This window comes from Lontra canadensis, unplaced genomic scaffold (assembly GCF_010015895.1).
Source record: "Lontra canadensis isolate GAN:19392208 unplaced genomic scaffold, GSC_riverotter_1.0 scaffold29, whole genome shotgun sequence".
NCBI lineage: Eukaryota > Metazoa > Chordata > Mammalia > Carnivora > Mustelidae > Lontra > Lontra canadensis.
Window position 1 is genome coordinate 11,414,115 of NW_022631023.1, and position 72,089 is coordinate 11,486,203.

General features: G+C 44.1%; 1 protein-coding gene across 6 annotated transcripts; it reads right to left on the minus strand.

Annotated features, from left to right (window-relative positions):
* Positions 1 to 897: 897 nt before the first annotated feature.
* On the minus strand, positions 898 to 33,456 carry IFNAR2 (interferon alpha and beta receptor subunit 2). 6 transcript variants are annotated; one of them, XM_032865417.1, is made up of 10 exons: positions 33,214 to 33,450; positions 31,038 to 31,161; positions 23,194 to 23,281; positions 21,907 to 21,948; positions 20,480 to 20,603; positions 19,005 to 19,177; positions 16,789 to 16,946; positions 13,499 to 13,667; positions 8,416 to 8,546; positions 898 to 1,660 (listed from the first exon to the last, which is right to left on the minus strand). In XM_032865417.1, the coding sequence occupies exons 3-10, from the start codon at positions 23,246 to 23,248 to the stop codon at positions 998 to 1,000; spliced, it is 1,515 nt and encodes a 504-aa protein (XP_032721308.1). In that variant the 5' UTR covers positions 23,249 to 23,281; positions 31,038 to 31,161; positions 33,214 to 33,450; the 3' UTR covers positions 898 to 997. The 6 variants fall into 6 exon arrangements, with proteins under 6 accessions (XP_032721308.1, XP_032721310.1, XP_032721307.1 ...); XM_032865419.1 differs by lacking the exon at positions 31,038 to 31,161 and having other exon boundaries at positions 19,005 to 19,174; XM_032865416.1 differs by lacking the exon at positions 31,038 to 31,161.
* Positions 33,457 to 72,089: the final 38,633 nt, after the last annotated feature.

Sequence of the window (72,089 nt, forward strand, 5' to 3'; positions counted from 1 at the left end):
TTCCTGTGTATTTTCTAATATTTCTCTTAGCACCACAGGATCTTGGAGATTACCTAGCCCAATCCCCTTATTTCCTAAATGAAGAAACTGAGGCTCAGAGGCTAAGCAAAGTACCCAGAGTCACACACGGAAATAGCAGCAGAGTCAGACTCGAGTCCCAGTTCTTGTCTGGTTTGCTACATGATGTTCTAGAATGTCCCTTCCCCCTTCCCCCCTCCACAGGAACTTTGGTCACACATAGGACACCTGGAATCAGTGCACTCGGAGCTTCTTAAATTGTTAAACAGGACCTCCAGGAATTTTGTGTCTTATTTCTTCTGAAGACCTTGAAACAATTTTGCATTTGTTCTCTCGCTTTTTTTTTTTTAATTTTAAAATTTGGCACAGAGATTCTATCCCTCTCTCTCATGCAAATGTTTCCTATTAGTCACCTGCCTGACGCTGAAGTTATTTACGCATGAGTTTGTCTTCCTCACTCAAACTGAGGAGGGCTGGTCAAGCGTAGGTGACAGAATGTGATATGTGGCAGGAACCCAAGACTGGGCTGGATCTTCCCTCCTTCCAACATGGGCTTCTGTTTCTTTGTAGGTCCCTGCCTTCCCTTCCTTCTCTTTTCCTGTCTGCTTTCTGGCTCCTTCCTTGAGCCTGCTGGACTCACTCCTGCTGAGTGTCTTTCTTGTCTCTCCCCATTCCCACCCTGGCTAATTTCATTACTTCTCAGAAATCTCGCAGGGCCCTGGACCACCCCTGAAAACCATTTGGGACGTGTAAACAACGCACTGAAGGATCCGCTGGTCTGGCTTCGACTCCCCTCCCAGATTGGTAATTTGCATGGAATTTGCATAGATGACATCTCCAGGCACCTCAGAGGAGAAGCCGACTGCAGTCTCCCACACCAGCCCGGGAACTTTGCGGACCACAGAGGAGAAAGTGACTGTGCAGGGAGGGAAACCCTGGAGGTATTGGTCAGTGCACGGTCATTAAATATTTTGGGGGTTCACCTCATTATATAGCCATCCCCGATGTCAACCTCCGACTCAGAACTGTCACTTTTGTCAGAAAGCACATCTTCAGGCCAAGGGCACTCTGCAGAGGGAGTGGGAAAGGATGGCTGTGTCCCTTCCCTGCCGGAGGCCAGAAAGCTTGGTTCCAGTGTGTGGGAATCCTCTAGGTCATATGTCTCTTCTGGAAAACTTGGTAACACCGGAGGGACGTCCGAATCATCATCGAGGGTGCTCACAAATACAGAGCTCAGATTTACATTGAAGATCATTTTGTCCCCAGCCTCTTCCATGGAGCTGCCGTCCTCGGAAAAGCGGTCCTGTAGCAGCTTCCCTAACTGGGGGCTGGGCTCTGGTGCCATCAGTGACTCCGCCTCCGGCTCAGACAGGTTAGGTTCCTCGGTGTCCGGCTCCAGGCAGTCCTGCCCGGTGGCCGAGGAGGCAGAGGTGGGACCCGGAAGCCCACTCAGCAGCCCGTGCTTGGTATAGCCCCCTGTGCTTGTCAGAGGGGCGGTGGTTTCATCGTTGCTGTCACTTTCATCGTCGTAATTGTAATTCCACACCTTCTTCTTCCTGTTAATATGAATCACCTCCACGAAAGCCACTGCTTCCAATGGTGGCATCTCAGGGAATACCCAGGCTGACAAGTTATTAAAATTCTTAAAAAGAGAGAGAGAGAGAAAGTATCAATTCTGTTTGTTCTTTACTTTCCGACATAATAAAACTCAATGAGAGTGGAAAACCCAAAAGAGTCCACTCCAAAACTGCTAGAACTGGTACAGGAATTCAGTAAAGTGTCAGGATATAAAATCAATGCACAGAAATCAGTTGCATTTCTCTACACCAACAACAAGACAGAAGAAAGAGAAATTAAGGAGTCAATCCCATTTACAATTGCACCCAAAACTATAAGATACCTAGGAATAAACCTAACCAAAGAGACTAAGAATCTATACACAGAAAACTATGAAGTACTCATGAAAGAAATTGAGGAAGACACAAAGAAATGGAAAAATGTTCCATGCTCCTGGATTGGAAGAATAAATATTGTGAAAATGTCTATGCTGCCTAAAGCAATCTACACATTTAATGCAATTCCTATCAAAGTACCATCCATTTTTTTCAAAGAAATGGAACAAATAATCCTAAAATGTATATGGAACCAGAAAAGACCGCGAATAGCCAAAGGAATATTGAAAAAGAAAGCCAAAGTTGGTGGCATCACAATTCCGGACTTCAAGCTCTACTACAACGCTGTCATCATCAAGACAGTATGGTACTGGCACAAAAACAGACACATAGATCAATGGAACAGAATAGAGAGCCCAGAAATAGACCCTCAACTCTATGGTCAACTAATCTTCGACAAAGCAGGAAAGAATGTCCAATGGAAAAAAGACAGCCTCTTCAATAAGTGGTGTTGGGAAAATTGGATAGCCACATGCAGAAAAATGAATTTGGATCATTTCCTTACACCACACACGAAAATAGACTCAAAATGGATGAAGGACCTCAATGTGAGAAAGGAATCCATCAAAATCCTTGAGGAGAACACAGGCAGCAACTTCTTCGACCTCAGCCGCAGCAACATCTTCCTAGGAACATCGCCAAAGGCAAGGGAAGCAAGGGCAAAAATGAACTATTGGGATTTTATCAAGATCAAAAGCTTTTGCACAGCAAAGGAAACAGTTAACAAAACCAAAAGACAAAAATATTTGCAAACGACATATCAGATAAAGGGCTAGTGTCCAGAATCTATAAAGAACTTAGCAAACTCAACACCCAAAGAACAAATAATCCAATCAAGAAATGGGCAGAAGACATGAACAGACATTTCTGCAAAGAAGACATCCAGATGGCCAACAGACACATGAAAAAGTGCTCCATATCACTCGGCATCAGGGAAATACAAATCAAAACCACAATGAGATACCTCACACCAGTCAGAATGGCTAAAATTAACAAGTCAGGAAATGACAGATGCTGGCGAGGATGCGGAGAAAGGGGAACCCTCCTACACTGTTGGTGGGAATGCAAGCTGGTGCAACCACTCTGGAAAACAGCATGGAGGTTCCTCAAAATGTTGAAAATAGAACTACCCTATGACCCAGCAATTTCACTGCTGGGTATTTACCCTAAAGATACAAACGTAGTGATCCGAAGGGGCACATGCACCCGAATGTTTATAGCAGCAATGTCTACAATAGCCAAACTATGGAAAGAACCTAGATGTCCATCAACAGACGAATGGATCAAGAAGATGTGGTATATATACACAATGGAATACTATGCAGCCATCAAAAGAAATGAAATCTTGCCATTTGCGACGGCGTGGATGGAACTAGAGGGTATCATGCTTAGCGAAATAAGTCAATCGGAGAAAGACAACTATCATATGATCTCCCTGATATGAGGGAGAGGAGATGCAACATGGGGGTTAAGGGGGTAGGAGAAGAGTAAATGAAGCAAGATGGGATTGGGAGGGAGATAAACCATAAGTGACTCTTAATCTCACAAAACAAACTGAGGGTTGCTGGGGGGAGGGGGGTTGGGGGGTGGGGTTATTATGGACATTGGGGAGGGTATGTGCTATGGTGAGTGCTGTGAAGTGTGTAAACCTGGCGATTCACAGACCTGTACCCCTGGGGGAAAAAATATATTATATGTTTATAAAAAATAAAATAAAAAAAAAACTCAATGAGAGTAACTGCACAGGGTTGAGAAGGGTGACGATGACACCAGCAACATCAGGAACAAGGGCTAACAGGTATGTACTGTTTACTTAATATTTGCGGGGCGCTCGTCCTACTGCTTACGCATTATAATGCATTTTACCCTCACAACCCGGCCACGAAGTAGGCTTACGCTTCTCCCCATTTTACAGCTGAGAAAACGAGGCAGAGAGGTGAAGAAACTTGCCCAAGGTTCATGAGTAGTGGGTGGGGAATGCTACATTTCAAGCTAGGTAGGCTGCCCGCCCCAGGGACCAGGTTCTGGCTTTCACTCCTTCCTATCCCACTCCCCTCGCTGCTTCTTACATGTCAGGGGATCGATCCATTTAGATTCTGGATTGCCGAGATATTCTTAAAGGATGTCAGGGAACAGTGGGAGAGGGGAGATGCTGGGGGGGGGCGCGATTCCATCAGGGTCCCCTGGACTGGAGGACCTTAAAGATGGGGAAGACCCCCATAAAGGCAAGACTCACATTCTATTCCAGCTCTTGGAAGACAGCACTGCCAGGATACAGCTGAGCTGGGTGAACTCTGGAGAATACAAGGCAGGCTGAGTCTTGCCCTGAAGGTGGATTCTGTCTCTAGGTTAAAACTAACTATGCAGAAGCTAATGGGGAGGAGCTGGTCCACCTGTGATGGTCACTGGCATCGTCCTCCCCTCTATTCTCCTGTGCCCACCTGGGCTGCCCAGTTTGACAAACCTGCTCTTCCCCTACTCTACGCAATCCAGCTTTGGCCTGAACTTTTCTATTGGGTCGTTCATCTTTTTTCTTATCGATTCATAGGAGGTCTTTATATAATTTGGATGCCAATTATTTGTTGATTATTTATATAATTATGATTATTTGTTACATATATTCTCTCCTAGTTCTTATTGCTTTACATCATCAATGACATTTGATGACAAGAAATTCTTTGTTAATGTAAAAAAAGAGTATCAATGTTCTTCCTTGCGGTTCTGCTTTTTGTGACTGAATCTTTCTTACCCCAAGGTCATATAGAATCTCCTGTCGTGTCTTCTAAAACTTTAACAGTTTTGCCTTTCATGTTAGTCTTTAATATACTTGGAACTGATATTTGTGTATGGTGTGAGGTAGAGATCCAACTTCATTTTCTCCCATATATTTACATTTATGGATCAGCCAATCCTTTCCCCATGGCAATATCTACTCATCGTTAGTCATGTTTCCCTATGAGTGGGTCTGGTTCTGGGCTCTCTACTTGACCAAATCTTTGTTAATTAATGCCTTGCAATAAGGTTTTATGATTTTCTCCACAAAAGAACTGTACTGTCTTCTATTAGATTAACTCCTTAAAATTTTTTTTTTTTTAATTTGACAGACAGAGATCACAAGTTGGGAGAGAGGCAGGCAGTGAGAGAGGGGGAAGCAGGGTCCCGGCAGAGAACCCAATGCGGGGTTGATCCCAGGACCCTGAGATCATGACCTGAGTTGAAGGCAGAGGCTTTAACCCACTGAGCCACCCAGGCGCCCCTCCTTAAAATGCTTTAAGAATATTTTTTATTACTAGTGTAATGGTAGTTTTGTTGTTATTTACTAAAAAATTTTTAAGATTTTATTTATCCATTGGAGAGAGGCAGAGTGAGCAAGTGAGCAAGAGAGCACAAGCATGGGAGGAAAGGCAGAGGGAGAAGCAGGTTCCCCACTGAGCAGGGAGCCTGATGCGGAGCTTGATCACAGGACCCCGAGATCATGACATGAGCGAGCTGAAGGCAGATGCTTAACTGAATGAGCCACCCAGATGCTCCTGTAATGGTATTTCTAAAAAACTGTGATTCTACTTCACTGTAGGATTCCAAGTTCAAGACCAGGTAAAACTAATCTATGCTGTGAGTAATCAGGACAGTGGTTATTCTTGGTGGGTCCTTACTAGAAGGTGTCAGGAGAGATACTTTTGGGCAGGCTAATGATAGTCTCTTTCTCGATTTAGGCGCGAGTTACATGGATGCACCGAGTTTGTGAAAATTCACAGAGCTTTACACTATGATTTGTGTATTGAATTTCTTGGATGTTGGAAAGTGGCTTCATGTTTATTTTTATAATGACTATTTCATAGATATCAACTCTGTCAAACTTATTAACTTTAATAGTCGATCTCTAGATTCATGTGAAGTTTTTAACTTCACCAGTTTTATCATTTATAAGTTATCATTGTCTCTGCCCTGACTCCTCAGACTTTAAGATCCAGGAGGGCAAGATTTTCCATCTGTTTTGTTCACTTCTGTATCCCCAGTGCCTGGAACATGTGGACACATGGTAGGTCCTCAGTAAATATTTGTTAAATGCAAACACCAAAAAAACAAAAAACAGAAACAAAAACAAACAAAAACAAAAAAAACCCCCAAAAGAATGAAAGAAGGAAAAAATAAAAAAAGTAAAAAGATGTCATTAAAATTTTTTTTAACATATATTGTCGATTAAACACATATACACAAATACACTAGGTGTTGAGTGTTTTGTTTTGCCATTCCTAGAGTTTTTACTTAAACACAGAGTAAGAATTTTTTTAACTATTTACCTTTTTTCCTTTAAAAATTTTTTTTATTATGTTCACTTAGCCACTGTATAGCATATATTATTAGTTTTTGATGTAGTGTTCAATGATTCACTAGTTGTGTATAACACCCAGTGCTCATCACAACACGTGGCCTTCCTTAATACCCATCACCCTGCTACCCCCTTCCCCCCAAACCACCCCTCCTCTGAAACCCTCAGTTTGTTTCCCTGGGTCCATAGTGAGGGTAACAATTTTTTTTAAAGATTTTATTTATTTATTTGACAGAGATCACAAGTAGGCAGAGAGGCAGGCAGAGAGAGGAGGAAGCAGGCTCCCCGCCGAGCAGAGAGCCCAACACGGGACTCGATCCCAGGACCCTAAGACCATGACCTGATCTGAAGGCAGAGGTTTTAACCCACTGAGCCACCCAGGTGCCCAAGGGTAACAATTTTTAATGGAGGAATACTAGAAAGACACAAGCTACTAACACCTCCTCTCAGTACTTGGGTCAACACAATAAATAATGGAGATATTTTATATATTTTTTATATACATGCATATATATGTATATATATATCTTTTTTCTAAAATTTATTTTTTTGGACACATCTTGGGGGGGGGAGGAATTCCAGGAAGACCTGGGGGGAGGACTAGTAACCCAGGCAGAGAATTTATCAAGGAGGGAATGGGTGTGGTGCTAAAGGCCTTTTTATCTCAAGGCTGCAATGAGAAATAGCAGTTAAAGTAGGATTTGCCCAAGACCTCAAGACCAAAGGAATAAATACAGCTCCGACAGGAGGAGGTGGATTAAGGTTGAGATAAGGAGGCAACTGGCTGCTGGCAGAAAAGACTTTGAAAAGTATTTTACACTGTGGGTAAAAAATGTCTGTTCTTGGGGCCCCTGGATGGCCCAGTGGGTTAAGTGTCTGACTCTTGGTTTCAGCCCAGGTCATGACCTAGGGTCCTGGGATGGAGCCCTGTGCTGGGGAGGCCGCTTGAGATTCTCCCTCTCCCTCTGCTCCTCCCCACTCTGTGTACCTGTGTGTGCTCTGCACCCCCCCTTTCTCAAATAAATACATTAAAAAAAATGTCCATTCTTGAAAGGCAGGGATCACAGTGTGGGTGAAACGCGGTACAGAGGCATCTAACCTCTCCGAAGGCGTAGCCGAATGCTGGCTGGGCTCAAACACCAGTTGTAACCAAAAATCTCCCAAAGCACACCCCCCCCCCAATAAACAACGCCTCCCCCAACCCGCCCCGAACAAATAAGACCAAGAGAAAGAAGAGTACAATTTTATCCACTGCGGAGGAATTTAAATATGTGGTTGTTTAAAAATGAGAAGAAAAATGTGAAATGAGTTCAAACATAGAAATGTGAGATCGTTTTGAATGAAAAACTCTAAAACGAAGAGGGAAAAACAGCAACGGGATAGAGAAAATGATCCATAATTTATGGGCACACGTGTCAAAAGACATGAGGAGGTTTTGGAAAAGTTGTGAGATCAATACCCAGATTTGTCTGAGGGGTTGAAGGTTCTGAGTAGAAAGGGGGCACCCTGGGGAGCACAGATGGAAAAACAAAGACAAACGGGCTAGTTTCACTAATAATTAAAGTAACACAAATGAGAGCAACTGCGGGTGACCTTTATACACATAAAAATGATTAATCAATGGCAGCAGAGCTTTGGAGAAATGTGTCCACCTACATGGTCGCACATGGCAGCACAAGTTAATTCTTTATCTTTTTTAAAGATAAATCCACCTGTGTACACATTCCACTGACATAATCCAAACGGAAAGATGATCTTTACAAAAAATGTTAATGAAGCACGTTGCGTTATTCATAAAGGCCAAAGAAGAAAAAGAAAAGCAAGGAAAAGAAATCATTTCAAATGCCCAATAGCTGGAAAATGATTAAAGGAAAGATAATACATTAATGAAAATGGAATAACAGGTGATCGTTAAAAATATTATGTGGGCAAAGTATAAACGGGGAACAGAAAATGGAAATACAGATACATATATATTTGGGTATCATTCAGTGATAAAACAGCTTGGTGTGTTTAGAAAATGGGATTTTTTTCGGCTGTGAAAATATTTGAGAGTATAATAAAAATCCTTAAGTTAAAATAAAAAATAAAGAAACTTAAAAAGAGACTACATACCAAAACTTTGGGGAAATCATTTCTTAAGCATATATAACCAACCCGTTTCAGTATTATTATGGTGCTTATGAAGACAGCAGCTATTAAAAACATAGTAATTATTCCTCCTATTCTGGCAGATTCTGATGACCCTGTTGATGAAAAATGAAATGACTTTATTTAGAAATAAATTCAATAAATGATCACAGATGGGAATAAACACACATTGGACTGATGGTGGAATGAGTTATCAGACAAGCAAATGTCACTATTATTAAACACAGAATGAAAAGTAATCCAAGTATACATAGTTTCCAAGGATAAAAGCGGCAGATTTAATTTTTCAAAGTAAAATGTCTTCCAGCTACTTTCTTCCTTTTTTTTTTTTTTAAGATTTTATTTATTTATTTGAGAGAGAGAGAGAATACAAGCTGGGTTAGGGGCAGAGGGAGAGGGATAAGCAGACTCCCTGCTGAGCCAGGAGACCCCCACCCCAAGACCCTGAGATCATGATCTGAGCTGAAGGCATACGCTTAACTGACTGAGCCACCCGGTGACCCTGTCTTCCAGTTTTAATGATGTTCTATGACTACACTCTCCAAAACAATAGCCATGACCTGCACATGACTCTTTAAATTTAAATTACCAAAATTGAGGGGTGCCTGGGTAGCTTGATTCTGGGATCGAGTCCTGCATTAGTGGTGATGGTGGGGGGGAGGTCCTTGCGCAGCAGAGAGCCCGCATCTCCCTCTGCCTGCCGCTCCCCCTACTTGTGCTCTCTTTCCTCTCCCCTTTTCTCTCTCTCTGTCAAATAAATAGATAAAACCTCAAAAAAATTAAATTAATTACCAAAGCTGAAGAGAAACTCCACCAAACTCAGTTTTCAGTCATCCTGGCCACATCTCAAATGCTCCATCGCCACTTGTTAGTATTGTTAAAAACAAAACAAAACAAAACAAAACTCCGGGCCCAAAATGGAGTCACTTATGCCTGGCCCCCAAGACGCGGGGACTCAACACCTAACCTAATTGCATTTTCAACCCCCCCCCCCCCCCCGGGACTGTAATCTTAACTGGTCATTCTGGAATTTCCTGCTCAGCACCGCGAGGTAATCCACCTGATATAATAACTTTCTGTCCCCCAAAGGGAGGTGACTTCACTTGAAAATCCTTTTTTTCGGTGTGACTTCCTTGTCCTGATTTTAAAAACCTTTTCTTTTCTGTAGCCCTCTGGAGCTCCTCTCTATTTGCTAGATGGGATGCTGCCCGATTCCTGATTTCCGAATTGTTCAACAGAGCTTATTAGGTCTTTAAAATGTACTTGAATGTCTGTTATTTAACAGTATACCTTACAGGCAAGGAGAGGTGGAAAAGAAGAGTTTGTCTGAAAGAAACAACTGGGTCATTCTGAGGCTGGACCTTGGCCATACGGGGTTCTACCAAACCCACTCTGTCCTACTGAGTGCCCCTGAAGTTTCTCATCAAAATTCCTTTTGGAAAATTTCAACCTTCTGACTGCAAGTGGCTTTTTAAAATTTTGTTTTTCCATCTCTGCTGCAATGTAAGCTCCACGAGATCAGGGATATTCTATTTTATTTGTGTGTGTGTGTGTGTGTGTGTGTATGTGTGTTTTGTTTTTTTGCTTTTTTAAAGATTTTATTTAAAATCTTTATTTTAAAGATTTTATTTATTTGGCAGGCAGAGATCACAAGTAGGCAGAGAGGCAAGCAGATAGAGAGAGAGGAGGAAGCAGGCTCCCCACTGAGCAGAGAGCCCGATGTGGGGCTCGATCCCAGGACCCTGGGACCATGACCTAAGCCGAAGGCAGAAGCTTTAACCCACTGAGCCACCCAGGCACCCCTCAATTTTATTTGTTTTGGTCACTGCCATCTCCCCAGCGTCTACAAGAGAACCCAGCATACAGTAGGTCCCCAATAAATATTTGTCAAGTGGATGGACACAGCTTTCCCTCAAGGCCTTCCCGAAGGAGCCAACCAGGTAATTTAGGACTTGACCAGAAGGGAGACATTTTTTAAGATCTCTGGTCTAAACTCCACCCAGATGAGTACTCCCCTAAGACAGCAGTGTTCACCCCCAAGTCTGAGGAAGTGAACACCGGTCCCAGGAGGTCTGTCAAGAATCTCCCACCATCTGAACCTGTCTGGTTCCCAGGTTGGGCTAGTTGAACGTAGTTCAGATGACAAGTCTCCACAGTGAGGAGTCCATGTTATGTGAACCTATCTGGTTCCTGAATTTCAGACAATAAGAATTGAGACATCCAATATTTGGATTGTGAAGGACACCTGTACTTGCGCTGTCTTGGGTAACGATACAAGAAGGGAGGCTGATTTGATATGCAAAATGATGTGCTCACACCACGTAAAGACAAAATGACATGACAATGTGCTATTGCATGACTGTTTCTAAGCGGGTAAAACAGAAAAGTCAGGGGAGAAACTGAGTCATCACAGAGCATGTCAACCCCAAAGAATGTGTGCCTTTGGTCTCAGACTTACATTCATCTTCCAGGTGGGGACTGAGTTTCTGCAAACCACCGTCTGTCATGTCATACTACTAATTTGTGTGTCTACTGGTGAGATTGTGATTTACAATAACAATAAAAAAATATTTATTTGGTCTTTGTCACCACTTCTTGGCATAGGGCTCTGAAATTTCCTAGGAATTTCCTAAGTGATAAGAGCAAGGAAGGTGAAGGAGTGTCTTTTGTTGTTCACATCCAAGCCCCTTTTGACCACACTTGAGTTTACCGTTAAGGAGATGACTTTGGAAAGCCCCTAAGGATGGAGGCTGGTTGCCAGAAGAACCAACTGGTGATTAGAAGGTTGGAACTTTCAACCCTACCCCTGGACCTCTGGGGGCAAGAGAGGGACTGGAGGTTGAATTAATTGCCAGTGGCAAAGGATTTAATCAGTCCTACCTTTGTAATGAAGTCTGCATAAAACCCCTAAAAAAGACAGGGTTCTGAGGGTCTCTGGGTTGGGAAGTTGGGGGTTGGGGGTGGTGTGCTCGCTTTAAGAGGACAGAAAAGCTCCCTGCCCCTTCCCCTCATACCTGGCCCTATGCAGCTCTCCCACCCAGGCTGTTCCTGGGTCATATCCTTTTGGAATCCACCAGGAACCCAGTAAAGAAATTGTTTTCCTGAGTTCTGGGAGTCATTCTAGTGAATGATCAAACCCAGGGAGGGGGTTGTGATTATCTCCAATTTACAGCTGGTCAGTCTGACACCCAGGTGACAACTTTGATCGCAACTCGCATTTGCAGTGGCAGTGGGACAGTCTTGTGAGATCGGATCTCTACCTCCAGGTAGACAGTGTTGAGATTGAGTGAAATCGTAAGGCCCTGAACTGGTCTGGGAGGATGACTTGGAGTGCAGAAAACCCTCACACCAATGGAATACACAAGTATTCCATGACGAGAGGAGAAAATAGTTTCTCCAGTCCATTAGTTTTGTTTGTTTATAAGATCATGGTATAATACAAATGCAAATAAAAAAAATAATACAATAAAACATCTGGTCTTTGCTCCTAGTTCTTGGCACAAAACACCAGTTTCCTGAGTGATAGGAGTGTCTTTCGGGGACCAAATCTGAGTTTATGCTGATGAGGCAAGGCAAGGCAGGGTGCTGGAGAGCTCCAGGATGGGGGCTGGTCACCAGAAAAACCAACCTGGTGATTAGAAAGTGGAAACTTCTAGTCTCACTGACCTTAGGAAAGGGAGAGGGGCTGCTGATCACATTTAGTCGCTAATAGATGATGGTTTAATCAATCACGCCTATGTAATGAAACCCAGTACAAACTCTGGTCAGCAAGGCTTGGAGAGGTTTCAAGTTGGTGGACACATAGAAGTATTGGGAGGTTGACGCCGCCTGACTCCGAGGGGACAGGAGCTCCTGCCCTATTTAAATGTGAAGGGAGGTCATGGGAACCTCTAGATTTGTAGCCAGACTGGACAGAAGTTTGGGTGGCCTAGACCAACTCCAGAGAGTGTCAGATATGAACCAAATCGGTGGACAGTGAGCTGATGTTAGAGAATCGGTATGAGGACATAAGTATGTAACTTCACTTGGAGTTCACGTTTTTGTAAGAGCTACAGGCATAAAGAATTTATACACAAGTTTAGGTTTGCCTGTATTTGACTGACACTCTAATAATGATTGAAGCTAACACTTTTTCCCTTTAAAGATACATTAAAGGAGATATTTTTTCCTTTAAAATTGGTCTGTTTGTCATCTGACCCTGAGGAACACAGGAGAGTAAAATCACAAGGAGGAACTTCATGTGTCAGGCAGTGTGGACCGTAGGTCACTTAACTCACAAATAAGCCACACCCTTGACTGTTCCTTCCTCTCGTCTCACCTTACTGTCTGTACTCTGGTAAATGAGAACGTTAAAGAAACTCTAATGGGAGCTGGGAAATTCTGAAAGGCTTCCTTGGTGGAGGTGTTCACTTTTGGCAAAACAATCAGGGAACTTGTTACTTCCTGGGCAAATCAGTGGCAGCGAACTTTCCTAAGCCTGACTGGTCTCACTGCAAATTTCTCCGTTTGGGGGAAGGCTCGGGAACTATGCTATTTACTGTTCTGATGCCTTTGCAACAGAAGGACTTCTCCGTCTTCCCAGGGACTATCTCAGCCACACTAGTGACTGTTCCTTCCATGTGCGAGCAATAGCCCACCTTCCTGTGAGGCAGGCCACATCCATGAGCCACACCCGACCTCCATAATTTGACCCTTTGATACCTCTGCCTATAATTGCTTCCAGCATCCCTCCCTCCTCCAGCCCTTGGCTTGAGTAATGGCCAAGCTAAGGGTGCCCAGAACTGAATTTCGTCCTGACTCCCTGAAATTGAAGCATTTCCATTTCAGGAGGACTTGACTTTATAAAGGTAGATACGGAACTGTCCCTCTAGTATGGCACCTTCAAGGGGACTCCATCACTTGGCTGCGACTGACCAACAGAATGTATCACTGTGATGGGCTTTCAGGGGAAGAGATAACTTCCATACTCCACGACTTTCAGATTCTTCTCATTAAATATGTTTTCCCACAGAGCAAAAGCTACACATGAATTTTTAAAAACTTATACCTGTGTCCCGTGCAGGTTGAAGGAGGGTACATTTTACTGGTGATCTGCGTATTGCTTCCAGATTTCTAGGCATAAAATAAACAGATACACAGTAGTTTGTGTTTGGAAGTAACTTGTCGATGACGTAAGTGAAATTTCCAATGACGTTTTCATCTAGTGCGGGGTTATGCTGTGAAAAGAAGCCAAAAATCAGGAAGACTTTGAGGGAGAATTTCGTTTAGAGGCAGGTCTAAACAGTGTCTTTGGGAATTTGTCTTCAAATCTTAAACAGGGATAAAAATATTGGCTCGATGGGAAAAAGGATTTTTTAAGTTACTAGGGACCAGGAATTGATCGTTCAACGCACACTTTCAAACCACGAAATCTAGTCTAGCAACTTCATTTTATAAATGAGTAGAAAAAGTTTCAAGAAGGAATAAAGGTTTCCATGATGCCATTTGACAAGATTATTTTGTCTTGCATTGAGATAACCCAGCAAAAATGAGAAAATAAAAAAAGATTGTCTTTTTTCATTAATGATATGTATCTACCCTTCAAAAGTGCTTTCATATGTATTAATGAATGGGATTTTTAAAATGGTCTGCAAAGTTGGCATTATCCGCATTCTCCAGATGATGAAACTACTGCTCAGAGTGGTTAGGTAACTTTCCAAGGCCACAGAGCTTGTCTGTGGCAGACCTGTGGGTGCTGATTAATTTCTTATTTTTTCCCTTAAAACACCTTGCCTCGTCCTTCTCACGTAGTTCTGTTCCATTTTGGAATTAAAGAGATGATACGAAGGTTGTTCTTCCAAGAAAAAACAACTTCTGTGTAACGTTTTATAGTTTTCAAAATACTAGCAGTTCTATGAATTAGGATTTCCAGCAGTTCAAATATGGCCTTCTGTAATAATGTTTTTCTGCAAGTTTCTGTTTAGAAGGAGGAAGAATTAAAAAAAGAAAGAAAGGAAGAGAGAAAGAAAGAAAGGAAGAGAGAAAGAAAGAAGGAAAGAAAGAAAGAGCAGGTGAGCCCTAAAGAACTAAAATCCCATGCATGGCCAATAAGCAATGAAGAAGAAAAGGGGGAGAGAAGTAGAAACTTTCTGGAAGAGGAATAGCCAATGGTAGCCGAGAATATCTAGGTCCCACACCTGGTGTTGCCATTGTGTGATCCTGATGATGTGTGAGATGCTTGCTTCCTGTTTCCCGAAGCAAGCAGACGTACCCCTGAGCCTATTTTGCCCCACCGTGCTTCGGATGCCCAGTCCCACTCCAAGCCAAGGCCAATCCCTTCTTGTGCTCATCGATCCTCATCTCCTCTACAACGTGGCTCCGCCAGTCCCCCTGGGACATTCCATCTGCACATGAACATCCTGTAACTTCTTCCATTTTAAAGTGTTCCTCCCTTGACCCCACTTTTCACTGCAGAGTATCTCTTCTTCTCTTGATAGAAAAACTCCTTAAAAGAATAAGCTCACCTCACTATCTCCAATTTCTCGCTCCCTTCTCTTTCTGGAATCTATTCCTACCAGATCCTTACCCCAACATTCCACCGAAGTCACTCTTATCAAGGTCACCGGGACTTCCATGTGGCGAAATCCAATCAACAATCCATAGTCTTCCTCTAACATGTCCCATTTACAGCATTTGACCCAGTAGATCACTTTCTCCTTCCAGAACTTTCTTCTCTCAGCCACCAGGACATCACTCTCACCTACTTCTCCTCCTACGCTGCTGGTTACTTCTTCCCAGTCTCTTTTGCTGTTTCCTCATTTGCTAGATCTCTACATTTTGAGTCCTCTGGGACTCTGACTTTGGACATCTTCTCTCTGCATATCTGCCTCTGGATGATTTTGTCTCTTCTCAAGGTATTAATACACACCAAGAAGCTAAAGATTCCTGTGGACATCTCTCCAGCTAGAAGCTCTCCCCTGAACTCCAGACTTGGAGCCTTCAACTCCTGCTCAATATCTCCTCCTGGATGCCTTGTGGGCACCTCAAAATGGACATATACAATTCCAAACTATTGAGATCCAACCATCTACCTCCTCTGTCCATAATCTACCCTATTTTAATGAATGGAAGGTCCATCCAGGTGCTCCTGTCTTTTTCTTCACCATACCGCACATCCAACCCATCCAAAAATACTGTCAGCTCCACTTGCAATACATATGCAGAATTTGACCACTTCTCTTTACTGCCGAGAAGTCCAAGCCACCACCAGCTGTCACCTGGCTTCCACCAGGAGCCTCTTCTTTTTTTCTTGATCTAATTTAGGCCAAAGACTATTTTTCTTTAATGAAGAAGATGCGAACTACCACCATTTCCCCCTTACAGTGTTGTCAATATCCTAATAAGCATGGCACTCTTGAAACAATAATAATATAAATAATAATCTCAAACAGAATTAATAGGTCATGGGTTGAATATAAATTAGATGTAACTGGATTATGAGCTTTAAAGAAACTTGATACAGTCTCTGAGCTACATCAGCTTATTTCTTCCCTCTGTTATTTTTGTACCCTTCTCCTAATCAAAGGATTAGGGTGTTGATTATAGTCCAAGTCGATATTAAAGGGAAAATTATAATTGTATAATTTGCTACTTCCTACTGAGAAGTAACCATCATAATAGCCTCTTCACTGATCTTCCAAATTCTACCTTTGGCCCCTATGATCTATTCTCAATACACCAGGCAGGAAACCCTGGAAAAGCCTCGGGTCCTCCAGCATCTTCATGACACTCTGAAGCCCCATAAGATCTGAGCCCCATTGCCTCCATGACCTCACCTCCTTCTATTTTCCTGTCTTGGTCACTCTATTCCAGCTCCCCGCTGTTTCTCAAATCCACTGGGTCCGCTCCAGCCTCAGGAGCTTTGACTTCTGGTGCGCTCTACCTGAAAAGCATGTGCCCCTGTATCCTGCAGGTTGGTATCGCATACAAGGGTTTACACTTGGCAAAGGGCTATGCCCATGTAAGCTGCTCAAGCAGAGGCCACTTTCATTCATTCCACCATTTAGAATTTTGCCCCAGTTTGTACTGAAATTAGTCTGTTCTCTTGGTCTACACCACACTCCCTTCTCTTTCTTGTGTGTCCCCTGATGTGTGTGTGACTTATTCTTTGAAAGAAGACCACACCACTAGGCTAAGTCGACATATTTCCGCAATGAATGAACTATGGAGACTTCTTCCCTCAAGCCAGACCTCATCACCTCAGCCTCTACCTTAATTGTTCGAGTCATTACAAATGTCTTTCTTTTTTTTGAAGAAAAACATATTCATGGCCAATTCAGAACTGTTTTGACCACTTACCTTCTTGACAATCTCCCCTGACTGTTCTTCGATGATAAGTGATAGGTGAAACTGTAACAGTTCTTCTAGTATCTTGGGAAGGACGGGTGGAAAATTCACATTGACGTTAATGTGGTCGGTAAAGTTAACAATATCAAACTCTGGTGGTTCCAAGGATACTGTTCAGAAAACAAAATCAGAAACAAATCCCAATATCTAACCATACTGTTCCCAGTGCTGTAACATAACCTGACTTCTTGACTGCTATCTTCTCTTTAGCTTGTCTAGGGTCCTAGTTGAGGCATGGGTTGTCTTTGTTTTATTTTATTTTATTTTTATTTTTTTAGATTTTATTTACTTATTTGACAGAGAAAGAGATCACAAGTAGGCAGAGAGGCAGGCAGAGAGAGAGGGAGAAGCAGCCTCCCTGCTGAGCAGAGAGCCCAATGCGGGGCTGGACCCCTGAACCCTGGGGTCATGACCTGAGCCAAAGGCAGAGGCTTAACCCACTGAGCCACCCAGGTGCCCCATGTCTTTGTTTTATTGGTGAAAAACTGAGAACAATAAAAGTGATGTAATTTGCTTAATGGAGAAATGGAGGACAGGTTTGGGGATGGAAGTCAGTCTTTCCCAATTTTCAGGCTGTATTCTAAACACAAAAGTAAAAATGACTTCTTTTCATATTGTAATGATATCCAACTGTTGCAGAAATAGCAGAAAACACAGTAGACAACTGTCCCTGAATGTTGTTAATCATCGTTTGTCTACTGTGTGTCTATTGTGTATGTGTATATAAACTGAAGTAGTGTAGACACACACATGCATCTAAACTAAAATTAAATCATTCTTACCCGCAGTTTTGCATGGAATATATTGCATTTAACTCATCTCATAAACATATTAATGCATATTTATCTCCATCAAGGGCTGGCCAAATGGCTTGTGGATTGGGTTTCTGTACAGCCTGCCAGCTCAGGGTGTTTTTAGTTCTGAAAGGGTTGTAAAACAGTGAAAGAAGAATTGGTGATACAGTGTTTGATGTGTGATCTGTAAAGCCTGAAGTATTTCTTTCCTGGCCTTTTACGGAAAGCTGGATGACACCGATACTCATGTGAATTTTTGTGGTTGCTTCTGTTCTGCTAAGTGGTTGCATTGATTTGCTATTTTGAATATGTGATTGTCTCTACACTTTCTGAATAGAATCATTGTGTCAATGAGCATTCTTGGAGCTAAATCATGACATTTACCATGATTGTTCTTTAGGGTGAATTATTTTTTTTTAAGATTTTATTTATTTATTTGACAGAGATCATGGGTAGGCAGAGAGGCAGGCAGAGAAAGATGGAGAAGCAGGCTCCCTGCGGAGCAGAGAGACCGATGCGAGGCTCGATCCCAGGACCCTGAGATCATGACCTGAGCCGAAGGCAGCGGCTTAACCCACTGAGCCACCCAGGTGCCCCTGTGCTTTTCTTCCTTTTTTTTTTTATGCACACAGATATGTATATTTCTACACACACATAAACATACACGCACCATTCCAGTGAATTGCCCATTCAGGATGTTTGTGACAGTGCGGATTCGGTCGTTTTCACTTTGGTAAGCATGTATGCGTGAGTGCACACTCACACAGCCTTTAACAGGGAGCTGAAATCGAATCTTTCTCTTGGAAACCGGTTGCACAGTAGGACACTGAAGAAATGCTGGAGTCTGGCTGAGGACCACTGACCCTGGGACTGTTAAGGCAAGGGCCACAGGGAGCTGATTCCAGTCACAGGGGAAGAATAGAGAGGCAGACCCACTCTCAGGCTCTGGTCTTCTCCGAGACTGGGCACTGGTGTAGGTAAGAGCTGCTGGGTCATGATCTGGGGGAGGGGTTGCAATGTTAAGGAAAACATTGGCCCAAAGAGTTGAGACAGCTCAGACACAGGCCTTCTGGACCTCACTCTCTACTTCCTGTCGGGTTCTGAAATATACCAGAAAGTAGTGGCCATTGCTGCCGGGATGCCTGCCTCACTTGGGCACAGAGGAATCCTCTCCAAAGTATAGATCATCATCCTACTTTTTTGCTAAGAAAACTGAAGCTCGGAGAGGCAAAGTAAATACTTCACAGTTCCAGAGCTAGGAAAGTGCCAGGGTCAGGCGTGCCCTGAGTCTGAGACACGCTTTGCCGACCTTTCTGCTTCATGATCGCAGCAAATATTGATGATGATGGAGATGATAAAGGGAGATCTACTCACTGTATGCTGCCAGGAAGAAATCGACGAAACACGTGACCAGCGTTGTGTTCCCTCTGAACCCGTCAACTGTGACGGCGTATGTCTCGGGCAGGACCTCCCACACATCCGTTAGGTCACAGAATGATGCTGTGATATTTGAACAGTGCTCCACAATCTTCACACCGTCTGGTCTACTTTGAAAGGAAAATAAATGACAAAAGGAGAACTTCAGTGTTTATGTGATGAGAACCCACTAACTGTACACCCAGCTTCTTCGTTTTGTTATGGCTCTGCCCAAATATCACTGTATCAAGTCGTCTTCCTTAACCACCTTATTTAAAATGGAAATACACCTTACCCCACAGTGTCCACCCTTTCTCTCCTAATCCTTCTCGCCCGTGTTTATTTTTCTGCACACTGTTTACCAGCACCTACCACATTATGTCTTTATTTGTTTATTGAGATCCCTGCCTACTTTCAGAATATCTGTTCTAGGCCTCAGGAGGTCAAGGACTTGGGTTCACGGTTCAACCCCTGGCATCCTGGAGATACTCAGTAAATATTTGCTGGATGAATGAATGAGCAAACCCTTATGCTGTTGTGGGAGAGGCCCCAGATCTCCCTGTAACCCTCTCTCCCTCCAAGGATCACATGGTCCAGTCCCAAGTCAGCCCGTGCTATGTAGGGACAGCAGAGACATCTGATTTCTTGAGCTTCAGAAAGGTAAGTGGGTGGTACACGTGACCACCTAACGCAGAGAGAAACTAAGACTTTGGCAGGCAGCAGAGAGACTCGCAAGAGGCCTTCTACTGGGTCAGTGAGTGGTAGTAACAGCTGTTAGCCAAATAAAGAGCAAACAAAAGAACATTGGGAGGCACGACTGGATCAAAGCAACCACTTAGAAGGGTGACATCAGACGTCGGAAGAAGAGAGCCATTGAGGGCTCTTTCCATTATGTTATTCATCTTTGGACACTCGGCTCAGAGAAGCTGAGCTCTGTGCCCCAAGATGACGGCCCATCAGTGATCAAGCCAGACTGTGGACCTGGGCCTCTCCTGGTCTGGGCCAGACAGCTTTCTGATGTGCCACATGGCTCCCTGAGTAAAGAAATGTGAACCCAATATCAATACGGTCGCCAGGTCTTTGGACTCCTGTCCTCAGAAAACAGCGTATTCATTTATTCATTGACTGTCCAATGAGTTAGAGAAATAATCATGAAAACGATACACAGTGATAATTTTGCTTCTGCGGCTCTGACCTGTAGAGATGATTATAAATACAAGTTTTGTCAAAACCAGTTTGAAACTGTTAAAAGTACTCAGTTTAATTAAAAGCGGACTTGGACTTTGAAAGCTCTGAACTCAGAGAGAGAGAGAGAGAGGGAGAGAAGAGAGGAGCTCTAACACAAGGAAGATCACGACCCTTCCCCATCCCCATCCCCCAGTTAATATAAAGAGAATATATTTAGCAAGGAAAAAATGAAATGTCAAACCAACCTTATAACCGTGTACTGTAATGTATAGCGATCTGGTACGATCGAATGGTTTTTCACTTCCCAAGATAAGATGACCCGGAAATTGCGTAGTGTCACCTTGAAAGTGCAAGATTTGTCTGACAAATCTAGAGGAAACAGGAGAAAAAAAAAAAAAGAAACACTGAAATCTGGAACCCAGGGTTGTCCAATCGGTCCCTTGGGATCTGGAGCCCACATGGTCTTGGGAACACGGGAAGGACGCAGTTTTAGCGGACACGAGAAATGAAGTAACATAACTAATTCATGAGCAACACGTCATCAGGGCAAGGATCCGTGTCCACCTCATTCTCTCAACTCAGCTCCAATGCCTCCTGTAGTCCCCCTAAGCGGCTCGGCACACTGCCTGCTTTCCCTCTTCTGAACTTCCCATCGCACTTTTCTCCAGTTATGGAAGTAAGGGACAGACAACGCATGCTCAGACTTTCAGGCACTTAATCTGAGCAAAACTGCTGAAGTCGGTGCTAGGAAGAGACCCATTCTACACACCGTGAAACTGAGCAGTTGAGTTATATAGTGTTACGCAGCTGGGATGAGGCGGTAGCAAGGGAGACTTGAAAGCTACACCGGTCAAATACCGTTTAAATTTAAGTCTTTTCTGGGTGGAGTGGGGAGGGATAGGGTGGCTGTGTTATGGACATTGGGGAGGGTATGTGCTATGGTGAGTGCTGTGAAATGTGTAAGCCTGATGATTCACAGACCTGTTCCCCTGGGGCAAATAATACATTATAGGTTAATAAAAAAAAATAAATTCAAGTCTTTTTTTTTTCATTTTTTTCCAAATTCAAATTTTATGATTATCTAAGGTGCCTGTGGTTCAGACTTAGGACTTTGCTTCTTGGCTGTGAACTCTTCATCTCCTGTGCTCATCACAAGCTTGGACACAGAGTTAATGCAGAGTGACATTATATGGACAGATTTATAGATGTAGGCAAGATGTTTGGTTTAAAACAATTATTTTCCTTTATCTGGCACCAGGTACCAGACAGCACGTGGAAGAACGAAATGAAGGGGAAATTATTCAGATCATTTCCTGTTTGACATGGTCTGTACCTCCTCATTCTTCGATTAAGGGGCTTGAAATTGCATATTCTTTTAAGGAGTTTTAAAATGACTTCTGGTGTTCTCTCTCTCACTCTCTCTCTTTTTTTGGGGGATATTAATTTCTTATAAGTGTTTTGAGAGACAAATGTACAAATCTGGCTAATTTTTGTCCCTTTGACAGAGGAAAGAAAAGAGTATTTGAGAAAAATCAAAGAAAAAACGATTCAAACAACATGGGCAACAGATCTGGGATCAGAAATCAAATTCCCCACATTTTAAACTTCTGAATAGTCCCCCCAGTACCCTGACCCTTCCACAAAATTCAGTCAAGCCAAGAAAATCTCTTACCAGGCAGCAAAGATAACACACCAGACAGGAGGCTGATATACACTAGGAAGAAGAAAAAAAAAATTAGACAAGCAAAAACACTCTCTGCAGGCTCAATTTGTAATTCTAGCTCTGAGTCTGGCATTCTTTTGGACACGTCTTTTTTTTTTTTTTAGTTTAGTTTTTTTTTTTTTAAGATTTTATTTATTTATTTGACAGAGAGATCACAAGTAGGCAGAGAGGCAGGCAGAGAGAAAGGGAGATGCAGGCTCCCCGCAGAGCAGAGAGCCCGATGCGGGGCTCGATCCCAGGACTCTGGGATCATGACCTGAGCTGAAGGCAGAGGCTTTAACCCACTGAGCCACCCAGGCACACCTGGACACAAGTCTTAGCTCTGGATTGAGACTTCCTTGTGCTTAAAGAAAATATCCTCAAGCAAATGGTTCTTGGAAGATCGATGTTGCTATCGGTGGGCCACGGTTCAAGGGTTTCAACCTGAGTGAATCCAAAATAAGATCTGTCTGGGGATTGCTGCGAATAACAGGGCTGATGGGTTGGGAGAGAGCGCCGAGACGCAGCTAGCTATGTGTCTGGAAGAAGTCTCAGAATACGAATGCGCATATTATTAGCTGATACATTTTGAAGGTTAAGATGTTTGTCAAAGGTGGCGTAGGAAGAAAATCGGAGGTGATGGGAGCTGGGGACTCTCCTTTGCTTTCTGGCTGTCACAGTGACTTGGGGGTGAGGTTACAGGCAAGGGCAGCTCTGCACAGGGGAGAAGTGTCGCCCTCATGGATCCCCTACAGGTAAGCTCTAGGAGAGATGACACAGCGACACTGAAATAGAATCAAAAGAAAGGTAGAGAAAGAGCAGCATTGGACTATAGGAAAGAAAGTCAAGAATAAATGAAGCCCAGAAACCAAAGTCCAGGGCTGACTTTTCAGTCTGGTGACCGATAGGAGATAACGGGGTTTGGCCTCGTCCTAAGTAGGGGAGTAGAGTGAGAAACTCCGCCCCGGATTAGAATGAGGGAATTAAGAGGAATTCCTCTTCAAAGTCCCTAAGAGGGTACTCTCCATCATTAAGGAGTCATTCTTGTTTGTTTTCCTAAAATGAATAGTAGGGTGGAAACTCAAGACCCTGAATCCAGGCTTCCTATCTACGTTCCATCTGGCTCTTGGCATTGGACAGGCTGATGCTGGGCCCCTGGTTGGGGGCCATCCATTTGCTACTGCCCAGCAGGGCTCCGGGGGATGGTGACTTGACTGGCTTGCTCCTATAAGAGCTCCGACAAAAGTGAACACTCACCCACGAGACACAGATTCCGAGATCTAAGAGGGGAAGCATTCTGGCTCCAAAGCATCTTGGTTATTGAGTCTTTTCTTTACGTTCACATCTGAAAGGAAATCAGCATTAGGTGATTCCCCACGCTGAAGCATGTAATTAAATGACAAAGATCAAGATGGACAAAGACAGGACAGCAAGGGTTTCCACGTCCAGGTTTCCACTGCCCTCCTGGGAGCCGGACCGGGTACCAATTCCTGGTCTACCAGGGAGAAGTTTTATCTATTTATGTTTATTTTTAAGATTTTATTTATTTATTTGAGAGAGAGAGCGAGCAAGAGAGAGCACCAGCAGGGCAGAGAGGGAAAAGCAGGCTTCCTGTTTGGCAAGGAGCCGGAGGTGGGGCTCGATCCCAGGACTCAGGGATCATGAGCTGAGTCCAAGGCAGACGCTTTACCAACTAAGCCACCCAGAAGCCCCCAGGGAGAGGTTTGAAATTTAACTTTGGAATAGGCGACAGGATTATCTGTTTCTAGAAACACACAGAAGTAAATAGCAAAGGGTCTTGCTTCCTTCAGAAAACTACCTTTATTCATTCTCTGGTGAGTCCTTCAAAATATCTTTATGCACAAGCAAAACCAAATATATATGATTTCTCCCCCTTTTTTAACACAAGAGATGGGATATAAAATCCCTGTCCTACTCCTGCTTTTTCTACTTAAAGATACATAGTTGGGAGATCTTTCTACATCAGCACCCAAGAGAATTTCCTTTTTTTTTTTTTTTTTTAAACCAGTTGAGCTGTCCAGTCTATGGACACACCACCATGTAGGGAATCAGGCCCCACGAGAGATGTCTGAGTTGCTTCCAGTCTTTTCTGCATCAGATTCTCTTGGACACGCGTCGTTCTGCATGTGTGTGAGTCTAAGTGTAGAAAAACTTCCCAGAAGTAGGATTGCAGGCAAACGCTTATACCACTCAGGGTCTCAGCAGGAAAAAGATATTCGAATGAGGACACCTGGAAAAAGACGTTAATCAAGGGCCAAGTTACAAATGCGTGAGCAGGATGTAGGCAAACAGTAAGGAAGCAGGTAGTACCTGGAGCCAACAGCAGTGGCGCTGTTTCCCTCCTGGGCTGGGACGCAAAGGGAAGGTGCTAGAATCTGGTAGGAGAAAATCCTGCGGGAATCCAGCATGATAGTGCAGGGAGGCGGCAAGGGATGGGAGGGTAAATAGCCCTCACTGTCTTTCCTCCCTCCTCTTACTTGGGGCTCATCCTGGGCTGATTCCAGTCAGAAGTCATAGGACCAGGGTGCTATGCCCGTACAAGACAGGATCGCAGAACAAAGTAAGGGGTGAGTGTTGGGAAGCTGGGTCTGGAGGGGTCGATGGAGGACACCTGACCCAGAGGGGCTCTAACAGCCACCCTCTTGCCCTGGTGGCTATGTGACGTACACAGCCACCTGTGATGCGTGACAATTTTTCCTTCCGCCACAAGCTCTTCAGGGAGGCTGTCATCAAGCTCTTGGACTTTTTACTTATTTTATTCTTTTTAAGGCTTTTTATTTATTTATTTGAGAGACAGACAGAGCATGATCAGGGGAAGTGGCAGGCAGAGGGAGAGGGAGAAGCAGGCTCCCCGCTAAGCAGAGAGCCTGATGTGGGGCTAGATCCCAGGATCCTGGGATCATGACCTGAGCCGAAGGCAGACGATTAAAAACTGAGCCACTCATATGCCCCACTCCTGGACTTTTTCAAATCAAATTTATAAATAAAAATGATCTTCAGATGAATATAAATTTACATTTCTCTTATTCTGAGTATCCGTTTTTTATACGTGTAAGAGGTATTTGCATTTTCTTTCTTGTTAACTCTATCTTTGCTCATTTTTCTACTGAGTTGTAGCTTTTTCTCTTATTGGTTTGTTTTTAGGAACTTTTTAATTATGCGCGAAACTGGCCCTTTGTCTTTGATACAAATCACATCTTTCCCCCTCTGATGTCACCTTGCCCTTTGATTTGCTCATGTCAGCCTTATTTATTTTTTATTTTATTTGTAATTTTTTAAAATATGAATCAGAAAAAACTTTTTTTAAAAGATTTTATTTATTTTTTTGTTAGGAAGATAGAGAGAGAGCACAAACAGAGGGAGTGGCAGGCAGAGTGAGAAGCAGAGCTGAGCAAGGAGCCTGATGTGGGACTCGATCCTAGGAACCTGGTTTGAAGGCAGACGACTGAACCAGCCTGGTGTCCCTCATCCTGGCTTAAAAAAAAAAATCATGTTTTCAGATTTAAAGCTATTTTCTTCCTTGGCATCTGCCTTTTGAGTCATAGTCTGAAAGCGTTCCACGGAGAGAGTTTTATGGAAACACCCCCCCGCCGCTCCCGCCCGGAAATGGATCTTGTTCCTTCTCTGCCTCAGGACTTTTGTCTCTACCCAAGCAATTGGGCTCTACCAATTCTGGGTATTCTGTTCCCCCTCAACACTGTAGCAGCATCAAGCCCCAAACTGAAACTGAATAAGGACCACAAAGCACTAAACTTGAGTTCAAGTTCAAAACAAATTTAAAAAGTCCTCTGGACTGCCAGGGTAACACGTCCCACCCAAGGTACTCTCCTGGAGGAATCCAAGAGATTCCAGGTTAAAACTGCCATCCCTGCTGAAGACTCTGCCGCCCGTGACATACCCAGGCTCCTCTGCCTCCAGCTATCCCGCCATACCGTGCCCATTTCGAAGGTCTACAGAGAGCACTGTGACGTGTGACGTCATCTCCCACCCTCACTGCCCGGCGGAGGGCCTGCACGGGTATGGACATTCCCTAAGACGCTGGGCGCACCTAGAGTATAGAATGCCATGGCAGGGGGGGGGGTGACACTCCCTTGCACTGACCATCTGCCCTGTGGCCCCTTGCCCCTTTTTTCTTTTTTTTTTTTTTTTTAAAGATTTTATTTATTTATTTGACAGACAGAGATCACAAGCAGGCAGAGAGGCAGACACAGAGAGAGGAGGAAGCAGGCTCCCCACTGAGCAGAGAGTCCGATGCAGGGCTCGATCCCAGGACCCTGAAACCAGGACCTGAGCCGAAGGCAGAGGCTTAACCCACTGAGCCACCCAGGCACCCCCGCTTTGTCTTTTCTTGATGGTGGTAAAATCTTCACCTTTGTTCTACAGAGCACTTGGTTTCTTCCGCGGCGGACACACACACACACACACACACACACACAGTTACACAATTAAAAGTCCCTCATGCTCTGTGAGCCAGGGGGATGTCTCCTCCCCTTCTTTGTTTCTGATGACCCATACCCCAATTCCAGCCTCATGTCCAGTAACGAGATTCCTGGTTGTTTGGAAAATCTAATTTCCTGTCACTTGGCATCCTGCCTGCAGTTGTTTAATGAGGCGCCTGGAAACCCTCCCTGACTACCAATCAGCTTTCCTAAAGCAAAGCTATTGTGTCTCTTCTCTGTAGCCAGCCAGGGCTGGCTTCGCTCCTTCCCCCACCTCCCATCCTGGGTCCCCCAGGTGGAAGGGATCCACACTTGTTTTACTGCTCTCCCGAGGCTGTCCTGAAATTCTTAGTCATTTTGTCTTTGAACTTGTGTTTTGTTAGTGAAGTCTCATGGGACAGCGGGACACACAGGGAGCTGGTAGCCTCAGCTCACGCTTGGTCTCGTCTCCCTGCCCCCACTGGAGGTGGTCCCAGGCCCATGCCCGGCCTCTCCCTCTACCCTGGGGACTGCTGATGCACTTTGTGTGGTGGTGCAGCTGGGTCACATCGCCGGAGCGGCAGTTGCCCCCCTCTCCAGGCTGGCAGTAACCCACCTGGGGGGTGCAGCTAGCTGAACCGGTAGGGGTGAGCATCGAGGTCAGCCTTGATCCAGGTACCTAGCATGTCCAGGGACAGGGGTTTAAAGACCTTTGGACATTGCTTCTATGCGGTGGGTTGAGAGAGAAGGTCCTCTGGTGGGAGGGATTTGGGGCTGGACTTCCCCAGAGCCCATCCCGTACGGGGGTGGGGTGGGGGACCTAGCAGGAGGGGGATCCCAGCATCCTTCAGGCCCCAGTGCTTGTGTGCCCAGAGTCACAAGGGGTGGGGTGGCATTGGGCACCTGCGGGGAGCTGCACTGGCCGGGACCGTACCCCCGGCATGAGGGAATGCTTCTGGGGCTGTGTGCCTGGGGGGACCCTTCTTCTCCTTCCTGAGTCTGGCCTGCGTTCACTTCTTCTGGCTAGTTTGAGGTACCCTCTCCAGACGTGCTGTAATTGTGTAATTCAATGATTCCCCATGCGAATGAAATGCTCTTAGATCTGGCTTTGCACAGTATAAAGTCGAATGGGGGAAATTCCTGCTAATAATGTAATTTTTTTTTTAAACTCAAGAAGACATTAAAACAGTAAATACTGTTTTAAGCGACAAGTTGAGAGACAGAGACAACGGAAGAAAAGAAAAAGCATGATAGTTTAAGGCCTTCAGTGGTACTTCTTGCTCTGTAAACATGGGGGTCCTGCATTTCTGTTTTGCTCCTAGCCGCCCACAGTCTGTAGCTCACTGTCACCTAACAAGACATCAAGCACCTTGGGTTGAATTCAAGGTTGTCCTTGGCCTTCCCAGTTTTCCCAGGAGCCACTGCCCTGCACAGGTGCCCAGCTCGGGGTGTCCCTCACCCTGCTCTGGCGCTCCCCTCCATTCCTCTGGGAGTGACCCTAGCCTCTGACCTCTCAACACGGCTGGTTTTCAGGGCCCCACTCAAGTGGACATTGTGGGGTGAAGAGACTCTTCCCTGAATTCCAGCTCCTCCTAAACAGCCAGCCAGCCAGCCCTCAAGGAGCCTGCTGCCTCCCAGTCCCCTGGTGGAGAACATAAGGGTCTTTCCTTCCATCTGGCCTGATGCCTGGCATAGCATTGGTCGTCAATGAGTAATGAATGGACTAGATTTGGAAATACTACACAAATGCGATTACGTAATTTTTTCCCCTGGAAATTAGGAAAAAATTACAAAAAAGTAGAAAGAAGCAAGTAACAAGCATCCTTATTTCTACCACCCAGCATCAACCATTGTTAATATTGTGGCATGTTTGTTTCCAGTTGATGTTTCAAATGTCTGTCTTGCTTCCGTAGCACTTCTTTTGTGTGCTCATTAGAAAAATTAAGAATGTATAAAAGTACAAATTCCAGCATTCAGATATTTCCATCATTAACAGGTGAACATAATCCCAGAGATCTTTCTATCCATGAGTACACACGCACACACGTACACACACACAGACAGCACTTCTGTCTAAATTTAATTGTACTTGGGGGAAAAAGCCTGAAGGAAAGACCAAAGGAATTGCTGCAATTTGAATTATTTTTCTCTTTAGAAAAGAGATAGCCCACTAATGTTTTAAAAAAAAAAAGTTACGGAAGATATTCAGAAGTGGGGTTTTATATGTTCACAGCACCTTCTGCGTTAAACCGTATTTATTGATTCATGCTTTCATACTAGAGAACTTTACTATTCTCCTTTTCCTCCCATTTTCCTCCCTACCTCTTTCTTTCTTTTTTTTTGCTTTATTGTTTTTTTTTCTTGTCTAGATTGATAGAACAATCACCTTTTATTCTACCTACAGTTTCCAAAGCTGTCTGGTATTAATTCCACATTTAGATAAATACCCATGAACACTCCTTTCGATCATGAGTTCTCTATGCTTGGGTTCTTTATTTTTTTATTTTTTTCCAATTTATTTTATTTTATTTATTATTTTTATTTATTTATTGTTATTTTTATTCTTTGATTTATCTCTTACTTTGCTAATTTGCTGAATTCTTCTAATCCAGCAGTTTTTTCCCCAAAGAGGGCTCACTGGGTCTTGAATTCCTTTGGCTCTTTCATATTTGAGAAGACCTGCCAATTGACTTTTACCTTGAATGACGTCTTAGCTGGATAAAATGTCCTCCTGGGGACAGTGTCCTCCACTCAGAACACTTCTTAGCAACCCCATCCTCTCGGTAGACAGTCTGAGGTCAGCTTGACTTTGTTCATCCCTCTTTTGTTTACTTCTTCTTGGATTCCTAAATAATTATTTTCTTTTAAAAAATTTTTAAATCGCTTTAGGTATCTTGGTGCTGGGCATTCCCATATGGAAATTTCCTGGAAGGTGGCAATTTCCTGGAAAGCGTTCTTTTGGCCTACAGACCATTTTTTTCCTCATTTCAAGAAAATTTCTTTTCTCTTAACTTTATGTGCTTTTTCTGTCCCATTTGTGGGTTTCCTACATCAGGAATCCCAGTTATCCTAACGCTTGGTCATGCTTTGTTTATCTTCCACATCAGAGTCTTACTAACTGACTTGATCTTTCTTTTCATTAGCATTCACTGGCTTGAATCAAGCCTTTCCTCTATTAAAAGTGCTTTTACTTTCCGCAGTATCTATTTGTACTTCTGACTTCTGTGATTATGTTTCCATGATGCTCAATTTATCCCCTAAAGTCTGCGATCTCCCATTCCAGCCCAGTTTAAAATATTACAGTCTTTGAGTTTATTCTAGTGAAGTCATATTTTTACCAAGTTGTAGAATATAAGGCTATTGGAAGAAATTTTCTCCTAACTCAGGAGTAATAGTAATTTTGTAGTAAGACTCCTGGCAAGCTATGTTGTTTTTTTTTCCCCCCTTCCTTACCACTCCCCTCCCCCACCACTTCAGTCACCTTGCTGGCACTTAGGTGGCTTTGTCATCTGTTACTGTGATACAGCAGTGAAATCTTAACCTCCTTATCTTCTTAACTTCCACACCTGTTTCCAGCTTGTTCTGTAAAGACTGGGCTGTTTCCTGAGCCCACAGGACTGGCTCTGGGCTCAGGGGAGCTCAGTCAAGGGAGAGACAGATGTCAGGCTACCCCAGCCCTGCTTTCTTCTGGAAGATTCTGTTCATTGCCTCTGGAGGAGAGGTGAGTGAGGGTCAACCACTGGGCCTCTGGCTGGTTCTCCTGATTCTGGCACTGGCTTTTGCTGCTCCCACTTGCCCAGCTGAATTTCCCCATCTCACGGCCTCTGACCACTGCCCCTCTCTCAAAGAAGGAGAAGGACAAGTACAGTCAAGGCACTCTTATCTTCTTTCCTGTTTATTAGGCTTTTTACAATCGTTGTTGACTTACTGGTATAGTTTCTGGTGGTCAGGTTCAACTCAAATTTTAAGTATATTTAAAGATGTTATTTATTTATTTGAGAGAGAGGGAGGGAGGGACCCAGGGAGAGGAAGAGGGAGAGAATCCCAAGGAGACTCTGTGCTGAGCTTGAAGCCCCAGATGAGGCTTGATCTCACGACCCTGAGATTAGGACCTGACCTGAAACCAAGACTTCAACCCACAGAGCCACCAGGGGCCCCAAATTTTAACTATATTAAAGAAAAAAACCCTCAGAATTAAAACAGCAAGAACAAAGACAATGCTTAAGATTCTCTCTCCCGTGTACCCAGGCTTACGGGGAAACTAAGTGTCCTCATTTTCCCGCCAGCTCTGGAGAAAACGTTTAGTGGCTCTCAACTACTCCCTCTCTCTCTCTTTCTCTCTTTCTTCCTCCCTTCTCTTGACTTCTCAGTCGACTTCTGGACTCTTACTTCAGCTCTCCAGCTCTCTCAAAGAACTAGTTTTCCTTTATTCTTCTTGCATTATTTTTTTTAAAGATTTTTAAAAATTTATTTATTTGACACAGAGAGAGAGAGAGACAGCGAGAGCAGGAACACAGCAAGGGGAGTGGGAGAGAGAGAAGCAGGCTCCCCACTGAGCAGGCAGCCCAGTGTGGGGCTGGATCCCAGGACCCTGGGATCAGGATCTGAGCGGAAGGCAGACACTTAAGGACTGAGCCACCCAGGCACCCCAGAATTGCATACCAATCAGTTTCACTCTCAGAAGGAATGACGAATCCTCAGGGAAAATACTGTCAGGCTCCGCTTCTGCTCAGATTACATTTTACAGATTATAAACGGCCCGTTTCTTTCTTACATCCAAACAGCTCTGAAATCAGAATGTGTGTTTTTCTCACTTGGTTACATAATATAAAAGTGAGTCTTAGACTCCATGACATTGTAGCTTTGGTGACATATGATGACAGGTAGTCAAAGAAGATCGATGCCATGGATTTTTCAACCATTTGAAGGCTTATAAATGTAACAGGAAAATGAGTTAGTTCAGCGCTGAGCGCAAGTGGGAGGATGAAATATATATTTTAATAAACGTTTTACTCCTAATACTATCTCCGGTGATGTGGTTCTAATTCCATTTTAAGATTTTATTTATTTATTTATTTGTCAGAATGAGAGAGGGAAGAGCACAAGCGCGGGGAGTGGGACTCCATCTCACCACTCGGGGATCATGACCTGAGCTGAAGGTAGATGCTTAACCTAGTGAGCCACCCAAGCGTCCCTCTAATTTTTTTTTTTAGACAAATTACCATTTGTCAAATCACAGGAACCAAATTTCAGGGAGATTTTAACTTTTCAATAAATACAAGAGGAACTTCAGAGGAAATATGGGTAAGAATAAAAGAGCCAGGCAGATTTTTTGATGTTTTAAAGTAGAAAGCCAGCTTGTGAACTATAGAACTTAAAAGTTCAAGCCGTTTCCTGGAACAAACAGGTCAAACCTTATCAAGGAAGCCCATACAGCTAAGGAGAGTTTAAAAAAAGTTTTTTTTTAGCGCAGATTTTGGTGTGACCTCCGCCTCCACCCATTTGGTTCCCTAAACCTGAACAGCAAGTGAGCGGAGGGGCGGGTACTTAGAAACTGTGCCAAGATGTGGGACAGCGGGACAGCCTGGGCGTCGTAGCCCCCAGGCTCAGTGAGTAGGACGCCGGCGGAGCGGGGCCGGACTCCAGGTTCCCAGAGCGCGGCTCTGCACCTCCCCGCACAGCTGGCTCAGATCGGCCTCTGGCCCCTCTGGCCTGTTACACTATCTTCTAGACCTCCTCCCAAACAAAAGCAAGGAAGTCAAACAAATATTAAAAGAAAGAAATGAGGGGCGCCTGGGCGGCCCAGCCTCTGCTGAGCTCAGGTCATGATCCCAGGTTCCTGAGATCAAACCCCCACTGCGGCTCCCTGCTTCCTGGGGAGCCTGCTTCTCCTTCTCTCTGCCTGCCGCCCCCCCCTACTGCTTGTGCTCTCTTTCTCTCTCTGTCAAATGGATAAATAAAATCTTAAAAATAAATAAGTAAGTAAGTAAGTAAGTAAATAAATAAATAGAAAAAAATGACCTGGGATTCCTAGCGTTGTTCAATAAAGCCGCCGCTCACCACCTAAGCCTGCTGATGGATGGAATTGGTGACAGCTTTGAACAGGCTGATTTCTCCCGGTGGAAACTCCAGCCTCGACTGGCTCTCGGTTCCCCTCATGCCCCGGCCCGGGAGCAGGGCCGCTCTTCGGTCTCCCCGCCCTATCCCCTCAACCCGCCCCTCTGCTTCCTAGCGAGGCGTCTGCAAGGACGCCGGACACCCCAGCCGCCGTCGCCCCTCGGGGACCCTCTCCACACGCCCGCCAAGGCTGGTGAACTCCGGGCGTTCCCGCCGAGGGCGGGCCGCGGACCCTGACCCCGAGGCCCGAGCCGATAGCCCCGTTCTGCAAGGCCCAGAGGATCTTGAGGCATTTGACCCTCACACTCATGACGGCTCACATCTCGCAGCCGCCGGTGCCCGGGTGTCCCGGGCATCGTTGGTGGGAACGGGGGGAGGGGGCGCGGGACCGGGTGCAAAGACCGAGAGCTCCCGGGGCGGCGAGGAGCGGAGCACGCAGGGGACAGCCGGGGACAGCGGAGGACGCCCGGGCCGCCCCGCCCTGCGGCCGGGGGAGGGCGTGGGGGGCGGGGGGCGGAGGGAGTGTGGGGGCGGGGGGCGGAGGGAGTGTGGGGGCGGGGGGCGGGAGCCCAGCGGGGAGGGAGCCGCGCGGGCAGAGGCGGAGTCCGCGGGGGGCACGGAGCCTGCGGGGGATTCCGGGAAGCGGGTGCGGGGAGGCGGCGTTTGCCGAGAGGTCAGGCGCCCTAGCGGTCCCCAAGCCCCGACCCCGTCAGCCCTTTACCTCGGCAAGGTCGCTTCGCCGCTGCCCGCAGGGGTGCTCGCCTCCGGGCCGCCGCCTGCGCCCCCGCCGTTCCGCCTCCGGCTGGGGCGCCCACGGCCCGGATACGCGCTGCGGGCGGCCCTGGCCTTGGCGGCGGGCGCGGGCGGGCGGAGCGGGCGGTGGGCCCCGGGGCGGACCGCAGACTCCGCCGGGGGACGACACCGGGGCGATCCGCGGGACTTTCTCCCCGGCGGGTGTCTGGAGGGCGCGATGGGGGTGCGCGCGCTGAGCGCCGGCCTCCGGCTGCTGGTGGAAAGCCCGGGCGCGGGCCGGGGGCGGAGCCCCAACTGGTTCCTCTACTGACGTTGACCGAGCCGCCTCTTTACCACTCCCCCCGCACCCTCCCCTCGGGAGCTCGGTAGGGGAAGGGACCCGGGGTTTGGGCTTTTTGTTTACTGCGGGGTCCTCAGGGGCTGGAACAGCGCGTGGCGTACCTTTCATGCACTCAGTAAAAATACAATGAATGAATGAATGAGCGAATGGGTTCTCTCCTGGCTCCCCGACTTACGAGTTCTATAAAACGCTCTGATTCTAATTCTCCAATCAATAAAACAGGGATAAATATGGCCACCACTGAGTTGTAAAGGCTTGGTACAGTTCCAGGTTCCTGCAGGCCTTTGCAAGTGCTGTCAACTCACTTGCCCCTCCTTATCTGTGGGTCTTTCCCTCCGTGTGTTCAGGGTAGGTAAAGAGGGAGGACAGATAGTCCCTCATTATTTTATTTGTTGTTTATATCCTGTCAATTTCCAAAATGTATGTGTATTTTAAACGTTAAGGCTACTATATGGGAATGTTAAAAATCCTTTCGAAAGAGAAGGAAAAGAAATACACTAAACCCCTAAAATATTCTCATTGAGCAATCTCCCCGTCAGCTTTCCCGCCTCTGAGGAAGAGGGGGAGAGGATGTTTCATAGTTTTTGTAGCTAGAAAAGGGGACATTTTCATACATTCAGTCAACTAGTATTTGCTGACCCCTCTTTACAACAGGCACAGAGATGATCATAAGAGGATGTCTGTCGGCTTCCTGTCTTTCAGAGAAGCAGAATTTCCAGCAGTCCTGTAAGACCTGAAGGGAATTCATCACCGGGTTCGTGTCCTCATAAAAGACGTTCAACACTGATAATATCTTCAGCAGCAGTTTTGGAGAAGCTGCAGAAATAGTCCTTCACAGTGGGAGAAAGCCAATACTCCATTGTATGCGTCCTTTTAAAAAAATTTTTTAAATTTTTTTTTAATAAACATATAATGTATTATTAGCCCCAGGAGTACAGGTCTGTGAATTGCCAGGTTTGCACACTTCATAGCACTCACTTCATAGCACATGCCCTCCCCAATGTCCATAACCCCACCACCGTCTCCCAACAACCCCCTCCCCCCCAGCAACCCTCAGTTTGTTTTGTGACATTAAGAGTCTCTTATGGTTTGTCTCCCTCCGGATCCCATCTTGTTTCATTTATTCTTTTACTATCCCCCAAACCCCCCACATTGCATCTCCACTTCCTCATATCAGGGAGATCATATGATAGTTGTCTTTCTCCTATTGACTTATTTCGCTAAGCATAATACCCTCTAGTTCCATCCACGTCATTGCAAATGGCAGGATTTTGTTTCTTTTGATGGCTGCATAGTATTCCATTGTATATATATACCACATCTTCTTTATTCATTCATCTGTTGATGGACATCTAGGTTCTTTCCATAGTTTGCCTATCGTGGACATTGCTGCTATAAACATTTGGGTGCACGTGCCCCTTTGGATCACTACGTTTGTATCTTTAGGGTAAATACCCAGTAGTTGTATGCATCCTTTTATATAAATAAATAAAACTAAGGATGCAAATGGAAATACAACAGATAGAAATAGATAAAAATGATAACAAGGATTAATTGCAGATTGGGTTATCAGAGGTGATTTTTATTTTCTTCTTTTTTACTGTCCAAATTTCTAAGTATTTTTACTTGCATGATGAGGGAAAAGATTTAAAAAAATAAACACAGTATGTTCCACGATGTCAGGAGCTTAGATATTGTTACTCCACGTCCCACAAGAGAAATTCCGAACCAACTGAAAATCTCTCCTTAGGTCCATCAGTGAATAGGGGTCCCAGGGCAAATTGTAGCCTGAAAACTGGAGAGACAGGCCGATGTAGACAATCAGTGTACAGGGAGTGGAAATCTCTGAAACCTTAAGAAAACTTAAACTGCCTTCGACTCACTGCTGAAGACTGAGCATGGACTAACTCGAGAGTTAAAAACTCCTGGGAGCCTAGTCTTAGTGGGGTCCTCCTGGTTTCTTGATTTTCCACCAGGTGCTCTGCCAGCTTCTCCTGGTGAACATGAAATTCCTCTCCTGTTTGGGAGGGAGGGAGTAACCATTTTGGAATACACCCAGAATGTTCTGTATGAAAAAGCCTGCCTTCAAAGGGAACTAGTCATTCTACCAGAACCCAATCTGATCCTGCTCAAGGGGAATTAGACAGTTCAGTCCCCTTGAGCCTTCCTGTCTATCATCATAGGAGAGAAAATAAAGGGGTGGGGATTCCAAGAAACTCCTCTGTAAGTTACAGTCCAGTTTCAGGCCCATCAGAAAGAAAAACAAGCCCTGCGATTTAATCATAATATCATGGAATGTTTCTCCTTCACAGTATGTTACCACCACATCCACACAACTCTAGAATAGTAACAGTAGATTATGACTCTATTTAAGAGGGAGTTTCTAGGGAAACCCAAAAACCACAGGGGAGGCAAAAATGAAGACACTAGATCAAATCAAAGCCTCTGACAAGTACAGAAAACATCAAACACAGCCTCTTAGTCAGGTAAACATAGCATCTCACACTAAAGGGTTATTTAGGTCAGCTCCTGTTATCTGATACATCCTGTCTGGCTTTCAGTGAAAAGTACAAAACTTGCTAAAAGGCCAGGAAAAAACACAATCTAAAGAGGCAAAATAAGTTTGAGAACAAGGCTAAGATGTGGCAGGGAATTGGGAATGATGAGACTAGGAATTTAAAAGCTGTTTGATTAATATAGTAAGGGTTCTTTATTATCATAGAAAGATATTTGGTCTTTATTTTTAATTCCAGACCCTAAATCCCTTATAATTTCCTGAGTGGTAGGGGTGAGAGGAATGTGTTTGTTCCACTGAAGTGACACTAAGAGGCCCAAGGTAGTTTTAGGATGGGTCACCAGAAAGACCAAGCCTTGTCACAAATGAAGTCTGGAACTTTCAACTCACCCCCCACAACCCTCTGAGGAAGGGAGAAGGGCTGGAGATTGGGTTAATAATCGTCATTCTTACATGATGAAACCTCCGCAAAAGCCCATCAGTGACAGGTTTTGGAGAGCTTCTGGATTGGCAAGGAATTGGAAGAGTGAACCACTTGCTGAGGGCATGGAAGGTCTGTGTCTCCGCCTGCCCCCCAAACCCGTCCCCCATACCTTGCCCTATGCATTCTTCTCCTTGGCTGTTCCTGAGGTGCGGCCTTTATAATAAACCAGTAACAATAAGGAAAGCACTTTGATGTGTTCTGAGTCATTTTAGTAAATGACCAAACCTGAGGGGGTGGTCATGGAACCCCTGACTCTGTAGCCAAGTCAGAGAGAATTGTGGGTAAACTGGGGGCCCCGTTCTTGTGGCTGGTATCTGAAATGAGGGTGGTCTTGCAGGACTGAGCTTTGAACCTGTGGAAGTCTGGTGCTGATTCTGCATAGTCAGTGTCAGAATAGAACTGACTTCTAGGACACCAGCTGGTGCTAGACTGGGTTGGTGTTTGGGAAGAGACATAACTCCTCAGGCTTTAACAGAGATGTGGACAACAAGAAAGAGCAGATGAGCGATGTAAGGAGAGAGACAAAAATCCTAAGAAAGAATCGAAGGGAAATGCTAGAAATTTAACTAAAACAAAACAAAACAAAACACTAACAGAAATGAAGAATACTTTTGATGGGCTCATCAGTAGACTGGACACAGCCAAGGAAAGAATCAGTGACTGTAAAGATATGTCATTAGAAACTTCCCAAATGATAAAGTAAACATAAATAAATAAATAAATAAATAAATAAATAGTAACAGGGTATCCAAGAACTGTGGGACAATTACAAAACGTATAGCATATACATAGTAAGACTATCAGAAGGAGAAGAAAGAGAGAAAGGAGCAGAAGACATATTTGAAATAATAATGGCTGAGAATTTTTTTTAAATTAATGAGACACCAAACCATAGATCCAGGAAGCTCAGAGATTAGTAAAAATAAATACCAAAAAAATCTATACCTTGGCATTTCATATTCAAACCAGAGAAAGTCAAAGAGAAAAAGAAAACCTTGAAAGAATCCAGAAGTATGAAACATCTTACCTTATAGAGGACCAAGGATAAGATTTCCCTCTTATTTTGCTTCAGAAACTGCAAGCAAGAAGACAGTGATATAAAATTAAAAACAACAACAACAACAACAACAACAACAACCCAGCAACCTAAAATTCTATATCCAGCAAAATCATCCTTCCAACAATAAAGAAGATATAAAGGCTTTCTCAGGCAAACAAAAATGGAAGGATTTTGTCACCAGTATACCTGCCTTGCAAGGAATGTTAAAAGAAGTTCTTCAGAAAGAAAAAAAGTTAATATAGTTTGGAAACTTTTCCTATATGAGAATTGGAAGAGTGTTAGAGAAGGAATCACTAAAAGTAAGATAAAATAATTTATTTTTCTTATTCTAAATTGTTCTAATAGATTACTGTTCAAAATAAGAATAGCAGCATTGTACTGGATGATTATAGCTTATGGATAAAATGAAATATATAATAGTAAAGTTGTAAGGGGTGGGAGGGAGGAATTGGGAATATATTGTGAAACGGTACCTACACTACTCATGAAGTGGTCTAGTGTTATCTGAAAGTGGATTTAGATTAGTTGTAAATGCATATTGAAAACTCTAGGGCAACCACGCCAGCCATGTTTAAAAGAAGTGTAAGTGATATACTCACCAAGGAAAGAAAATGGAATTATATAAGACACTCAATTAAAACTAGAAGACTAGGGGCGCCTGGGTGGCTCAGTGGGTTGGGGCCTCTGTCTTCAGCTCAGGTCATGATCCCAGAGTCCTGGGACCGAGCCCCATCGGGTTCTTTGCTCAGCAGGGAGCCTGCTTCCCCCCCCCCCCCGCCTGCCTCTCTGCCTACTTGTGATCTCTGTCTGTCAAATAAATAAATAAAATCTTAAAACAAAAACAAAAACAAAAACAAAAAACCTAGAAGACTACCCAGAAAAGAGTAGAAGATTAAAAAAAGAAACAAAGAACAAGTGCAATGAATTGAAAGCCATTACAAATACGGTAGATCTTTATGACTGACAGAGTGGATTAAAAAGTAAGACCCAGCTACATGTTATCCAGAAGTCTTCTTTATTTTTTTTTAAAGATTTAATTAATTAATTAATTAATTTGACCGACAGAGATCACAAGTAGGCAGAGAGGCAGGCAGAGAGAGAGAGGAGGAAGCAGTCCCCCCGCTGAGCAGAGAGTCTGATGCGGGGCTTGATCCCAGGACCCTGGGATCATGACCCGAGCCGAAGGCAGAGGCTTTAACCCACTGAGCCACCCAGGTGCCCCGAGAAGTCTCCTTTAAATACAAGACACATTTAGATTAAATATAAAGGATTGAGGGAATATATGATATGCTAACATTATATGACATACATATTATATGACATACATATGACATACATAACAATATATGACATGCTAACATTAACCAAAGAAAAGCTTTGATTTCCTTTGAAAGGAGTAGCTGTGTCAATTTCAGACCTGTAGATTTCTGAACAAAGAAAATTATCAGGAATAAAGAGAGCATTACATGATGATAAAGGGATCAATTCTCTAAGAAAATATAATAATCCTTAGGATGTGAATGCCTAACAACAAAGTGTCAAAGTACGTGAGGCAAAATCTGATAGAATTTCAACAAGAAAATTCATGATTATAGAGGCTTCAGACCCCTTTAGCAGTAAGTGACAGATCCAGCACTCAGAGAATCAGTAGGGATAGAATTGAGCTGAGGAACACCACAAATCAACTGGATCTAATTGCCGTTGATAGAGTATTTCATCCAACAACAGCAGAATATACATTCTTCTTTATCTCACATGGAACGTTTGCCAAAATAGACCACATTGTGGGCCATAAAACACATCTTAGCAAACTTGAAAAAATGGAAATCACACAGAACATGCTGTCAGGTCGCAGTGAAATTAAACTAGAAATCAGTAATAGAAAGATTGCAGGAAACCTTCAAATACTTGGAGATTAAACAACACACTTCTAAATAATACAGGGGCCAAGGAAGAAGCCTTAGGAAACATTTAAAAAAATTTTAGCTAAATGAAAGTGAAAATGCAACTTACCAAAATTTATGGGTGTTTAGAGGAAAATTTATAACATTAAAAAATATGTATTGAAGAATAATATCCAATCTATAATTTAAGCTTCTACCTTAGGAAGCCAGAGAAAGAAGAGCAATATAAATTTAAGCAAGTAGAAATGAAAGAATAAATAAATACAGGGATGAGATCAATGAAACTGAAAATAGGAAATCAGTAAAGAAAATCAACAAAACCAAAATTGGCTCTTTGAAAAGATAAATGAAACTGATAAACTTCTAGCCAGACTAAACAAGAAAAAAAGCAACGAGACACTAATTATTATTATTGGAAATGAGAGAGGCACCATCACTACTAATCTAATGGATATTAAGAGGATAATACAGGAATATTATGAATAATTTGCTGTGCCCATAAATCTGGTAACTTCAATGAAATGGACCAATTTTTTGAAAGACACAATCTACCAAAAGTCACACAAAGAGAAATAGATAATTGAGATCATTCTATAGCTATTAATGAAATTGAATTAACAATTGATAATCTTCCAGAAAGAAGGCACCAGGCCCACATGATTTCACTGTGCATTTTATGAAATAGATGAGGAAAAAAAGATAATTTCCTTCGATCTCTTCCAGATAAGTGAAGTAGAGGGAATACTTCCTAACTTATTCTGTGAGGCCAGCATTACCCACCCTAATACCAAAACTAAATTAAAATACAAGAAAAGGAAACTGCAGACCAATAACTTTCATAAATATAAAAGTACAAATTCTCAACAGAATATTAGCAAATCAAGTCCCACCGTGTATCAAAAGAATTATAGACCATGACCAAGTGAGATTTATCCTAGTTATGCAAAACTTGTTCAACCTTCAAAAATCAATGAATATTGATCAACAGGCTGAAAAAGAATAATCACATGAGTATATCAGTAGATGCAGAAAAAACATTTAACAAAATCCAAAATTCATTCCTGACAAAATCTCTTATCGAACTCAGAATAAAGAATATCTACCAAAAAGTTCACAGCTATTATAATAAAAACTGAATGCATTCTCCCCTGATCAGGAACAAGACAAGAATGTCTCCTCTTCTCCCTCCTATTCAATATTGCACTAGAAGTCCCATGAATATGGGAGTAGAAGATGTACAGATTGGGAAGGGAGAAATAAAATGTCGTTTGCAGATGGCATGATTATGTAGGAAATCACAAAGAACTGACCCCAAAACCCACCAAAACAAACAAACAAAACCCTCCTGAGAGCAGTAAGGGATTATAACAAGGTTACAGGATATTAGGTTAATATCCAAAAGTCCATTGTTTTCCTATATACAATGAACAATTGGAATTTGAAATTAAAAGCACAGTACTATTTATATTAGCACCCCCAACTTAAATACTTAGGTATAAATCTAACAAAATAAGTAGAGGATCTGTATAAGGAAAACTACAAAATTTTGATGTAATTTTTAAAAATCTAAATAAATAAATAGATTTCCATATTCATGGATAGGAAGAAGCATTATTGTTAAAATGTTAATTCTTCCCTATTGGATTTATATTCAAAGCAATCCTAATCAAAATCTCAGCAGGTTATTTTGTGGATACCACTAAAGTGATTTTCAAGTTTATGTGCAAAGGCAAAAGACCCAGCTAGCCAACAAAAGGAGAACGAAGTCAGAAGACTAAAACTAACTGACTTCAAGGCTTACTATAAAAATTACTATAATCAAGACAGTGTGGTATTGGTGAAAAAGTAGACAAGTTGATCAAAGAAACAGCATAAAGAGCCCAGAAATAGACCCACACAAATACAGTCTCATGACCTTTGCCAAAGCAGCAGAGACTGTTCAGTGGAGAAAGGATAGTCTTTCCCACAGATGGTGCTGAGACAAATGAGTACACAAAACAAAACAAAACAAAAAGCAAAAAAAGAAAAGGAAAGGTAAAGAAAATAAAAGAAAATAGAAGCTAGATACAGACCTTGCCCCTTTCACAAAAATTAACTCAAAGTAGATCACAGACCTATATATGTGAAATGCAAACTAGACTAGTTAGACTTTGCACTAGTCTAGACTTTTAGACTTTTAGTGACTTTAAGACTTTTAGTGACTTTTAGACCAAAGACACAATCTGAGAAAGAAAAAAATCGATTAAGTTGGACTTCATTCAGATAAAAACTTCTGCACTGTGAAAGACACTATGAAGATAATGAAGAGACCAGGTACAGACTGGGAGAAAATATTTGCAAAACGTATCTTAAAGGACTTGTGTCTGAATGAACAAAGAACTCTTAAAGCTCAATAATAAGAAGACAATTGAATTAAAAAGTGGACAAAAGATCTGAACAGACACCTCACCCAAAAAAGATATACAGATGACAAGTAAGCATGTAAAAATGTTCAAAATCATAGGCCATCAATGTGTTGTAAATTAAAACAGTGAAGTACTGCTGCGTTCCTATTGGAATGGCTAAGATCCCAAACACTGACAACACCAAATGCTGGTGAAGATGTGGAGCAGTGGTACTCTCACTCCTTGTTGATGGAAATGCAAAATAGTCTAATCACTTTGGAAGACAGTTTGACAGTTGCTTACAAAGCTAGAAATACTCTTTCCATAGGACCCACCAACCATGCACTTGCTGCAATGAGTTGAAATCTTGTATTCACCCAAAAACCTAGGGCAGCTTTATTCATAATTGCCCAAATCTGGAAGCAACCAAGACTTCCTTCAACAGGTGAATGTATTCACGGACTGGCACATCCATACAGCAAGATATTATTCAGTAATAAAAAGAAACGCACTACCAAGACACAAAAAGTCACGGAGGAATCGAAAATAAAAAGAAGTCAGCCTGAAAAGACTACATACTCTGTGATTCCAATGATCTGACATTCTGGAAAAAACAAAAGGGTAGACAGAGTAAAAAGATCAGTGGTTTCCAGTGTATGAAGGGGCTTGGGATGAATAAATGGATTATAGAGGATTTTCATGGCAATCAAACTATCCTATGATATGGTAATGGTGGATACGTGACCCTTATACGTTTGTCAAAACCCACAGAACTGCAGAACCCAAAGAGGGAATCCTAATGTAAACCACAGACTTCAGTTAATAATACTGCATCCGTACGGGTTCATCAATTGTAACAGGTGTATCACGTTAATGCAAGATGTTAACAGTAAGGGAAACCGTGCGGAGGAGGAGGGTTGTATAGACATCGCTGTACTATATGCTCTATTTTTCTGTAATTAAAGTCTACTGCATTTTAAAAAAATGCACATTTGCTTATTCACTCAGAGGATTTATTGGGCACCCACCCATGCCAAGTACTGTTGTGTGTTTTGGAGCTAGTCCTGTATCTGACACAAGCCAAGTTTCTGCTCTCCGGTGGGGCTTCTATACTAGTGGATGGGGGGGGGGCGGTTGTGCAGACATGAACCATTAGCAAACGAGATCATTTCAGAGGGACATGAGGAGAAAGCAACAGGTGGTAAGCTGGAGGGTGCCTGGGAGAGCTACCTGGCACAAGCTGGTCTAGGAGAGATTCCCTCAGCTCAGAACATGTAGGCTGAGAGCTAGACAATGGGAAGTCTGAGGCCAAGAGTTCCTAGAGAGCCAGGCTGAAGGAAGAGCTAAGTCCAAAAGCCCACGGGGCAAGAATCAGCCAAAGAAAGAAAGGGAAGAGCCAGTCTAGCATGGAGTCATGGATGACCACACTGAGGGCCGGGGCAAGGGGCTGGCTAGTGGGATCATGAATTGACTTGGAAGAGAGAGAAATGGTCAGGGGTAGAGGATGGAAACCCAACATTCTGTTTCGTAGTGTTACATTTGAGAAGCCTACTGATATTCAGGCAGATAGAGTCCTAAAGCTGTTAGGTGGGGCAAAGCAAGACTGGGGCCATGCTGGTGAGGAATAGGGGAGCCATGGAGAGCCATCAAGGGTGTCAGATTCTAAACAGGGTGAGGGGGACAGATATGAGGGCAATCTTGTATGAGGTGTCAGAGCATGCCAGAGAATGAGGGTTACATCCACACTGGGGTCGGGGACAGTAGGAAGTGCCAAAGGGGTAAAGAAGGAATTCTCCTGGGGACAGGCTGGAGTGGGGTCTTGGGGCCTAGTTGGGTTTAGGACGGCATCCATGGTGTGAAGGCGGTGGCAGGGGAGATCGGAGATTGGGGGAGACCAATCATACTCTAAATCTATTAAGGCTAATGGGAGCTAGGGTTCTCATTGCTGGAGAAAGAAGTTACAAGTTTTTTTTTTCTTTTCTTTTTTTAGTTTATTTATAAAGAGAGAGAGAGAAAGTGAGTACAAGCAGGGGGAGTTGCAGGCAGAGGGAGAGGGAGAAGCAGACTCCCCACAGAGCAGGGGGAACCTGATATGGGACTCGATCCCAGGACCCTGGGATCATGACCTGAGCTGAAGGTAGATGCTTAACCGACTGAGCCACCCAGATGTCCCAAGAAGTTACAAGTATTGAGAGGGAGAAACTAGAACCAACTTTGTGGTGTTGGATTGGAATTGGAGGTGTTGAAGTGAACTTATAGTTTTCTCTAAAAAAATAGACTCATAGAAAGATAGATAGACACATAGACTATAGAGAGATATAATAATATAATATATAAAATAATTAGATGTATAACTACATTAAATATTATAATATGTAAAATACATATATAGATATAAATGTACACATGTGAATGTACATATTTTATATAATATAAATATATGTGTGAATATATATTTTATATATAATATAAATATGTATAATTATAAAATAAAGTTATATATTTTTTCCCTTTAACTCTGCCCTCTAAGATATAAATGCATGCACGTAGGTGTGTATTTTCCTCCCTAGCTCTGCCTTCAGAGGGGCCTGGCGACATTCCAAGAGTGATAGGCATACCTGGTTCCCGAGTCTTTGATTCTGAATATAATTATCTGGTAAAAGAAGCTGGGTTCCTTGGAGAAATGACTGATTCCAGGGTGTGGTAAGGGGGAAAGCATAAGGTAGGTCTTACTCTTATTCAGGAAAGCAAGGCAGTTCTCTAAGAATGATAAGTGCAATTTAAAAGGACTGGTCCAATCAGGACAATTAGAGTATCGAAATAAATAATGTTAGTAATGGGTTATGACCCACTGAATAAGAAGGGAAATCACGAGCCCTCACTGGTAGTTTCCTTGTTTTATATTGAAAAGATTGAAGGTCTGATGAAGAGTAGGATGTTCTCCAACTTTCAAAGCATCTCTCCACAAAAATGCTTATTAATTGCAAAAGTGCAGGGAGTCACTCCATAGTGGCAAATATTGGCAGAGGTCTTCTTAATCAAATGATATAATCAAATATCCTCAATGTTGGGATGAAGCAAATGGCACACCACTCAACTGGGAGTAATGGGAAGAAGATAGCGGTATCTCATTGGTGACACTCCTGCCAAAGAAACATAACCAAATACAATGATATTCTAGAAAATAACTGGCCAGTCGTCTCCCAAAGTCATGATGGTCAAAGTCATGAAGCTCAAAGGCTGCAGGAGATTAAAGAGACTTGACAACTAAATACACCTTGTGACTCTGAACTGGATCCTTTTACTGAGAGGACATGACTGGTGGCCTTGAAGGGGGGCGGGGGATTAGATGGTATTAATTCAACAAAGTGAATTTCCTGATTGTGAAGTCTGTATTGTAAGTTCTGTGGAAGTTTCCTTGCTCGTAGGAAATAAACAGGAAAGTATTTATGGGTGATGGGACACCAGGAAATGGCTTAGCAAAAAGTCCTTTGTATCATAGCTTTACTTTTCTGTAAGTTGATGATTGTTTAAAAAATTATGGAAGACAAACAAAGAAGGAGGTAACGAGATTTACAGTTTTTGACTTCGGTGGAAAGGTATGAGCTGGAAGTATGACACTGCGCATCATTGGCATAGAGCTGGAATGTTAAGTCATCAGATGTGTTGGGTCACCTAGAGAATAGGTGGAGAAGAGGCTGATGACTGAGACTCTCCAGTGTTTAGACATTCAGGAGAGAAGTGAGGCAAGGGAACTGTCATGCGTGGTCAGTTGGATGGGAGAAAACCAAGAGATTGGATGTCATGGCAGCAGAGAGAAGAGAATTTCTCAATCAACTCTGTTGAATGTGGCTGATGGATGGATCAAGATGGAGTGACCACTGGGCTTTGCAACTCAGAGGCTGTCAGAAACCTCTTGACAACAGCAGTCTCAGTGGAGTCCAGTTAGAGAGTGTGGCAGGCTGAATAATGCCCATCCTCCAATCCATCCATTTCCTGATCTCCAGAATCTGTGACTACATTACCTTAGATGGTTAAAAGGATTTTGCAGATGGTAAAAAGGATTTTGCAGATCTGCCCATCTGAGATGGGCAGATGGTCCTGGATTATTTGCATGAGCCACAAGTAATCACAAAATCCCTATTAGAGAGAGGCAGAAGGGTCAGAGTCAGAGAAAGAAGATTTAAGTACAGGGGAGGGGCCAGACTTTGGAAGAGGCTGCACTGCTGACTTTGAAGATGGAGGTGTGGAACCATAAGCCAGTGCATGCAGGGGGCCTTCAGAAGTTAGAAAAAGCAAGGAAATGGATTCCCCCTTACAGTCTCCAGAAGGAATGCAACCCTGTCCGATGTTAGGACTCCTGACCTCCAAAACTGTAGGGTAATACATTTACATTGTCTTTAGCCACAAAGATCATGATCGTTTCTTCTAGTAGCAAGAGAAAACCAAGAGAGGAATACAGAGAAAGAGAGACAAGGTTGTGAACAATCCCAGCAGGTGAGAAAGGAGAGAGAAAGCAGCTTTGAAAGTGTTTTGGTGTCAAAGTGAGCAGAAAAATGAGGTAGGAGCCAGGGTGGGCCTTGGGACACAAGTGAATAGTTTTATTTTATTTTATTTTTTTAAAGTAAATAAATTTTTTTAAAGAGCAGCTTTAGATTCACAGAAAAAATGAGTAGAAAGTAGAGTGTTCCTATATTACCCTTACCTCAAGTCTCTGATATTACCATGTTGTATTAGTGTGGGTGCATTTGTTACAACTGAGCAATATTGAGTTGTGATTATCTACTAAAGTCCATCTTTCACACTAGGGTTTACTCTTGGTGTTGTGAATGCCATGAGTTCTGACAAATGAATAAGGACAGGGATTCACCATTATACCATCATACAGAGTATGATACCCTGTGCTCCTCTTACTCATCCCTCTTTTTCTCCTCTCGACCCCATGACAACCATTTATCTTTTTACTGTCTCCATAGTTTTGCTTTATCCAGCATGACATATACTTAGGATCATACAGCCCATAGCCCTTTCAGATTGGTTTCTTTCTCTTAGCAATGCTCTAAGTTTTCTCCGTGCCTTCTCATGACTCAAGAGCTCCTTTCTTTTCAGTGCTGAATAATAGTCCATGGTCTGCCCATTCCAGTTTTTTCATCCATTCGCTTGTCGAAGGACTTCTTAGCTGCTTCCAAGTTCTGGCAATTGTGAGTAAAGCCTCTATAAACGTTCGAGTGTAGGTTTTTGTATAAACATGTTTTCAAACCAATTGGGTTTATATCAAGGAGTGCAATATCTCAATCATATTTTAAAAGAATATGCCTAGTTTTGTAAGAAACTGCCAAACTGTCTTCCATGGTGGGTGTATACCATTTTGCAGTCCCATCATGGGACTGAATGTTCCATATCCTTGCCAGCATTTGGTGGTACCGGTGTTTGGAATTTTTGTCATTCCGATAGATGTGTGGTTGTATCTTGCCAGTGTTTTAAGGGGTGGGTACTTTTTTTTTTAAGTACTCATTTAAATTCCAGTTAACAAACAGTGTAATATTAGTTTCAGGTGTACAATTTAGTGATTCAACATTTCCATACAACTTCTGGTCCTCATTATAATAAGTGCCCTCCTTAATCCCCATCACCTATTTCACCCATCCCCCCACCCACCTTCCCTCTAGTAAAAGGGTGGGTATTTATTTATTTATTTATTTTTATTTTTTGAAGATTTTTTATTTATTTAAGGAGAGAGAGCGAGCACAAGCAGGTGGGGCGGAAGAGAGAGAGGGGAAAAAAGACTCACCGCTGCGCAAGGAGCCCAACCCCGGGCTCTTTTCCAGAACCCTGGGATCATGACCAGAGCAGAAGGCAGATGCTTAACTGACTGAGCAACCCAGGTGCCCTCAGGGTGGGTATTTTTTAAAAAAATATTTATTTATTTATTTGAGAGGGAGAGAGAGTGTGTGTGCACGAGCGCGTACAAGTGGGGGGAGGGGCAGAGGGTGAGAATCTCAAGCAGATTCCCCACTGAGCACAGAGCCCGATGGGGGGCTTCATCCCACCACCCATGAGATCATGACCCCTGAGTGGGATGCTTAAACCACTGAGCCACCCGGGTGCCCCAGGGTGGGTATTTTTAAGATGGGAGATTATTAGCCATGTTCATAGTCTATTGAAGAAGATCCTTTAGAGTGATAGGTTGATAACGAGGAAAAGAGGAGATAATGGCAAGAGTGAAGTTGTTGAGAGGGGAGGCAAATGCAGAACACCGAGGGGGTTGTTGTTAGGTAGGAGCAGGGACCTTTCCCCCTTTGTAAGAGGAGAAAGAAAGGCAGAAAGAGTGAGCAGATTTGAAGGCAGAAGGTAGGAGTTTATCTGACAGGAAGTATGTGGCTTTTTGTAGGAAGTATGTGACAACTTCGCTAATGGGATAAGTAGAAAGGTTCATGGAGGAGTTTTATGTAGAAAGAACATTCTAGATGTGAAACACCCTCATAGAACAAAGGTTTCATGATGAGAGGTGACCCAGTGAAGCCACTTCTCTCGACTGGAGAGAGTCCTACTGAGTTCGATCCTTCCCTTTGTAAGGTCCATACTCCTATACCTTTCTACTCTTCTGGTGGTCACTGGAAAGAATACCAAATTGGGAGCCCAGAGAGCAGGATCTGGTCTCAACTCAGGCATGAATGTGTCATTAGCCAAGGTTATTTCTGAGGCCAAGTGTTCAGCTCTCGCTAGCTTCCTCTTGACAGGTCCAGGCTGAGGTTGGTGATGGCTGTGCCCATTATAAGCCACGAGCTCTTGCTCAGACTTGCATGTGTGAGGACTTGCATGTGTGAGGACAGTGAGGGCCAATCCACCCCACACCACCGCCCCCGAAATTCTGACTGAAACCCTAAACCATGGTTTGACCACACTTCTTTTCTCTCTCTATGCATACAGCTGTCTCCTGCGGCCCAGGCAGATGGAAAGAAACAGGGCACAGAGGGACTGCTGCTTCCGGCTCAGGGGCAAAATATCTCAGCTAATGGTTCAGGGTGTTGCAGCCTTAGCGTTTTGGCATTTTCTGGCCCTCTGTGACAAAGAGGCCCTGCCTCCTTCACACCCAACCTCAGCTCAGAGACTAAGCCATATGCACATGACTTTTCATTCCCCACCTCCGGTTCTCAGAATGAGTCATTTCCTTCCTCTTTTACTCTTTTCTTAGGCTAGCATCATTCTCTAGGGCTTGGTTTTGTCCTTTCTTCGTGCTACCAGGCTCTTTATGAGTGAGGTACCAGGGTCCTGGGTCCCCCAAGCTTGCTTGAGAAATGGGTGCCACCAGGGCGTGAAAGGAAAGACAAAAGGAAGTGAGGGGATTTGAGGCAGCTTTCTTATCCAGAGCATGCTGATGGACCAAGTGATTCCTAAAGGCTGTTGAGATCATACTATGGCAAGGAGTCATTTTGCATGTATGTTATTGGATCTCATCTAGTGAGCTACTATGCAAATGCGGATTCATTTTTTTTTAAATCCCTCAACTTCGCTGTTTTCTCACATACGTTGACTCTCCCAATGTCACACAGCCATTCCATGGGAGGACCATGTGCATGGGGACCTGAGGGTTTTCCCAGGAAACCCTGATCTTCTAGGGGAGTGGCCAGCTCATAGGAGGCTGGCAAGAGCCTATAGAACTGCCTGGACTTGACCCTGAGGGTTTTCCCAGGAAACCCTGATCTTCTAGGGGAGTGGCCAGCTCATAGGAGGCTGGCAAGAGCCTATAGAACTGCCTGGACTTGACCCTCGGTCCTGGTGAGTGCTGGGGAGCAGTAGGTAGTGGTACCATTTTCCAAGGTGTTGTGTGTGATGGGTAGTTTCCTCGGGCACCTTGGCTGGGCTATGTCTTTGGGTATGGCAGCTCTCCAAGGTTCCTGATCTCACTGGGGAGGATTTAGTCAGTGTGCCCCAGAATGAACACTGTGAGGAATTATGGAGCCCTCATGATGGGATTCGTGCCCTCACAGAAGAAAAAGAGATTCTCTCCAGAAACTGACTGGCTGACACATTGATCTTGGACTTCTGGCCTCCACGCCCATGAAAAATAAACACCCATTGTGTAAGCCACCCAGTTTAGGGTATTTTGTTGTAGAAGCCCAAGCAGACTTAGATAGTATGGTTTTCAAATACTTGAATTTTCTAGAAATATAATTGTTGTATAAATCGAGGAAAGATGGTACTCTGTTTTGCGCAGCACTTTACTACCCGTTCTGCATTCCGGAAAAGCACACACCAATAACACCACTCATGGTATCTGAGTCAACACAGGATCATGTTTGTATCAGACTTTGGGGCAGCTGGTAAGTCTGGAACCGGAAATCAGCACAGCCCAATGTACAGATGAGCAAATTCACTCCTCACTGTGTCTAACGAGGGCTGGAGGAAGGCGAGGCCGGAAGGGCAGAGCGCAGGCCCGAGGCTCTGGTAGGAGCTCAGATGTGTTGGGGCCCTGGGCCAGGACGTCTGTGGCAGGGATGGGTTAGAAATATGTCAGAAGATGAGTAAGCGGGACTTGGTGAGGACTTATGGTTACAGAAGCAGTCAGAGCAAATTCCCAGGATCCTGGGTTAGGTATCAGTCAGATAGTGGTTCCATTTTCCAAAGTGTTATGTGGGAAGAGTAATTTCCTCTGGCAACTTGGCTAGACCATGGTACCTGGATTTGGGCTAAATGCCAGTCTAGATATTGCTGTAAAGCTGATCTCCCTCCATACCGTAGGTGGGGCCTCACCCCATCACTTGAAGGTGGTAAGAAAAGAGACTTGAGGTCCCTTGAGGAAGAAGGAGTTCTGTCTCCAGACTACTTTGGACTCAAGCTGCAACGTCAACTCTTCCCTATGTCTCTGGCTTGCTGGTCTCCACGATCATGTGAACTAGTTCCTGAAAACAAATCTCTCTCTCTCTCTCTTCATATCCCATTGGTTCTGTTTCTCTGGACAGCCCTGACTAATATAGTATACAACAAGGAAGGAGCAGATGCTGGGTGGGGGTAGGAGGAGGAAATGGTGAGCTCAGTTCGAGGCATAGAAGACTCAATGTACAAGGGCTCTGAAGACGTTTCCAGAGGGTAGTTGGTTCTAGGCAGCCAGAGCAAGGGAAAGCGAGCACAGGGGAGGGCTTGGAGATCAGCAGTGTACAAACAGTGACTGCCACATTGAGTGCTGACAAGCTACTCCAGAGAGCCTGGAGAGCAGGACCTGGGGATGTGGGGACAGAGCTACCAGCAACCTCAACCTTTGGGGAACAGTGGAGGAAAAAAAACCGGCCGACGAGATAGGAAAGGACCAGACAGGGAGGTGACAGAAAAACCACAGCTGCCAAGGGAAAAGGGTTCGTGGAGGAAGTGGTTGACAGAGTCTAAAGGTGCCAAAAATGTCCGGAAAATTAAATGCCTAGCCGTCGTGGGTGACTTGGTGGTGTGCAGGTTTTATGCGGTGGGGAGGGGGAAAGCCAGGTGGCCGTGGGTAGCCTGAGGACTGAAAGGCAGAAGACTTGTTTGTAACAGATTTTTGCCAGGAAAGTGTGGGAGGGGTGCTTCTTGGAGGGGGGGGTAGGGGGGGCCCTGCTTCATTCCCCCCCACACAGGGGAGAGGCTTGGATGTGTTTAATTTTTAATTTTTAAATTTTTTTTTTTGAGAGAGAAAGAGAGTGAGAGCACGAGTGGGGGAAGAGACAGAGAGAGAGGAAGAGAAAATCTTTTTTTAAAGATTTATTTAAGAATTACGAATTCTTAAGAAACTTAAGAATTAAGATTAGAGAGAGAGGGAGAGAAAGAAAGAGAGCACGAGCAGGGGAGGGGCGGAGGGAGAGTGAGAGAGTCTCAGGCAGACTTGGCACTGAGCTCACAGCTGACTTAGGTCTCGATCTCACGACCCTGAGATCATGACCTGAGCCCTGAGCGGAAATCAAAAGTTGGACCCTTAACCGACTGAACCACCCAGGCTTCCCCTTGGGATTGTTTAAATGCTGGTACCCAGGAACCGTGGCGTTCGGCGTTCGGGGGGAGAGGAAACAGAAAACAGGGCTGAGACAGTTCGAGGTCTGAGCAGCTCAGAGTAGTACCTGATCATCACAGATATTTTCAGACGAGGCATTTCTAACAAATGGTAATTTCTGCTTGCATGCTGGAAGTTTCCCAGGCTGGAAATAAGTCACTGCCTTTTTGGTGCTTTCTGGAACCCAACTGCTTCCCCTGCCACTGAGGGAACACACTTTTTAATTCCATAATGTATTCTTTCTTTTAACAATTCTTTTTTTTTCCCCTTCAATTTTAATCACACCTCAGGTATGCAGAATCAGAATCACTGTAAGGCTTCCTGACATTTTCACAACATGCTCCCATCATTGAACCGTATCTGTCCTGCTTTAGATTAGTTATTTCAAATAATACAATATCATCCATGAACCCACTTACCCACTCTCATCTATGCCCCCAACAGTAACCTACATCTAACCCTCCTGATTCCCCCAAACCCGGGCCTATCATCTCCCTGCTTTCTCTATCTTACAGTGCTCTGTTATGTGACTATGTATCCCTTAAAAGAACTTAACAATTTTTAGTTGTTTCTAATTTAGGGTCTTTGGGACTGTACTTTTCCACATACTATTAAATTGCTAAGGGTCATCTCAACAGTGGCAGGTGACTGTCATTCATTCCATTTGGCTGCGGCATAAGGTTCATCGTGGGGAGAGCCCACGGTGGAAGGCAGGATTCTAACATGGCCACCTAGGCCCCCGTGTCCACCCACTTCATTAATTCAAATACTAATGAATGCCGCTGTGATGGGATTCCGCGTGTATAACTCAGGTCCCAAATCAGTGGATCTTAAGAAAGGGACTTGACCTAATCCTACGAGCCCTTTAAATCTGAGGCTAAAGCCCGACTAGGAAGCAGAGAACTCAGCTCCAACTTGTCCAGACTCTTGACCTGTAGAACTTGGAGGTAATAAATCAGTGTCGTTTTAAGCCACTCAATCTGTGCTAATTTGTTATGCAGCAGGACAAAACAAACATCATGATAATCTAATCTGCTACTTTCCCTTGATAAGTATCTGGGTTGTTCACAGGTTTTTCTTTTTTCTTTTTTTTTTTTCTTCCAAGATTTAGGTAATCTCCCTACCCAACATAAGGCTCGAACTCACAGCCCCCAGATCCAGAGTCACGTGCTCTACTGACTGATCCCTCCGGGCACTGCCACGGTTTTCATGTTGAGAGCAGTCCTGCTCCAAACCTCCTTGTGTATTTTGCCTGCTTGATAGGGGCACGAGTTTCGGGGATGTTTCTGAGAGTGAAAGTGTTGAACTGTAAGGTGTATTAATACCTCACTTTAGAAGGACATGCCAAACATTCCACAGACATGAGTTTACTAACCATTTCTGTTTATATGAGCTTTAAGCTCGGTTGTGTTCGGTCAAGAAGGTCTGGTTGGTGCGGTATCTATACGTTGAAATTTGTTTGGGCCTCCTTTATGGCCCTAGTGTATGAGCAGGTTTTGTAGATGTCTCATGTCTGCTGGAAAAACTGTGTTTTTAAAATTTTGGATGCCTAACCTTCTATATTTTTTAGGTGATATTCAAATCTTTTATATTTTTGCTTATTTTTTTGTTCTTATCCTTGACCCGTCATTCCCGGAGAATGGTGTGTTAAAATCTCCTATTGTGAAGGTGGATTTGATCAATTTCTCCTTGTATTTCTATCAAAATTTTTTTTTATTGAAGTACAATTAACATACAGTGTTATGTTAGTTTTGGGTGTACAATATAATGATTCAACCATTCTGTGCATGACTCAGTGCTCACCACAGAAAGTGTAGTCACCACCTGTCACTATATATTATTACAGTATTATTAACTATGTTCCCTATGCTGTACTTTTCATCTCTGTGGCTTATTTGTTTTGTCTGTGGAAGATTGTACCTCTTAATCCTCTTTATCTGTTTCACCCATCCCCCCACTGACCTCTCCTCTGGTGACCACCTGTTTGTTCTCTGCGCTTAAGAGTTTTTTTGTTTGTCTCTTTTTCTTCTGTTTATCAATTGTTTTGCTTCATATGTTATTGGGGAATTAAAATGTTCATGATTTTGAGAAAACTTCCTCATCCTGAATAATACTTTCTGGTTTATTTTATACTGCATGGTTGACCATGATTTGCTTAAGACAGTCCTGATTTGTTTCTCTTTTCCTGCTATAACTTTTTTTTTTAATTATTTATTTTTAGAGAGAGAGAGAGAGAGAGAACAGGGAGAGAGCAGGGAGAGGGGCTGAGGCAGGGAATCTGAAGCAGACTCCCTGCTGAGCACGGAGCCAGACACAGGGCTCGATCGCATGACCGTGAGATCATGACCTGAGCTGAAACCAAGAGTCAGATTTTTTTCCTTCGGGTAAAATATATTTTCCTCTAGAAGACTTTGGAATTTTATCTTTGATAGTTCCATATTTTAAAAAATTATTTTAATTGAATCTCAACTCTTGCATACTTTTTAACAACAATTCTATGTTATCCAGTGCTCAGCATGATGAAAGTGTTCTTAATCCCTTTGATTTATATCACCTATTCCCCCCACCCACTTCTGCTCTGGCAACCACCAGTTTTTTCCTCTGTATTTAAGTTTTGTATTAAGTTTGTTTTTTCGTTTCTCTCTTGTTTTCTTGTTCGTTGATTTTGTTTCTTAAATTCCACATAGGAGTGGAATCCCATGGTGTTTGTCTTTCCCTATCAGGCTTATTTCACTTAGCATTATATCCCCTAGGTCCACCCGTGTTGTCACAAATGGCAAGACATTGTTCTTTTTTTTGGTTGAGTAATAGTCCTCTGTGTGTGTGTATGTGTGTGTGTGTGTGTGTGTGTGTGTACCTATAGTATCAGGTATACAGTACCATGCATACACACACACGTGCGCATCTTCTTTATACATTCATCTATCAGCGGACACTTGGGTTACTTTCAGGTGTTGGCTATGGTAAATGATGCTGCAATAATCATAGGGCTGCATATAGTTTTTGAATTAGCATTTTTGTTTTCTTTGGGCAAATACCCAGTAGTGAAATTACTGGATCATCGGGTAGTTCTATTTTCAAATCTTTGAGGAACCTCCATACTGTTTTCCACATTAGCTGCACCAGTTTGCAATCCCACCAACAGTGCACAAATGTTCCTTTTTCTCCACATCCTCACCAACACTTGTTGTTTCTTGTATTTTTTATTTTAGCCGTTCGGACAGGTGTGAGATGGTATCTCATTGTGGTTTTGATTTGCTTCTCCCTGGTGGTGAGGGATGTTGAGCATCTTTTCATGTATCTGTTGGCCATTTGTTTGTCTTCTTTGGAAAAATGCCCATTTTTTTAATTGAATTATTTATTATTTTGGTGTTGAGTTGTGGAAGTTCTTTATATACATTGGGTAGTAACCTCTTCAGTATTTCATTTGCAAATATATTCTCCTATTTAGTAGGGTGTCTTGTTGTTTTGTTGATGGTTTTCTTCACTGTGGAAAAGCTTTTTATTTTGGTGTAGTTCCAATAGTTTAATTTTGTCTTTATTTCTCTTGCCTCAGGAGACCTATCTAGAAAAACATTTCTATGGCTAATATCAAAGAAATTACTGCCGATGTTTTCTTCTAGGAGTGTTATGGTTTCAGGTCTCAAATTTAGGTCTTTAATCCATTTTGAGTTTATTTTTGTGTATGGTGTAAGAAAGTGGTCTATTTCATTCTTTTGCTTATAACTATCCAGTTTTCCCAATACCATTTGTTGAAGAAACTGTCTTGTTCCCATTGGATATTCTCGTCTCCTTTGTTGTAGATTCATTGACCATGTAAATATGGGGTTTATTTGTAGACTCTGTACTCTTTTTTTTTTAAAGATTTTATTTACTTATTGACACACAGAGATCACAAGGAAGCAGGGAGGTAGGGAGAGAGGGGGAAGCAGGCTCCCTGCTAAGCAGAGAGCCTGATATGGGGCTTGGTCCCAGGACCTTGAGATCATGACCTGAGCTGAAGGCAGAGGCTTAGCCCACTGAGCCACCCAGGTGCCCCTGGACTCTCTATTCTTTTTTTTTTTTTAAATTTTTTATTAATATATAATGTATTATTAGCCCCAGGGGTATAGGTCTGTGAATCACCAAGTTTACACACTTCACAGCACCATAGCACATACCTTCCCCAATGTCCATAACCCCACCACCCTAACCCTACCCCCCATCCCCTCAGCAACCCTCAGTTTGTTTTGTGAGATTTAGAGTCTCTTATGGTTTGTCTCCCTCCTGATCCAATCTTATTTCATTTTTACTTTTTATTTTATTATTTTATTTTTTTAGATTTTATTTATTTGACAAAGATCACAAGTAGGCAGAGAGGCAGGCAGACAGAGAGGAGGAAGCAGGCTTCCCGCTGAGCAGAGAGCCCGATATGGGGCTTGATCCCAGGATCCTGGGATCATGACCTGAGCTGAAGGCAGAGGGTTTAATCCACTGAGCCACCCAGGCGCCGCCTATTTTATTTTTTTAACTTTTTTTTATAAACATATAATGTATTATTAGCCCCAGGGGTACGGTCTGTGAATCACTAGGTTTACACACCATAGCACATACCCTCCCCAATGTCCATAACCTCACCACCCTCTCCCTACCACCCCCCCCACCCCGGGCAACCCTCAGTTTGTTTTGTGAGATTAAGAGTCTCTTATGGTTTGTCTCCCTCCTGATCCCATCTTGTTTCATTTATTCTTTTCCTACCCCCCAAACCCCCACGTTGCATCTCCACTTCCTCATATCAGGGAGATCATATAATAATTGTCTTTCTCTGATTGACTTATTTTGCTAAGCATAATACCCTCTAGTTCCATCCACTGGACTCTCTATTCTATTCCATTTATCTAAACATCTACGTTTGCCAATGACATACTGTTTTGATTACTATAGCTTTGTAGTATATCTTGAAATCTGAAATCTTGAAATCTTGAAAACTTGCAGGTTTGTTCTTCTTTCTCAAGATTGCTTTGACTATTTGGGGTCTTTTATGGTTCCATACAAATTTTAGAATGGGTGTTCTAGTTCTATGAAAAATGTTGGTATTTTGATAAGGATTTCATTAAATCTGTAGATTGCTTTGGGTCACATGGACATTGTTGGTTCTCCCAATCCATGAACATGGAATATTTTTCCATTTATTTGTGTCATCTTCAATTTCTTTCATCGGTGTTTTATAGTTTTCAGAGTACAGGTCTTTCTCCTCCTTGATTATGTTTATTCCTAGATATTTTATTCTTTTTGGTGCAACTGTAAATAGGATTATTTTCTTAATTGTCTTTTTTGCTACTTCTATTATTAGTTTAAATAAGTGCAACAGATTTATGTATATTAATTTTGTATCCTATGATTTTACTGAATTCATTTATCAATTCTAGTAGTTTTTTGGCAGCATCTTTAGGGCTTTCTATGGAATTAGTAAAAGTTTAACTTCTTTCTTGTGCTTTAGGATGTCTTTTTTTTTTTTCTTGCCTCAGTGCTATGGTAAGGACTTTTAGTACTATGTTGAATAGAAATGATGAGAGTGGACATCCCTGTTTTGTTCATGATCTTAGAGGAAAAGCTCTCAGTTCTTCCCCATTAAGGATGATGTTAGGTGTGGGTTTTTCATATATGGCTTTTAACAATAGTTCCCTGTTTTATTTAAGGTGTCTAGGTGTGATTCCTGCTACCCCCTATTTTTCCTCTTTCTCATTGAACAGGCCCTTTAATTCTGAGATATTTCATTTTTTTTTTTAATTAGGAAATCTAGCTCCATTATCCCTTCAACCATTCCCTTCTTTTCATCTCATTCCTCTGTCTTTCTAGGTCTCATTATTGGGATATTAGTGCTTACACATACATCACCCATACTTTTTACTTTTCTCTAGTATTTTCTATCTTTTTTTGTCCTTCTTCTAAGAGAGTTCCTCAGTACAGATTTCCAACTTACCAACTTGCTCTTGACTTGCATCCAGTCTGCTCTTTATTTCCATCCATGTACTCTGTACTTCGACTATTTATATTTTTTCTTATGCTCAGTTCCCTTTTTATGTTGCTTTATTATTGTTTCACTTCTTTCTTTTGTTTTAAATTCTATTTATTTGAGACAGAGAGAGAGCAAGCATGAGAGCGCAAGCAGAGGGAGCAGCGGAGGGAGAGGGAGGAGCAGGCTTCTTGATTCCCGGACCCCAAGATCATGACCTGAGCAGAAGGCGGAAACTTGCTTAATCCACTGAGCCCCCAGGCACTCCACTTCTCCTTATTTCTTAATAATTTATAAGGCTAATTTTAACGTCTTACCTTAAACAACATTTCCACTTCTGATGGAATCTGTAATCCAGTATTTGTTGTTATTTGCTTGCTTGTTTGTTTTGAAAAGGGTTATGCTTCTCAAATGTTTTGTGCTATTTTGACCTGTGAGCTCATATTCCATGGGGGGCCTGTGGGGGATTGGTGTCTCTCTCTGGCAATACCTGTGAGGATTGGCTTCCAGTGTACATGGGCCCCAGGGAGATAGGTGGGAATGGATCCATCCCTACACTCCACACTCAATGAAACGAACTCCTCAGGTTAGCTCTCCATCCTTTGTCCCAGGCAGAAACAATTTAGGAAGAGTTTTGGATTGTGATTTCTTTGGCATGGAGGTTTAAAAAGGGAGCTGTCAGAGAAGGGAATCAACTGTGTGTGTTTCCCCACCTGTTTTTCTTAACTCCTTATAAACACGGGACTACTGAGATACCCCGATTTTTCTCCTGGAGATAACTGGACCACAGCTCTGGGTCGGGATGGGTGTAAGGAAGTCACTGTTTGCCCCTTGACATTGGCTGTGGAGGAACAAGCACAGACCCATGGTTTCTTTTCTGTGTGAGCCTTTTCAGAGCCAGCCTACCAATGCCTTCTGCCTTCTGGCCAAAGCCCCCATGCTTTCACAACCACATTCTCCAGGAGTTTCTCATATTTTTATCAGTTTTCTCCCTAAAGTTTCCCCTGGCTTTATCTTGGGTGAAGCAGAACTCTTGCTGAGTCAGTGTCTGAAACTGGAACTGGAGCCCACTTATTAGCTATTTCCCGAGTGTCCACTCTGCTAGGCACTGCTCCAGGAGCTACAGGACCCTCAGGGAGGGAGGCTGGCTCATTCCTCATCCCACGCAGCTGTTTCCAGAGCCACAAAGAAAGACATTCACTAGAGTGCGACGCCACTAGATAATTCACGACACTTACGATTTGTTCTGGAAAGGAGACAGACCAGGAGCCATGAGAATGTATGGGAGCAGGTACTTATCCTGGGGAGTTAGGGAAGATGTGACAATTGAACCAATCCTGGGACACCAGAGAAATGTTAGCATTAACTACTGGGGAGAGGATAAGAGAAAGGGCATTCGCTAAGGTGGGGGTATTTGTGATTTGTTTTGGGCTTGTGTAATTCTGGAGAAAAGGTTTGGCTGACATAATAAAATGCTCTTTGTTAAAAAAAAGTGATGATAGTTTATTTATTTATTTATTTAAGGATCAGAAGCAGTAAATATTTTTTAGCTGTTAAGTCTCCAGCATATTTCTTGTCACCCAAATTGTTATTTTAAGTGATAAAAAAGAGTGATCACAGTAGCTAGCATGTATAGTGCGCTCGAGGAGCTGGCAGGAGGTGGCTGGGGCTCCAGTGACTCAACAGAGGTGAGCAATGCTGGAGAAGCTGGCAGGGTTTTCCTTACAGGCTGTGGGAAGGAGCTGGGGCTGGATGCTGAGAACAATGGGAAGCCATCGGTGAGTCAGAGCAGGAGAGTGCACGAACTAGAGCTGCTGTTCTAGAAGGCGGCTCTGGTTGCTGTGAGGACAGGGACTTGGGAGCAGGGAGATATATGAGGAGGCTACTGCAGTGGTCCTGGCAGAGATGACGATGGCTGGGCTCACCGCTGGCCCTGCAATGGATTGGGGACGCAGATGGGACCGGCAGGTGTTTAGGAGCCGGGCGAAGTAGGGTATGGTGATTGCACTGGGGGCAGGGGGCCAAGGGGTGATGCCAAGGGACGAGGAAGCACATTCTGGAGAAGCAGCTTTGCGGGGAAAATGGAGTTGACTTTGGTCATATTGTCTTTGACATGCCTGTTAGACACACGCTTGCTTCATACCACACACACCATTCACCACACACACACACACACACACACACACAGGTCACTGCACATTCACACACTCACACACACACACACCACTCACCACACCATTCTCTACATACCCACCCACATACCACTTACCACACCCCCTGCACAACTCACTACACTTACACACACACGCACCACTCACTACGCATATTCACACTCATGCACACACCACACACACCACTCATTGCACATATACACACTCACACACACCACTTGCTACACATATTCACATTCACACACACACACCACTCACCATACACACACCATTCATTGCACATACACAGCACACAGCACACATATACTTACACATACCACTCACTACATACCCACACACCCCACACCACTCTCTACATACCTACCCATGTATCACTTACCACACACCCCCACATAACTCACTACACATACACATGCTCACACACCCCACCACTCACTGCACACACATACCTCCACACATATACCACTCACTATACATGCACACATCCCACACCATTCACCACATGCGTACACACATGAACACACACATGCCATAAGAAACACCAGAGCTTGGGGACGAGGTCTGGCCGGGGAGTCGTTGGGCTGCAGATGGTAATGGAACCCATGGGCATGGATGTGGCTACTGTGTTTCTCAATGGGGGGCTGAATAGTGGCCTTGGGGAGGGATAATTCTTTGGTGGCACTGTCCTCTGTTTCTGGGACAGAACAGAAACAGACTTTCTGGGCCCCACCCACCAAATGCTGGGAATGCAGCCTCCCCTCTATCCCTGTGACAGCCCCAATCTGCTCTCCCGCCTTTCCCACGTGCCTCGTCATGACAGCTTATAGCCTACAGAGAAAATATATGAAAGGAGAAAAGGACCCAGGACAGAATGTGCACACTGACATTTTGTAGAGGGGGAAGGAGCTGGCAATGGAAGCTGAGAAGTGGCCAGAGGGGCAGAAGAAATGCCAGGAGTGTGTGATGTCAGGTGGAAGCCGAGAGAAGGGAGTGTTTTGAGAAGGAGAGGGAAGTGAATTGTGTTGAATGCTGGGGAGAGATCAAGCAGAGAACCAAAATGCGTCCCCTGCATTTTAGAGCCCGATCAACGAGGATCTCCAATGCTGGGTAAGTGGAGTGTGGGGGAGGGGTGCAAGCTGGAGTGGGGAGAGAGGGGGAGAAAGGGGGATGAAAACAGCACTGGGCGGGATGGGGGTGGGGGGCTCTGCCTGTATTCTGATGTGTGTGCTCATACGTATGTCTGGATATCATAGGTCCACATTCTGGATTTTTCTAGGACAGCACCACTTAAAATATTTATTTCTCACAAAGGCAATTAATTAAAAATATACTTAAGTAGAATTTCATTTTGTAATCTTCATATAACTCAAATCAGGGAATTGATCAAATGAAGTCTCTGGTTTTTAGTTGACAAACTGTTAACTTTTTTATTTTGTTTCTAAGAGACAAACCCAACGATTGTGAGTAATAGTCCAGTAATGTTGCCATTTCTCAGAAAGGACTGAGTTGCAACTTTGTGAGAAATTTCCAAAGCAGGTCCCCACATGTTTTGAGGTTCCCACATATTTTGCCTGTTGCTGGCTGAGGCATCTATGAAGGAAAGCAAAGAATGATCTTGGCCTGGGGCCTTCTTAAGGGACTCTCAGGAGAGTGAGTCACTCCATTACTACAGGCCCCGTCCTACTCAGGCCCACTGGAAGCAGGAGGAAAGAACAGCCAGATTGAACATCAATGAGGAAAGAAAGTTGGCCTGGTGAAGAAATGACTCCGCTCTCACTGGGGCATCATCTGGCAGATTCAGTCATAGGCTGTGGGCGCTGGATGTTTTCTTTATTTTTCAGTCTGTAGTTTCCTGTGTTGCTCCATTCTGTAAATTCTGTGTCTGAATCACTGGACATGATTGATTTTCTCTTCTCTGTATTTACAGTTTTACTTATTAATGGCTGGTTTGAAGTAAAAGTTACATACACACACATGCACACACTCACAGACACAGATACACATCCCAAACAAGCCAGTACTTATCCGTACCATGTGCCATGAAATATACCTATTCTAGTCTATTCTTTTTTTAAAAAGATTTTATTTATTTATTTGACAGAGAGAGATCACAAATAGGCAGAGAGAGAGAGAGAGAGAGAGAGAGGAGGAAGCAGGCTCCCTGCCAAGCAGAGAGCCCGATGTGGGACTTGATCCCAGGACCCTGAGATCATGACCTGAGCCGAAGGCAAAGGCTTAACTCACTGAGCTACCCAGGTGCCCTATTCTATTCTATTCTATTCTATTCTATTCTATTCTATTCTAATTTAATTCTATCCCATTCCACTCCACACTGTTCCACTCTGTTGCACTCCACTGCGTTCTATTCCATTCCTTTTTGTTCTATTACACTCCACTCCATTCCATTGTATTCTATTCCCCTCCATTCCTTTCCATTCCCCTCGATTCCACTCTATGCCGTTTCACTCCACTCCACTCCATTCCACTCCACTCTACTCCACTGCATTCCATCCCATTCCTTCTTTTTATTCAGTGTGGTCTGAGACTTGCTGAAATGATTTCATGACCCATTAATAGGCTCCAAAGTGCAGTTTGGAAAACACTGATTTGGAAGGAGGCACAGGAAACCCATAGACCATTGTAAGCAAAGTGCAATTAAAAGTCAAACCTTAAGTTCTTTATAGATTTTGGATACTAGCCCTTTATTTGGTAAGACATTTGCAAATGTCTTCTCCCATTGTCTTTTGGTTTTGTTGACTTTTTAAAAAAATATTTTATTTGTTTATTTGACAGGGAGATAGAGAGCCAAAGTAGGCAGAGCAGCAGGCAGAGGGAGAGGGAGAAGCAGGCTCTCTGCTGAGCAGGGAGCTTGATCCCAGGACCCTGGGTTCATGACCTGAGCTGAAGGCAGCCGCTTAACTGACTGAGCCACCCAGGTGCCCCTGTCCACTGTTTCCTTTGCTGTGCAAAAGCTTTTTATCTTGATGAAATCCCAATAGTTCATTTTTGTGTTTGTTTCCCTTGCCTTTGAAGACATGTCTAACAGGAGTTGCTTGACTAAGGTCGAAGAAGTTGCTGCCTGTGTTTTCTTCAAACTCAACACCAAAAAACCCCAAATAATCCAGTCAAGAAATGGGCAGAAGACATGAACAGACATTTCTCCAAAGAAGACATACAAATGGCCAAGAGACACATGAAAAAATACTCAACATCACTCAGCATCAGGAAAGTACAAATGAAAACTAGAATGAGATACCACCTTATACCAGTCAGAATGACTAAAATTAACAACTCAGGAAGCAACAGGTGTTGGTGAAGCTGCGGTGAAAGGGGAACCCTCTTACACTGCTGATGGGAATGCAAACTGGTGTAGCCACTGTGGAAAACAGCACAGAGGTTCCTCAAAAAGTTAAAAATAGAGCTACCTTATGACCCAGCAATTGCACTACTAGGTATTTATCTGAAGGATACATAGTGATTTGAAGGGGCGCATGCACCCCAATGTTTACAGCACCAATGTCTACAGTAGTCAAGATACGGAAAGAGTCCAGATGTCTCTCAGTCTCTCTCAACAGATGAATGGACAAAGAATATATATATATACATATATATACACATATATATATGTATATATATATATTTTTAAAGCAAACCTTGGGGTCATATTAGCCACACAAACGCAGAAAGAGCCCTTTCCTGTCAGTACCCCCAGCAGGCTATGAGGCCCTGTGTCCCCCTATTTATACCCCACTGCGGCAGGTGGCTGTGTGTCAGAGCTGGGGCCCAGTTCAGGGCCCTGACCATGCCTAGAGCACAGCCTATGGCCCACTCTACTTCGAAGCCCCATCCACAGCGGCCTGTGGGCTTCCCATGCCTCCCTCTAAGTCAGTGTTTCCCAAACCGAAGCTTGGGATCTATGAGTAATTCATGAAACCAATTTAGTGAGGCTTAGACATCATGGGGGGGCGGGGAGGAAAGGAATAGAATGGGAAGAAGAAAAAAAGTAGACTAGAACATAGCACAGCGCATTGCACATAATAATGCTAAACGTCGAACTGTTTCAAGTGTGTGTATTGCATGTGGTGTATGTGTGGTGTGTGCAGAGAGTGGTATGTGTATTATGTGGGGTGTGTGTGTGGGGGGGCAAGGGGCAGAGGGAGAAACAGACCCCCCGCTGAGCACAGAACCCAGTGCGGAGCTCCATTCCAGGACCCTAACATGATTTGAGTCAAAACTAAGACACTTAATTGAGCCATCCAGGCACCCTTCATACTGTTTTTCTTCAAGATGAATACGCTTCATTCCCCTCAAACCCTGGGCCTCTTTCTGGTTGTGGGGCAGCAGGCTTCACTTCTTATGGGTCTCGGGCAAACATGAAAAATACAAAATCTCATGTTCCCAGGCTTCACTCTCTTTCCACCCAGCAGCCAGCACCCTCTTGCTAAAATGCAAATTCCATCCCTTGGTCCTTTGCATAGGACTTCTGGGGCTCCCATCATCCTTAAAATGAAATGCGGACTCCTCCACTGGGCCAAAGGCCACCTCTTCCTGTCCCTACTTCCTGCTCCAGTCTTTGGGCCATACCCCAACCCATTCTCTACCCTGTGGGGCTAAATTCATGTCTGACCTTGACCTGGTTTCCCTTGTCCCTATGGGCTGGGCATGCAAATGCTCTTCCTTATCTCCAGAAGACCCTCAGCCTCCTCTCTTCTGGTCCCTCCTTCCTTTCCTGGACTCAGCTTAGCTGTCCCTGTCCCCAGATATGGGCAGGATGACCCTCCCATCAAACCCCCAGTACCCTGCATTTCTCCATCACGGCACGGTGACATCACGTCGGTGGGGGGGCTACATGCCCCTGGGCTGTGTTTCCCTGACTCGTCCCGCATCTACCACGCAACGCCACCAAACCTCTTACCCTGTGCTGACGCTGTTGCGAGCTTCTGACATACCAGGTAACGTGCTCATGCCAACCCCGGGAGCCAGGAGCCACTAACACCTTCCCTGCACAGAGGAAGTTGTCTGTTGTCTCTCTTACAGGTGAGACAACAGAGGCTCAGAGAGGACAAGTAACTTGCCCAAAGTCACACAGGAAGTGGTGAACTTAGGACCCTAACCTTGGAGTCTGGGTCCAGAGCCCTAGTTGTGACCACAATGCAGAAGGCATTCAATGAGAAGAGGTCATGTGGGTTGTTAAGAGAAAGAGAAAACTTAAAAGTTCTGTGGAACCTTAGCTGATCTTTAAAGAGGGCAGATCTTGTTAAAAAGAAGGTTCAGGGGAGCCCCTAGACGGGGTTGGAGGTAACCTGTGGCATGGGGGCTGGAGAGAGCTGGATTTTTCTGTATATGTCCACCATGGTGCTCTGTGGACTGGAGGTGGCCCTGGGAGCGGGGAGGTCCAGGATTGAGGAGGCGCTCCGGTGAGGCGGGCATGATGTGGGAGAAGAAACAGAGCACTCAGGTATGAGAGAGCTACTCCCCCCCACACCACCCCCACCCCCCGGCCCTTTCAGGGCACAGGAAGAGCCAGAATATTGCAGCATATTAAGCATTAATATGTTTCATTTTTAATAAAATAGTATTCTATTTTATTAATAATATTTGATCTATATTTTATTAAGATTAATTTTTAATTGATAATAGTAATTTATACTATTAATATTTTATTAATACTAAAACATTTCAATGAAATTTTATTTTATTATTTTTTTGGAAATTTTATTTTATTTAATAAAAAGCATATTGTGAGGTGGTTTGCTGTGGGTTACGTGACGCAATCCCCGAGCACAGTACATTTTCCAGAGGGCTTATCATGTTTTGTGTGACTGTGAGTGCATTCCTTTGGCAGAGCTTAAAGAAGTCCTGAGATTGGGGCGCCTGGGTGGCTCAGTGGGTGAAAGCCTCTGCCTTTGGCTCGGGTCATGATCCCAGGGTCCTGGGATCGAGCCCCGCATCGGGCTCTCTGCTCCGCGGAGGGCCTGCTTCCTCCTCTCTCTCTGCCTGCCTCCCTGCCTGCTTGTGATCTCTCTGTCGAATGAATAAATAAAATCTTAAAAGAAAAAAAAAAGAAGCCCTGAGATCATACTGGGCTGAAGTGAGGGAGCTTCTAAGAACACAGGTCCAGCAAGCTCATGTCCTGGGTCATGATAATGATGGACCTGAGCCAATCACACTTTGATCTCCAAAGAGAAAGGGGCCCCAGCTGACTTCTGGGATCTAGATTGAATGGCTGAGTGAATCAGTGTTGACTCAGAACTCTTAGTTTATTAGAACTGCCGCCTGTCCCCCGGGGGGAGACCTGAGGGGTATGGAAAGGCTTGCTAGTCTCTGGATCTAGTCTCTGGCTTTTAATCTCTTTAAAAAATTAAACTTTACCTTAAATGTCCTGATCTGCCCAGTAAGTACAAGCGCACTTTAAGCAAAGAATCCCACTTTAAGCAAACACTTGTCCTTCCCTCAGCACATCTACTGAACTGTTGGTGGTAACGGGGTATTTTGCATAAAATCTCCAATGCATGAACGCATAAGGAAGTACATATGATAATTTTCTAATGATATTTACTTGCAATGAATTAATTATAGGGTAACACAACTGGTTTCCGTTTAGATGCATTCGTTCATCCTTAAGACAACTCTTTAGACTGGGCAGACCACATTTTAGGAACGCTGGGTGAGATACATGGTGAGTCAAGGGCCAGTAAGCCGGACCCCGCAAGAACCTCTCACTACCTTTGTCTCAGCTCCGAGGCTCTGAGTCGGGTATATCAGACAAGACTCCGTTTGCCTAGGGAGCAGAGCGTGTTTCCCTGTAGTCAGATTGCTAGTGTCTAGCTGAAAGATTGATGAGGCTCACCAGACCTGGGAGGTTTCCCTGCACGACTCCGGGCTAGCCGAGCAGCAGAGCTGCCCCAGCATTGAGGGTACGAAGCTGCAGTAAGAGAAGGGGAAACCAGGAGGGAGGAGAGAGTTTTTGAGACTGGGCATGAGGAGGTCTGGGGCAACTCTTACTATCATGGCATCATCTGCGACTCCCCACTCCACACCTCAGGAAACCGACTTGGCCTCTGTAGGTGGCCGCCAGCCACTCTGCTTATGTCTTGACCTCACGTCCTTCTGTGTCTTTAGATATGTGAACTCGCATGACTCCCCCAAGGGGTGCCTGCGTCCGTGCTCTCTGTCAATCTGAGCGAACCATCCATGTGTGCCAGTATGGCAGTGGGACAAGACCTTTGAACTATGTGTTTATCACCATGGGAGTAAAAACAGCATAGGTTAGCAAATTTTTAAAAAAGATCTTTTATTTATTTATGAGAAAGAGAGAGAGCGCGTGCGCACAAGTGGGGAAAGGGGCAGAGAAGAGGAAGAAGTAGACTCCCCTCTGAGCAGGGAGCCTGATGGGGGGGCTGCATCCCAGGACCCTGGGATCATGACCTGAGCCGAAGGCAGACGCTTAACTGACTGAGCCACCCAGGCGCCCCTGATGAGGGGACAGAAGGCAAGCTGAGGACAAAGCTGAAGCTGACACACCACAATCCACCCCCCAATGGGCTATATGTGACATTCCTCAGGCATTCCTGGCTGCCCTAAAGGAAAAACGAATAGTTAATTTGTGGAGATCACAATCCTCCAAGACCTGAGCCTCCCTCCATTTACAAATGTCCTAGTGATTTATAAGGAAGAAGCTTTCTTATCAACAGCCTACTTTCCAGAGACCCATCACTCAGTTTCCTGAAGCCCTAACATCACCCTTTCCTCCATGAAGTTGAGGGAGGCTGAGGCAGAAGGAAATGTAGATAAAATTGAATTTCTTTTAAACCTGCAGGCCATTGATAAGGACGTGTGATAGGAGGACTATAACAACTGTAACATTCCTCCAGGAACCTCCCAACTATCCTACTGTTAAGGCCTTACTAGAGGGGTAAACAACCTCACCCTGACCATACCAAGTCCTCTGGTATCCTGTGAGCCTTCTTTAATATATGAAACTTCTTTCTCGAAACCTCTCTTTTTCCTTACCTCCCCCAACCCCGTAGTATATAATCAGCCATCTTTCACAACCCCAGGGCTGCAACTCTTTCTGCCCATGGGTCCTATCCCCGTGCTTCAATAAACCACCATTTTGCACCAAAGATGTCTCAAGAATTCTTTCTTGGTTGTCGGCTCCGGACCTCACCCCACCACACCTCACCTATATTCCAAAACCACATCACTCCAAGGTGAGCACATTTCTAGAAAACAGTGGAGAAAACATTTTAAAAAATATACCTGGATGGCTCAGTCATTAAGCGTCTGCCTTTGGCTCAGGTCATGATCCCAAGGTCCTGGGATCAAGCTTCACATCAGGCTGCCTGCTCAGCGGGAAGCCTACTTCTCCCTCTCCCACTCCTCTGCTTGTGTTCCCTTTCTGTGTGTCTCTCTGTCAAATAAATGAATAAAATCGTTAAAATATATATATGTAAATATTATATATATACACATCTTTAAAAAAGTTAACAAAACAGAAAACATGGTGACTGTTATGGGCTGAATTGCATCCACCCTAACTCCACATGTTGAAGTCCTAACCCCCAGTATCTTAGAAAGTGACCGTAATTGAAATAGGGCCTTAAAGAGGTAATCAAGGGCAGTGTTGTCTGGGTGGCTCAGTTGGTTAAGTGTCTGCCTTTGGCTCAGGTCATGAGCCCAGGATCCTGGCACTAAGTCCCACATCAGGCTCCCTTTTCAGTGGGGAGCCTGCTTCTTCCTCTGCCTGCTGCTCCCCTGCTTGCGCTGGGCGTCAAATAGATAAAGTCTTAAAAAAAAACCAAAACAGGTAATTAAGTGTTCTTAGAAGAAGAGATGGGGACAGGAGGTATACCAAGCGTGGACCAGAAAGACAGAGAGAAGTTTGCCATCTACGAGCCAGGGAGACAGGCCCAAAAGGAATCAACCCTGGTAACCCCTTGATTTCAGACTTCTGGCCTCCAGAAGCGCGAGACAACACGTTTCCATTGTTTGAGCCCTTATCTGTGTCTGTGGCACTTGGTTACCGGCGCTAACACAGCGGCCATCTTGGGTTTCATAGCCACTTTTATGCTGGGAAATGGTTCCCTCTGCTGGCTTTCGTGTTACAGGCCAGATGCTCTGAAAACAACGGCTTCCTGCTCCCACCCTACATAATTAAATACAAAGTACTTAGATGCTCCCTGACAAAATCCTTTCTAGAATCTTTATGGAATAGACTATAGGATCTTTATAGAATTCTTCACCTGGAATCAGGGTTGATATTAAAAATACCAGCAACTGGGGTGGCTCCCTATTGTGCCAAGAGGGTAGGGACAGGTGGGGAGGGGTGGTGCAGGGCTCTGAGGAGGGCTTGAGGGGGAGGAAGAGCTACATGGCCAGGGCAGTGTGGGGAGGGCTGGCGGGGGGCCAGGGGTAGAGACACTGACCTCTATGGAAGGTGAAGCTGTGCTGGGTGTCAGGCAGAAAGTCAGTTTATAAATCTATACAAATAGCTTCCTAATACCACCTTATAAAGCTGCAGATCTTTATCCTGGAAAGAGTCCACAGGCGAGTACCCTTTTCAAAGCAGGAAGTCACGGTCCTGCTGTGGTTTGTGGCTCTTCTCTTGTAAATCAGATTAATGCTATCAGCTGCACTCTCCTTGCCGAGGTCAAGCTGTGAACGGGAGAGCAAGTCTGGACCAAGTCTGCTGAGTTGCACTCAGAATGGCAAGCTTTCCACCACTTTCCGCCCGTGTCAGCGCAATGAAACAGAGGGCAACCCGCGCCGCTTGTGCTCCCAACAGCTGTCTCCCAGCAGATTAGAAAACTCAGCCCCTAGAATTGTGCTTGGTGCACTTAGTAGGTACCCAATAAACACTTTTCAAAGGAGTAAACGCTGATTGGGCATCATGAAAACGCTGGCAGCCTATGTGTTCCAAACTTGGGTGGTCTCTCAACTTCTAGGTTGCCTGGATGATGTGAGGAATTTGCTTCTGTTGTAAGTCCGGGGAAGCACGTTTTTGTAATGTGCACCCAGTGCATGTCTTCTGGATGCGAATGAGAAAGATAGGGGTGTACGTGCAGAGGAGGCTGGCGCATTCAGCTTCAGCTTCCATGACCCAGTCCTATCAGAGGACCCAGCATTTGACATAGGGACTGTCCTGGCATGTCCAGGCTGCACGGAGGGCAGAGTGTGGACCAACTATTCCCCTTAGAAGGATCAGGTAGCTTCTGATGACTCCTGAGACGAACATCCCATTTGTTCCATCATTCACGTCTTCTGGAAGCATTTGCTGAGTGCATCCCATGTGCCTACCCGTTCAGGGCTTCCAGCAGAGAGCACAAGGGGCACAGACCCTCCTTTCTGGGAGCTTCCACGCTCATCAGAGACAGACAATGCCACAGGTGCTGTGATCGAGTTGAGGCTAATTATGGAGGAGGACAGGGTGACATGAGAGTGGACAACGAGCAAGGTCAGCTGTGAGGGGCTGGGAAGGCTAACCTGACAAGTCACCTCTAAGGTAAGACTTGAAGACAGAACAACCCGAGTAGATGCCCAAGGCAGCATGCGCCATCAGAGCATTGCAAGGGGGGGAGGGTGATGGTGCATGGAGGCTCAAATCCAGCTGCGGTGCTGTTTGACCCACTTCCCATGAAGGCATCGTCTGTCTGCCAAGCCCACGCCTGGGCTGCAGTGGTCCAGAGAGTATGTCTTTCCCAAACTTCCCAACGTTCCTGTGTGGGCGGACAGGTCCCGGAGCCTGGCTCATTCAGGGGACGGAAAGCACCCCCAATCACCAAGAGCTAACCAGTCACTCGCTGCTCCTCATAGATAACGGTCCTCGTCTTTACCTCTTTATTTACGTGTACTGGTCTCTCCACTTGGATGAAACCAGTTTCCACTGGTTCACTTTGCCCCTCAGGGAGCCATGCACTGATTTCCCTGTTGTCCTCGCCTCCTGCAGAGCAGAAATTTTTTAAAAAGGAGGCAGGGGTGACTGAGGGTGGGGTGGAAAGAAGGCAAACAGAGGGCTAGTGGGATGAGAAGCATGGATGGCATTGACAGGTGACAACGGATTGAGAAGCTACTGTCACGAGTGGGTCTGGAGAAGGGTCCAACCAGGTTCCAATCGGGATCAGCTGAGCCACTGCTACTGTTGTTGGGCTTGGTGCACCCCATTCTTTCAGGGACACAAGCCGTGTCGATATTTCTGCTTTTCTGTTCAGGTTCATGCTCGCTGGTTGCCTCTGTGATGGGATTCTCGGCCCCAGGCCAGGCTGGCTCCCTTCTATTTCCTCTGACTTCCTCCCAGAATCCAAAGTTCATAGGCACTTCTTCCCATCCCCCCGGCAGCCGGGTTCCTTCCTTGGGCTCTGTCCTCAAATAACTCAGCTGTCATCTCAGATAGATCTGGTCACCCCGAGAGTGTACTTCCTATCTTCCGCACGGAGAACATACGTTCTTTCCTTAATGCATCAGCAAATATTTCTGTGCCTAGTAATCTGTACTATTCTGTGCTACAAGTGTAGCGGGGATACAAAGACTGAAAACCAATATTGTCAACTAAAATCATAGGAACATAGGAAATATAGGAATATGTAGGAAAGTGTGAGATACACAGCCCAAAGTGCAGTGGCTCCCTGCCTCTCTCCCTCAGTGCTGCCCAAGGCATGGATTTTCGTATATGATGCGTTCTCTGGGGCGGCACTTTCTCTGTCTTTTGCCCAACCAAGAAAACCTCTGGAATTTAGGGACTGATGAGATATTATCAAAGGAACAATCTTAAACTTTCTCTATTCTATTTCTCGGAAGTGTCATCATTTAGACATGGTGATACTTAGTAACAATTCACCATCGCACGCCCTCTACTGGGCCCCATCCATCAGTGGCTTGGGTCATTGCAGCTGAGGACGGCTGGCAAAGACGACGCTCTATTCTGCATACAGATACTCTTCAAAGGAATAAACCATGTCCTTAAACTGCCTTGGC

Excerpts from the sequence above, each read along its gene's own strand:
- IFNAR2 (XM_032865416.1), bottom strand. The coding sequence starts at position 23,248 with ATGCTTTGGAGCCAGAATGCTTCCCCTCTTAGATCTCGGAATCTGTGT. Across the intron at positions 21,949-23,193 it reads TCGGAATCTGTGTCTCGTGG|TGTATATCAGCCTCCTGTCT; the intron begins GTGAGTGTTCAC and ends TCTTCTTCCTAG. Across the intron at positions 13,668-16,788 it reads CAGGGGAGATTGTCAAGAAG|CATAACCCCGCACTAGATGA; the intron begins GTAAGTGGTCAA and ends TTCTTTTCACAG.